Source organism: Citrus clementina, unplaced genomic scaffold (assembly GCF_000493195.1).
Source record: "Citrus clementina cultivar Clemenules unplaced genomic scaffold, Citrus_clementina_v1.0 scaffold_5, whole genome shotgun sequence".
NCBI classification, from domain to species: Eukaryota; Viridiplantae; Streptophyta; class Magnoliopsida; order Sapindales; family Rutaceae; genus Citrus; species Citrus x clementina.
This window is the reverse complement of record NW_006262201.1, coordinates 26,964,858-27,036,946: the sequence shown is the minus strand read 5'-3', so window position 1 is coordinate 27,036,946 and position 72,089 is coordinate 26,964,858. Positions and strand designations below refer to the sequence as shown.

Sequence of the window (72,089 nt, the reverse complement as noted above, 5' to 3'; positions counted from 1 at the left end):
CATTTTACATGTTGTGAGAAAATTAACAATGTTAGCATACCAAGTCATATTATGCATGGAAAATAAAAACTCATAAAGGAAAGAATCATTGATGGGGGTTGAATTAATTGAAGACACATTTGTAAGTCTTGACAAGTGATCTGCAACAACATTTTCGGCCACCCTTTTGTCTTTGATTGTGAGATTGAATTCTTGGAGTAGTAAAATCCATTGCATTAATCTTATATTGACATCTTATTTAGACATTAAACAATAGTAGATGAACTAATCAAGTAAGATCCAAATTTATCCAATGTAAAAATTACAGTAAGTAATTCTTTTTCAGTAGTGGCGTAATTCATTTGAGCACTATTTAAAGTTCTACTTGCATAATAGATAACAAAAGGCTTACCTTCCTTTCTTTGTCCCAACATAACTCCAACAACATAATCACTAGCATCACACATTAGTTCAAATGGTAAAGGTGCAATCAAGGGATTACATTATAGGGGCTGATGTTAAAAGACTAATTATCTTCTCAAAGGCTTTTTGACTTTCTTCGGTCCACTTGAATGACATGTCTTTTATCAAACACGACATGGCCAAAGATAATTCTAGAAATAGTCATGAAATGACATTTTTCCCAATTTAAAACAAGTGCTTTTTCTTTACACCTTTCCAAGACTTTCAAATTATCAAGACATTTATCAAAAGAATTTCCAAATACAGTTAAATCATCCATAAGAACTTCCAAACAATTTTCAACCATTTTACTAAAAATGCTTAGCATGCATCTAAAAAATGTTGCAGGAGCATTATAAAGTCCAAAAAGCATTATCCTTAAATGCAAATGTTCTAAATGGGCATGTGAAAGTGGTTATTTCTTGGTCCTCCAAGGCTATAGGAATTTGATAATAGCTTGAGTGGCTATTGTTGAGTGTTAGAAAATGTATATTTATAAAGGAGAAAATCATCATTTTACATTTCAAGTTTTACTAACAACTCTTACTTTTATGTATTTAAGCTTCTTGCAATTTAATTATGTGTGTTTGATTTTAATTAAGTATTTTATGTATTTTAGGGGCATCATGGTCATTTCACAATAAACGAGAAGTCAGACGGTAAAACGGACATCACTTTTGAACTCAGGACGGTCGAAAACCTTAGGAGTATTCATATGTACGGTACTATTCACATGTACGGTACTGTCTACGTTACTGTTCACGACACTGTTTACATAGATGGATCGATGACGTGGCATTGACCAATGATGTGGCATTGACTGATGAGGTGTCACGATCCTGTTGGGCTAAAATTCTTATGTACTGTTGATGGTGACGTGGCAGCATATCAGTGGACGAAAAATCTCGCGTCGGTACATGCATCACACAAGATTATTTTCAACCAAACCGCGTCACTGTTCACCCGGGTCAAACCGTGTTACTGTTCATCCACGTGGTCAAACCGCGTACTGTTGACTGATGACGTGGCGCAATCCTGAGCGTCCAAACAGTTTTTAATCCGATGGCCATGATTTACTCCATGTATCTATAAAAAGGGGGCTCCCCCCCCTAATTTGATACCTCTGAATCTATTTTTGGATTCCATTTTCTGTAATTCCTTCTCTATCTTGTATTTTCTACGTATTTTAATAAATTCTCATTTTGCCCCTAATTCAATTATGAGTGGCTAATTTTCTTTCAAGCTTGGGTTGAAGGTGAAGTCTCAACATGTGTCATGGGCTTTATTTGGTAAATTTACTTTCTCTTCCCCTCTAATTTTTGTGGATGTTTTGACTTCTCGTCGACAAATAATACTAATCATGTCTAGTACTGCCTTGGTTTCACCGGCCCCCTAGTACAAGCTAATTATTATTTGGCACGATAAGCCCTTAGCACCATATTGATTAGAGTGTGGTTCATGAGGTGTGGATTCCCCCCTCATGATTTAATTGGCATTAATAAGGATTATTTAGCCCATGATGCATGTTGATACGGATCCAGATACCCAAGTACGTCATTTCAATAGAATTTTCTTCAATTTATTCTCGCTATTTCAATTCCAATTTTAGAATTTATTCTCGTTATTTTAATTTAAGTTTTAGCATATTCCAAATCATTTTCACCACAAATCCAATCACCCATTTACAAAATTAATTCTACACACAATTGAAATCCACCTACTCGTGGGATCGACACTCGTCACCATTGATCTATACTACAATAGATTCGTGCGCTTGCGAGTACATTAAAATTTGCACAACAAGTTTTTGGCGCCGTTGCCGGGGAGGTAAGTAATTTTAATTCATAGAATTAATTTTTGTGAATAATTTCTTTTATTTGTTTTCTTGTATTTTTTTTATTAAAAAAAAAGAAAAAGAAAAAAAAAGGGTGAATCTACATTTAAAGGTTAGTATTTTTTTTCTTTTTTTTTTCTCTTCTTTAAAATTCTGTAATTTAATTTTCAATTTATTTTTCTTTGTAATTTTTTTTTGGTTTATCTTATTAATTTATTTTCAGTTAATTTATTTCACGTATTTGTTTTTGTGTGTTTTTATAGTAAGGTTGTAATAGCGCAATAAGGTTAGTATCGTAATTTCTCTCTCTTCTTTATTTTTACTTGTTTTGTTCCCATCTTTATTTTTATTTTATTTGTTTTGCATGCATGGTCGTAGGTCATTATTACCTAATCTTGAACCTATAGACCTTGAATTAGAAAAAATACTTCGTACACACAGGCACATTAAATTTGGAATGGATTTGCAACCACATGAGAGGCCATTTAAGGACTACTTCAGTCCTTTAGCTAATTTGAGCACATCATGCATAAGATACCCAAATGTAGCTGCTAGGAGCTTTGAACTAAAACCTAGTGTGCTAAATTGTCTCCCAACATTCTATGGCCTAGAAAATGAGGACCCATATAATCATCTAAATGATTTTCATGCTATTTGTCAAACATTTAAATATGAGAATTTTTCAGATGATGATATTAAACTCAGATTATTCACATTTTCTTTAAAGGATAGAGCTCGTTCATGGTTAAATACTTTACCTGCTAATAGCATTTCATCATGGGAACAAATGGTAACGAAATTTTTGAATAAATATTTCCCAGTGCATAAAACCAATGCTATTCGCACGGAAATCTTAGAGTTTACCCAGAGAGAAGACGAGCAGTTTTTTGAAACATGGGAGCGATTCAATGGGCTACTCTTGAAGTGTCCACATCATGGGTACGAGAAATGGCACCAATGCCAATACTTTTTGGAAGGGTTATTGTCAAATGTGCAAGAATGGCTAATGGCAACAAGTGGAGGAGAGCTAATGTCAAAAAGCGCAACAGAGATTTGGGAATTCTTCCAGCGACAAGCGGATAATTCCCAACAACGGAGTCGATCACTCAGGAATACTAAAAGAATTAAGGGAGTAAATGAGGTTCAAATTGGCGAGTCAACTTCGGGAATCAAAGAAGTCAAGGAGATGGTTGAAGGTTTTGCTCGACAAATAGCATCGTTATCGACTGCTAAATCAACAGAACCACATGACCATGACTCATACCCAGATCAAGCCAATGCCATAGGTGTAATGAGAAAGCCATCAAATTACAACCCATACTCCAACACATATAATCCTGGATGGAGAGACCACCCTAATTTTTCATGGTCTCAAGGATTCCAACAGAATGGACCAGCAGCTCCAGCTCCACCAATGCAACAGATTCCTCAAAATCCCCAAGCCTCTCAGCCTTCATTTAGACCATACAATCAGAATCAGAATTACTCTCAACCTAGACCATGGGAGGATTCATTCCAGAATCTCAAGAATCTTACTCACTCCATGATTGAGCAGCAGAACCGCACCATTGATGGACTACGAAATGAGTTGAGAGCAGGCTTCAACTCACAAACTCAATCAGTTTCAAGCCTCGAGAAGATGGTGGGACAACTTGCTTCTTTAGTTCAGACTTTGGCAATGACTGTTAAGAAATGTAAGTTTCCAAGTCAACCAGTGCCTAATCCTAAAGAAGTACATGAAGCAAGTACCAGTTCACCACAACAGCATTGAGAGGTCAAATCAGTCATGACCTTACGAAAAGGAAAAGAAGTCGACAACAAAGTGGAGATGCCAGTAACAAAAGAAAATCAAATTGTACCTGTAAATGCTGAGGACTCGCCACCGGAGGAGAGAGAATAAACCAACCCACGAGAATATGTTCCAAAAGCTCTATTTTCTCAGAGGTTAGCTAAAGGAAAAAAGGGAAAATCCATAGGTGAGATTCTTGAAATCTTCAAACAGGTAAGTGTTAACATCCCTTTACTTGATGCTATTAAACAAGTTCCATCTTATGCCAAGTTTCTTAAAGACCTTTGTACTAAAAAGAGAAATATGCATGTTCAAAAGAAGGCATTTTTAACAGAAAACGTTAATTCTATACTCCAACATAAAATTCCTTTAAAATGCAAAGACTCAGGCTCCCCCACTATTTCATGTAGTATAGAGAACCACACAATTGAGAATGTTTTGTTGGATTTAGGAGCTAGTGTAAATTTGTTGCCTTATTCAGTATTCGTGAAACTTGGACTGGGAGAATTACACCCAACTCCAGTGGTGTTACAGCTTGTAGATCGGTCCACGAAAATACCTCGTGGTATTATGGAGGACGTGCTTATCCAGGTAAATAAGTTTTATTTTCATGTTGATTTCATTGTAATTGACACTCAACCAATACAGGATTCAAGGAAGCACATCCCCATTATTCTAGGCCGACCTTTCTTGGCAACTGCGGATGCTCACATTCAATGCAGGACTGGAAATATGCAGTTGTCCTTTGGCAACATGACTATGGAGCTGAACATTTTCAACATTGCCAAACAACCTCACAATGCAGACGATGGAATTGTTGATGTGGATTTAATTGAAGCATTAGTTGATGACACTTTTCTTTCAAACCTTAGTGATGATCCTTTACAAACATGCTTAACTCACTTTGGTTTGGATTTTGATATTGATAGATCGGTCGATGAGGTCAACGCCCTACTTGACTCAGCACCATCCATGGACACTAATAAATAGAAGTCAAGAGTTGAACAACTAGCACCATCAGAGAAGAAACTCATCCCATCATCAGAATCACCACCGAAACTCGAGCTCAAACCATTGCCCAACACTTTGGAATATGCATTTTTGGGGGAAGAAAGTTTTATGCCGGTAATCATCTCATCATCCCTCAATGACGAACAAAAAGGTAAGTTGTTGGATGTTTTAAAAGAGCACAAAGGAGCATTAGGATGGACCATAGCGGACATAAAAGGTATAAACCCAGTAGACTGCATGCATTACATTCACCTCGATGAAAATGCTAAATCTACTAGGGAAATGCAACGTCGGTTAAATCATAATATGAAAGAAGTTGTTAGAACTGAAGTCCTTAAGCTATTAGATGCAGGTATCATTTACCTCATTTCTGATAGTTCATGGGTCAGTCCTGTACAAGTTGTCCCCAAAAAGTCAGGAGTCACAGTAGTTACGAATGCCGAGAATGAATTGATACCAACTAGAGTAACTACAGGATGGCGTGTATGCATTGATTATAGAAAATTGAATTCTGTCACACGTAAAGACCATTTTCCTTTACCATTTATCGATCAAATGCTTGATAGATTAGCAGGCCATGAATTTTATTTCTTTCTAGATGGCTACTCAGGATATAATCAGATTCCCATAGCACTAAAAGATCAAGAGAAAACTACTTTCACTTGCCCTTTTGGCACATTTGCATATAGGAGGATGCCATTTGGATTATGTAATGCACCTGCTACATTTCAACGATGCATGTTAAGCATTTTTCTGATATGGTTGAACGATTCCTTGAAGTCTTTATGGATGATTTTTCTATTTTTGGTGACTCGTTTGATCAATGTTTACATCATTTAACGCTAGTTCTGCAGAGATGTATCGAAAAGAACTTGGTCTTAAATTGGGAGAAGTGCCATTTTATGGTAAAATAAGGTATTGTCCTCGGTCACATCATTTCAAGCAAAGGTATTGAGGTTGACAAAGTCAAGGTGGATCTCATTTCTAATCTTCCTCCACCCAAAACAGTCAGAGAAGTAAGATCTTTCCTTGGGCATGCTGGTTTCTATCGACGTTTTATTAAAGATTTTAGCAAAGTTTCTAGACCCTTATGCAATTTACTTGCTAAGGATGTACCTTTTATCTTTAATGATTCATGTCTTATGGCTTTTGAAAAATTAAAGCAATTGTTGACATCATCACCCATCATTCAGGCCCCAAACTGGAGCTTACCATTTGAGCTCATGTGTGATGCATCTGATTATGCAGTAGGAGCAGTATTAGGACAAAGAGTTGATCGAATTCCCCACGTTATTTACTATGCTAGTATGACATTGAATGATGCACAGTTGAATTATTCAACTACTGAAAAAGAAATGCTAGCAGTAGTGTTTGCATTAGAGAAATTTCGATCTTATCTCATTGGTTGTAAAATAATTATATTCACAGATCATGCTGCTCTTAAATATCTTCTCACAAAGAAAGATGCAAAAGCTAGACTAATTCGTTGGGTGTTACTTTTGCAGGAATTCGACTTGGAATTTAAAGATAAGAAAGACACATAGAATGTTGTGGCTGACCATCTCTTTCGTCTCCATTTTGACACAATTACAGAGCCATTAATATTGAATTAGTCATTTCCAGATGAACAATTAATAAGTGTGGAAGTATTACCTTGGTATGCTGATATAGTTAATTATCTTGTTACAGGTAAACTTCCAGAACATTGGACCAAGCAAGACAAGGCTAAATTCTTTGCAGAAATAAGAATTTCTTTTGGGATGACCCGTATTTGTTCAAGTATTGTGCAGATCAAATTGTTAGATGATGTGTTCCAGAAAATGAAATTCAGAATATCCTTTCATTCTGCCATGAACAAGCTTGCGAAGGCCATTTTAATGCTAAGAAAACAACGACTAAAGTTTTACAGTGTGGTTTCTATTGGCCAACTATATTTCGAGATGCTTACACTTTCTGTTCTTCATGTGATAGGTGTCAACGAATGGGGAGTATTACACGAAGGAACATGATGCCACTAAATCCAATTTTAGTGGTTGAGATTTTTGACGTATGGGGTATCGACTTTATGGGACCATTTCCCCTTTCTTTTGGCCATCAATACACATTGGTTATTGTTGACTACGTATCGAAATGGGTAGAAGCAATTCCATGTAGGACCAATGATCACAAAGTGGTGATAGGATTTTTGAAAAGCAACATTGTCTCACGCTTTGGATTCCCTCGAGCAATAATCAGTGATGGTGGTGCCCACTTTTGTAACAAAGCATTCAAAGCTCTTTTGACAAAGTATTTAATCACACACAAAGTGGTGACTCCGTATCATCCGCAAACCAGTGGACAAGTTGAGATATCCAATCGAGAAATAAAGCACATATTAGAAAAGACGGTGAGGCCAGACAGGAAAGATTGGTCATTAAGACTTGATGATGCATTATGGGCATATAGAACGGCTTTCAAGACCCCGATTGGGATGTCACCCTACATGCTAGTGTATGGAAAAGCTTGCCACCTGCTTGTGGAACTCGAGCATCGTGCATATTGGGCTATCAAGAAATTCAATTTTGACATGCAGCAAGCCAGCTCAGAAAGAAGATTACAGCTGGCAGAACTTGAAGAAATTCACAATGATGTATACGAAAATGCCAAGATTTACAAGCAACGGATGAAAGTCTTCTATGACAAGCAAATTATGAGAAAATCTTTCACTCCAGGTCAGAAAGTGCTTTTGTTCAATTCTCGCTTGCACCTATTCCCAGGTAAGTTACGCTCTCGTTGGTCTGGTCCATTTATTGTTCATACTATTTTTCCACATGGGGCGATTGAAATTAAGGACCCAAAGAACGGCGTCACATTTAAAGTTAATGGTCAAAGATTAAAGCCTTATCTAGAGCACCAACCACATGGAGAAGACACCGAAATAAATTTGAGTGACCCACCAGATTTGAATTGATTTTTTTTTCTTTTTGGTGATTTGATTTTTTTTCTTTTCTTATATTATTCTTTTGCTAATTGAAATTATTTTTGTATAAGTGTGTTTATTTAACTATTAAGTTTTCTCTTATCATTTTTAATCATGAGTACATTACTTAGACCGTTCCTCCTGAACATTCTTAAACCACTTCAACGTGTCAAAACTCATCTCAAAAGGAAGATTCAATTTTGTAAAACACATCGCATTTGGGCTCTACAACCACCAGAGTTAGTAGCCTATGTTCAGAGATATTGAGAGAAGTGTTTACGACATCCAGTTGGAGCTTGAGGTAAATTCAATAAGAGGACGATTTTAATTTTCTTTGTGTGTTTTAATTTGTTTTTCTGTTTGTGTGGTTTAGTTTGTTACCCCGGTGAAGTGGCGGATAACGGTACTCCGTGACAATCAAGTCAGTTACTTCAAATTCCCATAATAACTGATATTCTGAGGCGAAGGTATGGATAGAAACGAGATTCTAGCAAAGCTTCACAAGCGATTCCCTTCACTTCCTCAGAATGCCCTCCTTACAATCTATAAAGTCCGGTCTGAATGCATGCGATTGCTCATGAGGAATAACATACCCGCAGACATCCGTTGGTTAATCGAGGCTAAAGTACGATTGGCAGGTGAGTTACCTCCTAAATTTATTGCATACATGCCTGGTTGTGGTAAAGAAAATTATGCAAGAAAACGACGAGCTCGAAGAATTTCTGTTGCTTGTCATAAGTGTGCCAGAATGAGTTGCGATAGAAACCCATGTTCTTTAGGAATGGTGTCTGATAACAGAGAAGATAAGATTCAATTCATTAGGGATGGCTTGAATAAGGAGTCATTGGATGATATCCTTCTGTCTCTTGAAACGCATCCCAGTGGATATGTGCAAGGAGCGATTCTCCAGTTATGGCCATTATTCCAGAAAGAGCATGCACGATATAGTCTCGGGAATCTAACTATAAACGACCATGTTTGCCAGTTTATAAGAAAACTGGATGGGAAGCCTATCCTCGACCCATAGAGGGCGTTCAAGCCGTTTCTGGACGTAAAACCAAAGGAAGATGTGAGCCACAGTCGCAACTACTTGTACATATCATTTTTACTTTACTGTTATTTTATTTCATTTCACTGTTGTTTTATTGTTTGCATTATTGTCTTTAATAATTTTTTTACTATTTCCTTTTTGACTCGCGAGCCATGTGCTTTACTCGTTATTTAACACTGACATGTTACCTCATTTACAGCTGTGATCCACTGTCACCAAGATTCTTAAATGTGATTTTTTTTTTGTTAAGCACTCACAAATTGTTTTTTAGAAGTATTCCAATGGCAGCTACTCCTAATAGACAATTCAAGAACATTTGTGTGCTTTCTGGATTTACCTATGGCAAACATAAAGAGTTTGTTGAGGCAGCCATAGATCTTGGTCGAAGCATAGCAGCGAGAAAATTAAACTTGGTGTATGGAGGAGGTAACCGATGGTTATCAAAAATTGTCTCAGAAGCAGCTTTTATCAGAGGAAGTCAAGTGTTATGCATCATCCCAAGAGTCTTAAAACCATTGGGCAGTTCGTCTGACTCATCAACTGGAGAAGAGTTAGTCGTCTCAGGTATGCAAGAAAGAATAACTGAAATGCTTAATCATGCTGATGCTTTTATTTTCCTTCCAGGAGATCTTGCAACACTAGAGGCACTTATCACACTAGCATCTTGGGCCCATCTGAACATCCAACAGAAACCCATCGGTTTGTTAAATGTCAATAACTTTTATGATGGCTTTATCGCATTTCTTAACCATGCAATAAAAAACTATTTCATTCCTTCTAATGTGAAAAAACTCTTTATTTGTGCTCACACTGCTAATGAGCTACTTGATATGTTACAAGCTTATAAACCGGAGCCAGACCCCTGGACCTTTGTGTTGGAGCGACCAAATAATGATGGTAACAGTAGCCGCAGTAAGAAGTACAAATTGGATTTAACTCTCCGCCTGTAAATATTTTCTTCTGTGTTGCACCACCCAGGTGATGTCTTCTAAACTCTACTTCTTTCCTTTAAAACATTGAGGACAATGTTTTGTTCAGGTTGGGGGGAGGGAATAGTCGACAATTGTGGAATCTTGGTTAAGTTTTTACTGATTTTTTGTTGTAGAAACTAACTGTTGCTAATGTTTTGTGTTGAAGATGGCTGAATATGGAGTGTAGTTACTCTAGAAATGCCTCTTCATCGTTTAAAAAAAAAAAAACCGTTTTCTTCCTCTTTCTCCTTTATAAATATATATTTTCAAATTTTTGAGTCGAACATGGCTGAATATGGAGTGTAGTGCCTCTAGAAACGCATCTTCTTAGTTAAAAAAAAAAAAATTCTTTTTCTAATTAATTTTTCTACATCATTTTCACATTTCTGCATGCATATTTTCCTTTCATGTTTAGAATAGGTTGGGGAGTAGAATGTTGTTTAAAAAAAAAAATTGTGTGATTTGTTTTAACAATGGATGACATGATTAATTTCAAATTTTAGTATTTGTATTATCTTTGGTCTTAAGTGATGTTACGCTATGTTTGCTACTTTACATGTTGATGTCGGAGACAAATATGAGTTGCTTGAAGGAATGAACATGTCATAAATAAGTGCCAAGTGAGTTGTTGAGCCTATCATTTTCTTGGAGAGTAACTATTTTGCCAATTCTCTAAACAGTTTAGCAGTTTATTATTTTATGCACGATCTTTAGATTTCTTTTGAGTTAACCCTTAAAAAAAAAATAGTAAAATTAAAATAAAAAAAAAGAAAAAAATGTGTGTTGCTACATTGGGAGGCCCGTCTAACTAGTAGATACAGATGATTATTTAGAACCCTAAAAGATGGTGGAAATGTCATCTTTGATCCGTTTGAGCCTTTCTAACCATCCCTTTTATTAAATATCCATAGTTAACCCTTTTGAGCCTTTTAAAAAAAAAATCTTTTTCTTTGTCAACTTATCATCTTGACCCGCTCCGATTTAGAGTATTACCCGATGTCTTATAAGTTCCATCACCTATTTATGTTTGAGAAAATGTAAATAATTATGTTGTTCAGTGAGGTTATGCAAAATAAAAGCAAAAAAAACAAACAAACAAACAAAAGTTGTTGTTTTAAAAAAATAAAAATAACAATAATAGGTGAAATCCACCTTGCAACTTCCAAAAAAAAAAAAATTTCTCTGCATTTTTCTCAAACATACACTTTGTTTTCCTTATTTCCTTTCTTTGTTAGCCATGTCCCTAGCCTACGTTACGTCCTAATAAAAGTCCTTCTTGATTTTAGGAAACTATAGTTTGAAGTAGAAGCTAGTTATATGGGCTAAAAAGATGTAGTGATGCATAATAATAAAAGAAAAAGAGATAAATAAAATGGGTTGACTAGCATTTTTGTTTGACTTGAGATCGTATTATTTCTAAGCTGAGGGCATATTTCTTTCATCTTGGTGAGAGCATGTGATATCACTTCTTTATTATTTTCTCTCAATTACCATTCATTGGAGTGACTATTTTTATTGGGTTTAATTTCTTTGTGAGAGTGTCACTACTTCCAGTGAGATTTTGGGGTTTGACATGTCATTCTTGAAAGTAGCTATAACAAAGTCTACTAGGCTTATTCATGTGGATGGTTGATGTGGGTGTGATGTTTCTTTAGACTGGAGATAATGCTTATACTTTTATTTGATTGCTATCATTAATTTGATTGAATAAACACGAGTGTTTCTATTAAAAAAAAAAATCATTTTGGATTTGAATTTCGTTTTCGCTTTATTTGCTAGGGACTAACAATAAGCTGGTTGGGGGGTGTGTTGAGTGTTAGAAAATGTATATTTATAAAGGAAAAAATCATCATTTTACATTTCAAGTTTTACTAACAACCCTTACTTTTATGTATTTAAGCTTCTTACAATTTAATTATATGTGTTTGATTTTAGTAAGTATTTTATGTATTTTAGGGATATTATGGTCATTTCACAATAAACGAGAGATCAGACGGCAAAACGGACATCACTTTTGAACTCAGGACGGTCGAAAACCTTAAGAGGAGCATAAAAGGAAAAATGGCACTATTCACATGTACGGTACTATTCACGTGTACGGTACTGTCTACGTTACTGTTCATGACACTGTTCACATAGACGGATTGATGATGTGGCATTGACCGATGATGTGGCATTGACTGATGAGGTGTCACGATCCTGTTGGGCTAAAATTCTTATGTACTGTTGATGGTGACGTGGCAGCATATCAGTGGACGAAAAATCTTGCGTACGGTACATGCATCACACAGGATTATTTTCAACCAAACCGCGTCATTGTTTACCCGGGTCAAACCGTGTTATTGTTTATCCACGTGGTCAACCGCGTACTGTTGACTGATGACGTGGCAGCATATCAGTGGACGAAAAATCTCGCGTACGTTACATGCATCACACAGGATTATTTTCAACCAAACCGCGTCATTGTTCACCCGGGTCAAACCGTGTTATTGTTTATCCACGTGGTCAACCGCGTACTGTTGACTGATGATGTGGCGCAATCCTGAGCATCCAAACTGTTTTTAATCTGATGGCCATGATTTACTCCATGTATCTATAAAAAAAGGGGCTTGCCCCCCCTAATTTGATAGCTCTAAATCTATTTTTGGACTCCATTTTCTGTAATTCCTTCTCCATCTTGTATTTTCTACGTATTTTAATAAATTTCCATTTTGCCCTTAGTTCAATTATGAGTGGCTAATTTTCTTTCAAGCTTGGGTTGAAGGTGAAGTCTCAACATGTGTCATGGGCTTTATTTGGTAAATTTACTTTCTCTTCCCCTCTAATTTTTGTGGATGTTTTGACTTCTCGTCGACAAATAATATTAATCTTGTTTAGTACCGCCTTGGTTTCACCAGCCCCCTAGTACAAGGTTATTATTATTTGGCACGATAAGCCCTTAGCACTATATTGATTAGAGCGTGGTTCATGAGGTGTGGATTCCCCCCTCATGATTTAATTGGCATTAATAAGGATTATTTAGCCCATGATGCATGTTGATACGGATCCAGACACCCAAGTACGTCATTTCAATAGAATTCTCTTCAATTTATTCTCGCTATTTCAATTCCAATTTTAGAATTTATTCTCGCTATTTTAATTTAAGTTTTAGCATATTCCAAATCATTTTCACCACAAATCCAATCACCCATTTACAAAATTAATTCTACACACAATTAAAATCCACTTCCTCGTGGGATCGACACTCGTCACCATTGATCTATAATACAATAGATTCGTTCGCTTGCGAGTACATTAAAATTTACACAACAACATCCTTGGAGAGTCTTGGATCAAGTGTAGAGTCCATTACTTGCTGTATTGAGGTGGTGGTAATGTCCAAGGCTGAGATAGTCTTGACAATCTCGACAAATGCGTAGAAATTCTCTGTAGGTAAAGGGACGGTGCTAGAAAATGCGAGGAAGTCCACTATAAGTGGAGGAATAATGTCGACAATGCAATGAGGCTCTTTGTGGGTGAAGAAATAGTGTCGGGAAGTGCGAGAAAATTCTCTGTAGGTGAAGGGATGGTGTCGGAAAGTACAAGGAAGTTTTATATAAATAGACTTGCATGAGATAAGTTATCTTGCTTGGCTTTGTTCCAAATAAGTCTTCTCTTGGTCATGCTTAATTCTTTAAGGATCTATCGGCATTGGCAATAGTAGGCCTCCATTTGTGCTGCAAATGCAATGTGGAAGGTTCTTTTGGCTATATTTAAATAGCAGTCTCGGGTTATTTTTTGGTAACCTTCAAGGGTCACGATCCTCGTTAAAGTGGGGACCTTCATTCCCAAATAATACATAGAGATGGCACACTATGATGCAGCCATGTGTAGGTGGTTGATGATATAGTTGTAAGTACTTTCCCTATGGATAATCAATAAATCAACAAGATGAACAATATAATGACTATAAAAAGATGAAGATACAATTCTCCTCAACCATAACCATCTTGCCCACAAATCCCATCAACAGGTTCCCTCATGAGCGTATTTTTACTGACTTGATATCCATATGTCGCAAAGCATTAGTGAAGACATATCTACTAAGCTTGCTATACCGAAGATGGTTCTTGCCACATTGTACAAGGCAAGTGCATCATCATCGGGATAGAGTATTCTGACGACATCATCATTGAAGAAGATGATTGGCATTAGGCACTGGACTTAGTGATTGGGAACCTTGTAATGAAGGTAAACCTTGTGGCTATTGAGTTAAAATGTGATGATACCTCTTACATATTTTTTGTTCGCACAATTAGATGCGTCTACCATAGTAGGTCCCCCTGCAATTATATTTGCTTAGCACCGTCTTTGTAATTTATTTCGCTTTCTTTGAACATCAGCGAGAAAATCCAATAATTTTCCATTATCGATGAATGTTTGGATCTCGTCTTGGAGATTATAGCGTTCCGCGTGGTATGACTGAATTCTCTATAAAATTCATAATATTTATCAGTTTGTCTTGGTTGTGCATCTTTCCTCAATGGCAAGAGTCCATGAGCAAGCCTTTGTGTTTAATTTTAAAAAAGATTTGCTCTTATGTGGTTTTCAGCTCGTCTTCATAGGAGAAACGGATACCATGGGGTAAGACTCATTTTAGAGACAATCAATTAGATAAAGATGATCCCTTAGTTTAGGTTAACGCAGTCCTCTCGACGAAATGAGATTGTGATGTGGTCCATTTTGTCGAGGGAGTGGCAGGAACATCAAATAGGCTCTTGCTTATTGAGATGGTCAGTTGCATGTGGCTAGGTCATCTCGTGTTTTTTTATGGTGCAGTACTCCTCAATATTTATTAGGTCGAGTGACCGGAGGTGTACAACAGCATATGCTTGGGAACATTGTGCTTGATAAACTTTCTATTGACTTTCTCATCTTTCAAATTTCTATAGAAGATCTCAAGGGTTCTTCCTTCACTGTAGAGACTAGCATGCAAGACCTTCTCGTGAAAATGCTTCACATAATTGTCTAATAACTCACCCTCCCTCTGCATGATTCGTGATAAGTATGAGAATCCTCATTATTCTTTTCTTGCATATCGAAAATGGGTGAGAAAGTCATACTGTAATGGCTCCCATGATGAGAGTTGTCAGGGAAAAGCCTTGGCAACACCTTTGAGGATGCAGGGAAAAAGACAACAAATGGTGTTGTTAAAGATGCCTTTAATGGCCATCTGGCCCTCATAATTCTTTAGGTACTCGGTGGGGTCAGTTCGACCATAATGAAGTCTTTAGAGAGGTTGGCAGTGACTGTTTGCTTTGTGAATGGAGAGTGGAAAAATGCAACAAAAGATCTTTTGGACGGTCTTTTTAACCTTTGTCATCATATCCACTTTATCATGAAGATAGTGTAGCTCGGCTAGGGAAGATCTTTCGACTAAGTTGGTGTTTGGTATTCAACTTATCATAGAGATCAACAAAGACCAGTTATGGATGTTGTTTTGGCCTCCCTACGGTACTATAGCTCGTAGTGTCATGACCCAATGCAGACCTAGCAAGGTATTATCCGTTTTTTGTCTTAATAAGACTCGCACGATTTTGTTCCTAGGGCGCCCATACACCTCAAAACGCGTTTTGCCAATTAAGGTGTAGATCACCTCTTATAAACCCAGCATATCTCTCATTGCCGATATGGGGATTCGCCTAAGGTGTTACGTAAATTTATTTTATTTTGAAGGTTTTAGAACATTTATCATTAGATGTTATTTTTTTGGTTTTACAAATGAGATTAATGAAATGCAGTTTCACTTCAATTCCACCACAGTGTCTTGTTAGTGGAATTTGGGTGTTACACGTGGCGGGTGCACGAGTTGCCCCTTGAGCCATTTTAGGGAGCTCTGCTTGGTCTTGCTCTAGTGGATAGGGCTGTTAGGGTTGTGCCATTTAGTAGTAGATCGGTGATGGTTCTGTGTGGTAAGGTGAGGTGTAAAACTGCTTAGAAGGCATCTTCTATGAGCTACTGGATATCTCTCGAGTTAAAGGTTTCTTTTTTTCTTTTGGGGGCTACCCTGGTTGGGGCTTTGCCTCATGCATCACGAATTCAATTATCTATGGTTTGGGACCATTTCATTTTTTCCTCCAATGGTGTCTTCTTGGTGGTTGTCACCCTTCTTGTAGGTCATTGGCAAACATGTTTCATGGGTCAAGAGTGTGTTTTTGTGGGTAAAGAACTTATTTTTACAGGTAAAAGGGAGGCTATTATAGGAAAAGAGAAATCTTTGTAAGTAAAAATGGTATCTTTATGGGTAAATGATAAAACTTTTTGGATAGAGGTGATTTTATTGGAGAAGAGTGTTGTCTTGTGTGAGAAAATTAATGGATATAATTTTAAGTGAGTAGGTGTTTGAAGATGAGGAGATCTCTTTTCAATATAAGCTGGAACAATAGCTTCTTATTCAACCCTGCAGACAACGCCAAAATGTTTTGACTTGATATTGATTCAACCTAAAATAGTATGAGAGCTTCTCTGTGGAAGGTAATTTTCTAGTGAAGATGGGGATTATGTCGTCTGAAGACTGTTTTTAAAGACGGTGGCAATTGAGACGAACCTGAAATCACAAGGAACAATCGCTTGAGGCTGCACCGGTAGTGGCACTCCAACGGTTAAATCAATAAGATGTTGACGAACATGTTGTGTTTCCAAGAAATCCTAGATATGAAAATTTTTAACCTCTTTAGTGAGACCACTTGAGCTTTTAAGGGGCATCTTTATGTCCTTTTGAACACGTGGTGAGCCGTTATAGATCATTTCCCTCATCATGTAGGGTTATAAGAGTAATTTAGCTCCTTTTATAGAGGCTTTAAGCTTATTTGGATTGGATAATTGTCTGTTTGAGGACAGTTTGCACTGACATTGTGCCTTCAACTCTAATTGGTCCATTTTGAATGAACTAATTAGGTTGAGGAGACCTGATTTCATTGGGGATGGTGCAGATGGCTCTGTTCATTATCCTCCTTTCTCAGTCCTGACTTTGGCGGCTCACAAGACAATATTTTGAAGACAATTCAAGTGGCAACCGTATGGTAACAACATGGCATGTTGGCGTATAGGCACATGGCAAATGGATATTTTGCATGAGGTAATTTTCTACTACTCTTAGGCAATTTAAATAGTTGAGGCCGACTCTTTAAGATTTTCCTATTCCGTCCTCCCTTCTTCCCTCTATCCTTTATCATAGTCCCAAATCATATTTCCTTTGTATTTTACCACCTACAATGTCTATTCTATGAAACTATTGTTTATGTTACAGTTAATATTCTCACATGGTAGCAAGTTATCCAAACCTTATAAAATTTATGTTTCACAAGCCTATTTTAATTTTATTTTCGAATATCACTTTGGTAATTTCATAAAAGTTAAATCTAACATATATTCTTAATTATCTTTATTTTATGAATCATGAAAGATTATTTATTGATATTCTTTTATTTTAATTAAAAAAATTATGTTACTAAAAGTCATTAGTTTTATCATGAAAGTTAATGGTAGTAATAAATAAAATATTACCTCCAATAATATTTACATGGGAAAGAATGAGGAAAAAAATCTTTATATACTTTATATTTTCATTACAATGGGATATTTTAACTTAAAATTTTCACCTGAAATTTGAGTCATTAATCTGTCACAATCTAATGATAGGTATTGGAAAAAACAACATTTTATGATGTTGCATCATCCACCATTGAATTGCATTAAATTAATAGATTACATTTTGTGTTAATAATTTAAGTTAGAATAACTTAATTTTAAAAGTATATATCAAATAATTTATTACAATACATTCTATGATTATTATTGTTTAAGTAATAATGGTTTTGTAATTTAATTCATACAATACAAATTATTTTAAGACCTGATAGAATATCTTTATAGAAAATATTATTGAAATAACATTACCCGTTAATTACATTTATTTCAATGTTATTATATATATTTCTAAGTAGCGGCTAGGTTACAACATGTGTCACTTACATCAACTTTTAAGTAGTTTTTCATGACCCCGTAATTGTTTGACTGATAACAACTGAGTCATACGAAAAAACTACTTAGAGCTTGATGTAACTTAACAAGATATATATTTCTAACACTAAATGTAAAATTAAAAAAAGAAAAATTGTAAAGTTATAGATAGTAATTAATAATTTTAGATTCAATTTTTTTTTTTGTTGAATCAAAAAATATATATCAATTGATTAGATAAAGATTAGATAAAAATAATTTAAAGTATGAAGAAATACCATAATTTACAAATTATTTGTTGCATAATTACTTTTCTATTAAAATTAAATTTTACATAATTATTTTTATTAAAATTAAATTAAAGGTCAAAGGTTCTAATATCAAAATCCAATGATCTCATTATTGATTGTGGGATTTTATCCTAATATAATAGAATTTTCCTTTTATCAACTAATTAATAATTTTTTAAAAAATCTACATTTATTTGCAACGTAAAGATTACTTGTTATTCTTTAATTAATTAATTAATTAATTTTTTATCCACTATATTAAATTAATGTTTTAATCATATTAAATAAATGGTAGAGATTAAAACACTTAAATTAAAAATTCTACAGTAATCTCATTATCAATACTAAGAAAACTCATACAGTACCATACAGAAATCCATTAAAAAGAGTTTTGCTGAGAAAATAAATAATAGAGAATGCATGGTTTTGTTAAGTTAGAAGAGTGAGAAACAGTACATGAGTTTAATCGGAAATATATAATTGTCCGTAATCACAATTACATCGGAAAGGGATGTTATGAGGATATTGAAGGGTTGTTAATAGTATTATCTACTTAAAATCTATGGTCCAATAAGCAGTGCAATAACCCAAGCTTGGGTCTAGTGTTATGGCCATTTTGAAATGGGCTTATCAAGTCAACTAACAGGGCAAATTCTTGGTGTCGGATTAGGACGCAATTAATCCCATCACACCTCATTATATATATGTATGCATGTATGTATATACATACATACATACATACATACATACATACATACATACATATCTACACACTCATTTGCAAGTATTTAAATTTAAATACCAAAATTACCCTTCTCCCTCTAATGACTAACAAGTTAAAAGGTGACCTTGCAATGGGACCCTAAAAAAGTGTAGTTGCAAAAGTAGAATTTCTCTTATTTCTAAAAGTATACTCTTTTATTTTATTTTAGAGCAATTTTTCGAATTAAACTGGAGGTAAATTACATCAACACAAGTTTCGATAAATTTTATTTTTAAAAGATGAATAGGAAAAATTAATATTGTATAATATTTAAAGAATTTGATTATATTGGAGTTATTCTAAGGTAGAGCACTCCTTTATTACTACAAAATTAAAGTTATAATAATTTTTTTATTATTTATTATCTTATGTGTATAGTTGAAATTGATACTCCACCGTATATCTACTCTAACATAGCCATATCCATATTGAAAACCTTAAGACAGAAAAGTAGATTTCCAGTTTTACTTTTAACCCAAATGAAGCCATGCATGATGGTCGCGCCAAAAAAAAAAATCCATGACTGAAATATTGTAACAAGAAAAACAGACTCTTTTATGACCTTATCCTACCTTTGTCTTTGAGAAACAAAATGGCTGCTGCCGCTGCTACTTATCACCACCTCAGCCTCAGCTCCATCTCCCAAAACCCCATTTCTAAAAGTGAAACCCAACATTTCTCCTCCTCACGTCACTCCGTTTCAATTTTCAAGCCAATTTTCATTTCCATTTCACTTCACAAATCAACCAATGTGGTCCCCATCAAAACACACGACCGGCGTCGTTTCACTTGCAGCAACAGCCTCTCATCGATCCCAGCCAACACCAGCCAGTGCGAGGTACCATTGTGAATTGTTACAAAGTTTGTTATTTTAGACATGGGTTGTTGCAGAACTGCTTATTGTTTTGAAAATAATAATAATAATAATAATCATGCAGTTTTCAGATGGGTCCGCTGAGATTGAATTAAGATTACAATTGGGTTCACTGGAAATTCAAAGTTCAAAAGACATATTTGTTGATGCAGATGGAACTTGTTTAACTGTCAGAGTAAACCGCTCTGGTTCTTTCATCACACTCATAGAAACAAATCAGCTGTTTGATAAAATCAAGCCTACTGAGACGATATGGTTTGTGATGCTGAATCCTTTTGAATCAGTGTGTTGGTGTTTTTGCTTTTTTAGTTTTAGGTGCTTTATGATGAAAAAGAAAATGGGGTTCCTTCTTCTTCTTTTTTTTGGATGATTCAAATAGGTATATAGATGAGGATCAACTGGTTATTAACTTGAAGAAGCAGGACCCAGAATTGAAATGGCCTGATATTGTGGAGTCGTGGGAGTCCCTTACAGCAGGCTCTATGCAACTACTCAAAGGAACTTCCATCTACCTTGTTGGGGATTCAACTGAAGTTAATGAGAAAGTGGCTCGTGAACTTGCTGTTGGCCTTGGGTATTCATCGTTCTTCCTTTTGTGTTTTTAATGAAAGTTTGACCTATAAGTATGTAAATTCTTGCTTCCGTTTGCATTAGTTTATGAATTCATAATACATGTGAGGAAAGTGTGTAATTGTATTTTAGAGGTGCACAGAGTTAGTCGTCCTCCCTAAGCTACTGCCATTCCCATATTTAGTCAATATTCATTTTCTGTTTCATTCTCATTAGCTAATTAAGTAACCTCTCTGTTAGTCGTTTATACGAAATTTATTTCTGTGTGTGTCGTGATTATATGAATGGCCAAGTAATTGATCTCAAAATCTAATTTTGTGGCTTACTGCTGATAGGCGATGCTGCCTGTATCTATGATACATACTTTTCTGTTTGGTTTTCTTTATACTTTCTTTCACCTAATGTCTTCTTTTCCCCTTGATTGATACGGTCTTTCAGGTATACGCCTCTTAGTACAAAAGAGTTGCTGGAAACATTTGCCAAGCAAACCATTGATTCATGTAAGTTCAGACTCTTTCATATGATCACAATCAAGTTCTAACTTCTCTCTCCCTCTCTCTCGCATGAATGTTTTTGCATAAAATATATGAAACAGGAATTCATCGATATATGGCAAATGTGAGGTCGAAACTTTTCGTTCCAAAACACAGTAATTATATCGATAATAAGAAATATGCGAAAATGTTGTTATGCAATAAAACCGATCCCTAGGATGTCCTACAAAAGAGTGTGTAACTTTTATTTTGATAAAAAATGGCTGGCTTCTTTGAGGATATGAGAAGTTTTCATCTTTGCATTATAGTTCGAAGCATAAGATAAATACAAGCAAACTTTATCTATGATTGTTCATAATCTTATTACAACATGTCAACTCGTCTTAACTAAAAGCTTTCACTCTTCCACTGTTAATTCTACAGCTCTATTTTGCATGTATCCATTTATGACAAAATGAATCCAAAGAAAAACATCCCGCTGTATAGCTGAAGTGACATGTATTACACATCTTGCAGTGCATTAATGAGTTAGTCAATTCCAGGGATGCTTGCTGAAGGCTCAGACTCTGTAGCTAATGGAGAATGTGCTGTATTGGAGAGCCTAAGTAGGTATGATCTACGGCTTAAATAATCGTTCAGATCCTTTCATAGATAAGTGACTGATAGGCAAAAAGAATTAACCCTTTCCCTGGTCTTGAACTTCGGTCGGTCTTGCAGTCATGTTCGAGCCATTGTTGCAACTTTAGGAGGGCAGCAGGGTGCTGCCGCAAGGGCTGACAAATGGCAGCATCTTTATGCAGGATTCACTGTCTGGCTGTCACAGACCGAAGCCATGGGTAAATTACTTCGAGTTTTTGTTCTTCGCTTCACTTGAGATCAGTTACTTCCTATTTTGTCCGTCTAGAATTTGTTTCCAGCTTTTCCAGAACCAATGAACACATTATGGCAAGGAAGCCTGCTGTAATGAAAACACTTGTCACAAAAGGTTGCTAGGAAAGATTTATGACTGTAATCAAAGCAAACCAACAGAAGTAAGTTGTCTATGCACATGTAGGCAGTAATAGGGCTATGTCTGGGCTTCTCCTTTTGTCATAAATTAAGACCACCGCTAAATTTTTTGCTTAAATAATCTGGACAGGTTCAGATAATTTACTCATTTATTCATATTCTAAAGTAGAGAACATATTTCAAAAATGCCAGGTGCTCAGCATTCATGACACATTCAGAATTCTAAGCAAGAATTTATACTTAGGATTGTATCTCTGCGTCCAAATGCTACTAGCGGTGTAAGCTGCCATATGCATGAATAATCATATGGTCAACCATTTGGTGATCTTGGAACCCAGCTTTTTGAAGTTGTTTAACTAGTGAATTTCTTTTATCAAACACCTATTATTGTTTTAGATAGTGTTACTTTTCTAAAAGTAGCAAATCTTGGATAACAGGTGCATAGAGGAGACTAGCATGGTTTAGAAAACCCTAGGTGAATGATGTGATTTCACTGTCAAGATGGATGGCGGGAAAATTAAAAAGAATAATAAAATAAGATAAATTTAAAAAAATAAAAAGGGAGAGATGATCAGGAATCGTCAAATCGGATTTTGATATGTAGTTGTGGTAGTTTGCAAGCTCCGCTCACCACTTTTTGTTTCAGTAGCAGACATGGTTGCTTTACTAATGGTAGGACATGTCTGTTAATCATCTAGAACAAGCAATAAGATAAGTTAAAGATCTAAAAGGGTCCTTTTAGTGATTGATCTTTAAGGAAATGTGGATGTGCAGTCATAGTGCTTAGGATCTTATGCTCTATTATGTCAGGAGTTTTTCTACAAACTTAAGATTTTGATTGAAATCTAACTCCGTTTGATATCAAAGCCAGTTCAACAAAGAGTTTTATTGTTATCTTCCCACATATTTCTATTTGTATTTAAAGAAATATCTGTATCTGCATTCATTTCTGTATGGTTATGATCCATATGAGAAGCCGCTGATAAATTCCCGTCATGCACTTGAGGAAGCTTATTTGTATCTTAAAACTTTTGATTCAAATAACTAGTAACTCAACACTTAAAACTTGGGTTCCAAATGAAATCAAACAGCTTTGTTGATTGCTTATATATTTTAACATCTTGATAAGCAATTAATTAAAGCTATTCAATACAGATGAGAATTCAGCAAAGGAGGAGGCCAGAAGGCATGTTAAAGATGGTAAACTAGGCTATTCAAATGCAGATGTGGTTGTCAAGTTCCAGGGTTGGGATGCTGATCATGCTAAAAGTGTGGCTCAGGCATCCTTGAGTGCCCTGAAACAGCTAATTCAATCAGACAAGAAACTTCCAGGTACTTATTGATCAGATTACAAAACAGATACTTATTTGCTTATGTTAGAAATATAGCTTGAGTAAAAATGGCGCATCTGCATCTATCACTTAAGCTCATTAAATTTCTTGTTTGTAACAACACCCACTAAAAGTTCTTCTGCTTTGGAAATGACCTCCATGATAAACCAGCTTTATTGAACCCTTACCACCACGTGCACAGATTACCTGCATTCTGAAGCTAGCCTGGGCTATAAAATATCAATTTTGTGATACAGAGCAACACATCCATCAACTTCTCTAAAATATGTCGACTGCTAGAGTTATTTGTCTTCTCTTTTGATCTTATGAAGAAAACGTTCTAACATTGATGTATGTTGCATCTATTCAAACTCTAGTGAATTTAATCCATGAGCAGTATTGTAAGATATTTGATATTATAACTAATTACATCCGATAATGTTAACCATCCGACTACTTGTGACATGCACTGCCTCATTTTGTTGGGCTGGCGAATGAAAATTAAGTTGTGAAAACAGGAAGCAAATGAAAGAAGGCAGGATGGAGGGTGTAATTGCTTGAAATTAAGAACACAGGAACCAAAAATACATTACTTACCATCTCTCGGATGTTGCCAATGTCATAGTTCCATCTCCTGTCAATTTGATGCACCTAGTGATATTGATCTTTTTTCTTCCTTTGAAGGGGGGGGGGGGGGGGGGAGAAGAAAAAGAAAAAAGCCTATTATGAATGAAAAAGTTATACAAATATACAATTGTCAGACTAAAGATTGCTAAAAATTGTGAGGGAATAAGGTATTTTAGTTGGATTAACATGGATATGTTAGTGTCCAATGAAGAGATTTTGTATTTGGGAAGTGGTTTACCTTGGGTTCTGAAAGCATTTAGTAAGGAGAATCCGGATTATGTTTGTAAGAGTTCATGTTAGTTGGATGTGTTAGTGTTCCAATTTCCTAGGTTTGAGACAAATTCGGTCATGCCAGAACTCTATGTAACATTTAGCATAGTAAAGAAACTGGGAAGAATCGAATGGGTAGAATTACATGGAAAACAATTTCCCATTGTCTTTCAAGGTTTCTGTATGCATTTGCATTTAGATATTTGGTTGTGGTGCTACCCTATCTATTCTTGGCAAATTTTTACTTAAAGGATAAAAGCACTTTGCCACTGACACATTTTATGTGCTGCTGTGAAGGTAAGAAGAGCCTCTATATAAGGTTAGGATGCCGCGGTGATTGGCCGAACATCAAGCCTCCAGGTTGGGATCCTTCAGCTGGACCTAATACCTCTACTGATACAAATTAGCATTAGAGACATTGTAGATGAAATTAAGTGGTTTCTGGAAGAATTCATCTATGCTCAGATCACTTTGTGCAAGTCTTTGATTTAGTAATGGCAATTTCTTGTGCTTCTGTTTCAGTTGAGACTATCCATACAGCACATCAAATTATCAATTGCAAAAGAAATATAACGACTCAAAAATCAATGATGAATCCCAAAAGCAGAAAGAGCACCTCATTAGAAAAATGTTGAGGTCATGACACATTTAATCTTTAGTCTCTTCTCGCTCACGCAACAGCCGACCACCTTTTAAAAGTTTGATTGAGATACGATCAGGCAAGCTCTTTACTCGTTTCTCTGTTAAAATGATGAGAGACAACCAACATCTTAAACAAGCTTCCACAAATGTGAATCTTCGCATTGACAAAGTCAAATCAAAGATTAATCTTATTTTGAATTGAGTAAAAGTTCTTCTAGATGGTTTGGGTTTGAGTAGAAATGAAGTTGCCAATATCGCCCTCACCAGGATGAGGGTCAAAATAGTAATAAAAAAAATCTTGATGAGAGCGGGGTCGTCTTAATTGTCAACATACAATTATTAAGCAACGTTTTTCCACAAAACACCTCGTTTCAGTTCAACAAGTCAGACAGAATTACGATTACCAAAATAAAAATAAAAAAAATATCAACGGCAAGACATCCAAATATAGCTAGAAATCCTACTTATCGTTTAAAACAGAACAAGGCCATTACAAATATTCACAACTTCATGTCGACACATTTCCAAACCAGTAACGAGACCTTGCAAACAGCACGTCATATACCAACAGACGGTCCTAAGGTCAACTGAAGTTCCGGTGATCCTTCCATATCCACATCCGGCTTCACCTCTCCCACTTCCCGCTTTGAAGGTATCTGCAAACAAAACAGTAAAATTTGTATTAGGAAATGCTATTTACCAAAATCCCCGAGCAGTGCATTCATTCAATCCAATGGACCCCAAGACTATGCCGTTGAATGTGTTTTAACACCCGTCAATATTTCGCAGGAAGTAGTGGCCTGGCCTCTTATAGATATTAAAGGACCTACATCCACCAAATTATCTTCTGGAATGAACAGCCTACTCAATGCCCATCATATTCACATTACAGCATCAATGTCAATTGCATAAATGGCTGCTCCAGAAGAGATTAACCTAACATCCTGAAGCCAAATTTACAAAGCTGGACACAAGAATCAAGGTCCTTTGTATAAGTCAATACAGTCAGGAATGAACATCCAAGTTTTACACTAGTCTGATAGTTGCCTTCATTAGAGCCTTGTTGTTGTTCCACCTCTTCAACTTAAGATCGGTGAGCAAAGATCTCGTCACATCTTCATCTATGCAAATGCTGTACTGTTGTTTGCAGCGAAGTCCGTGCTACTGAGCAGCGAAGTCCGTGCTACTGAGCAGCGAAGTCCGTGCTACTGAGCAGCGAAGTCACAAGGGTCAAAGAAACTTAAAGGTTTGCTTATTAAGAAATTCTTTTGATGTTTGTCATTCCTTCAGATTAAGACCAGTACCTTTACTTAAATGTAATTAATTTCACGAGTCTATGAAGAGCCTCTAGAAGATTGACCAGCCATTAACAGAGAATTTTAAATATAGAAGCCAGCACCAGTCAAAAGAATTTGCATGCCAAAAAAGTGGCAGCATAATTAATCATACCTTGCACTGAAGAGCTGTTATCGTAGACCTCAACAAATCATCTCCCACTATCAATCTCAACTTTTTCACAAAGTCATCCCTATTCACCTTCTTTGCCTGAAAAAATACCAAAAAAGAGAGCGACAAACGAGATAGAAGCATTAGAAATACTTCAATGAAAGCCAAGATATGGTAACAAACCATTTTACAGGTCATACCCTGAATAACTCATACTGGTTTGAAATTTGTTCCATGACTTTAGGAGAAACTTTATTTGAGATCGAAGCAAACAACATAGGAAAAGGCATCCAAGGGGATTTGGGAGCTCTTGGAGTGCTTGAGCTTGTACTGGGAGCCTTTCCCTGAGAACCCCCAGAATCTGAAACTGGATGACTAACATCACCCTAAAAATAAATTGAAGGTTAAAAGATAATGCAGCCATACAATGTCATCAAACAAAAAAAATTTGTTTAAGTGATATTTTAAAGAAAAAAGCTTAATAAAACTATTTGAGAAACTCACAAAATCGGCAGAGGAGTCTAATCGCAAATGACCCTGAAGCCCTTGCGACGATGTAGTGAGTACTGAAATAGCACGCTGGCTCTCACTTCTGATTAGATGCCCTGTAGAAACACACCAAGTGCTAGTGCTCAAGTACTAAAATTGTTTTTACAAGCAATCCATGGTATTCATACAGCATCAGCAGCAGACAGCCAACTAAATTATTGAATCACTGAATAGTTGGAGTGCTGATTGATTTCCCGAAACAAAAAATCCAACCAACACGAAACATCTGAATAAAATAATGAATTAGGTCTGTTTCCTAAATGACAACTTTTAATCTTGCCGTCCAATTCTAGAACATAAAATGGACATCTGAAGTTGATTTTCTGGTTTGCAACAGTTGAAATTTATTAGTTGTCTAGCATCCAGGGAATGTCCAATTGTTCATGGGAATCACTCATAAATGTGGAGTACAGAATTCAGATCCAATGTTTAAGAAACAATAAGAAAAGACAAACAGAAAACCCTGTAGGAGTAATATATCACCTTCAACATTGGATGAGAACTTGAAACTAACAACAAATTCTGGAAAAATATGGGTATTCATATTCATATTCCAGACTATGTAATGCCTTGGATTTTGAAGATCATCCACCCCGCTATCAAAATCTTCACTGCTAGGATGAAATTGCTTCGTTCCAGGGAATAGAGGCTCCATATTTCCCATTATTACACGACATAATACCATGTGTCGTACACCATTTTCGTCAACATCAGTATAACTTGCACTGTAACCAAATTAAAAGTTAAATCTAACAGGACAGCATGATCATGAGATGAAACAATCCACACCACTGATATTACAAATGACAAGAAAAAGACTAAGGAAAGATATTACAAATGACAAGAAAAAGACCAAGGAACATATGAAACTTTCCTCAGCAATTCTGAACGAGAATAAACAGAGAAACATGAACTTCAAAACCTCCTCTGATAGACACAATTACTTGGCAATCAGCAACAAGAACATAAATAGCGGAAATCCAATATACTCCATGATAAATTTGGTTCTATCATGATAATCGTCAACCATATACAAGTAGATTAATACATACATGTATGATCTATGCAACAATATCCACAACATCTAACAACTATACCATCTTTCACTAGGACGTGAGTATATTCCTAATGTGTTAAATCTTTACCTCGTCAGAACTAACATCTCAACCAATTGATCAAGACAGACAACACCAGCCAATTCACGTGTAAGATTCACATTTAAACGAGTTAGTTAAAAAAAATTAAAATGAGTTGGTTCAACAAAAAGATTCAAACTTCTTGCCATCATGCCACATGCAAGGAAATGATTAAACACAAAGGGGAAGTTAAACCTGGTGTCAGGGCAGCTCGCGGCTGCGAGATGAACCCCAATGCCATAAGTGGACTTAGTTGTGGATGCTCCACAATGACCAAGTCCATACATTATCATTGTAGACAGTGCTCCTTTCGAAGTAGCTAGCCATGCATATCGAACATTTGCATCACCACGACACTTATTTGTAATTTCAAGCTGCTTCTGGAAAAGCTCAAATCTAGCCAGCAGTGAAGCACTAGAACAACGCTGTACATCAAGTATGTCTACACCAGAAGAAGGGCTCATGCCCATGAGAAACATACTGCGCACAGAATCAGAATCCAACTTGTCATCTACAACTACAGATTTGTTGACTAAGCTGGTCTTCGTATTTTGATTCTGCCCTGTAGTTTCATCCAGTTTTGCATCAGGTTTTCGATTGCAACTATCCTCAACTTCTACAACATATTTGTTGCTAGCAGGTTTTGGGGCAATTTGAATCTGCTTAATAAAAGCATTTGACTCCCCACTACATTCCTTCAACTTCGACTGATCCAATCCAGCAATATCAATTTCCAGCTGCAGCTTGATCTCATGTGGACCATAAGTCTCCCTTACAGTCGGTTTCAATATCTCTCCCACATTCAATTTGTGAACACTCGTATGATTCATCACCATCAGTGTAAATTTCAGGAAAGAAGCAAGAACCAGCTTCATCAATCCAAGCAAGTGGTTGCTGTGCACCTGTTTTCAAGTCCAATCTAATCATATGCAAAAAATCCAGCAGAAAACTATGACCATCTAACTCTACCTCAACTGCTGCCTTCTTTGCTTCAAGATCTTTCCTCACTGAGGCAATTAGGTGTTGAGGGAAATCAGCCCATTCACCATTTTCGTAGTGCATGAGACGTTGTGGAATTCCAGTTTTTGTAAAATTAGAGTAACAATTGAGCAAGGATCTTCTAAAATAACACCCACTCACAAATTTGCTTTGGCATCCACTTACTTTCCTTCGCTTTCCAAGCTTCTGGGCTGATAAATTGAGGTTGGGCCACTGGGGTAACCCTGTGCGGGAGGCTCCAGCAAAGTACCGTGCAGCTCGCTTTCTCTTTAAGCCGAGCATGACTTTATGTCTACTATCCAATGCCCTTGCGATCTTTGGATCCATTTCTCTGTCTACCTACTAGATCAATCCCTATCAAAAAGGTTAAATCCAACAATCCAAAAACAAAGATGTACAAAAACTCTACTGTACCCTTCCACCAGAATCAGAGAAACAGTGCCATCGAATTAAACTGGGAAATCCTGGACAATAAAAGCTTGTCAGTGATAACAAGTATAAATAAATAAAATCATGAAATTCATAAAATGCAGACAGAGGCCACAATCACAATCAGACAAATCACAGTCCACACATTTCAAAAATTAGACAAAATGATAAAAACTGGAACTGTTAAAGATTAACTAAAACAGACTTTTAAAGGTTCATAATGCTTTATTAAAGAACAAATACTGCTTATTTCAAAAAATAAAAACATATAACTCTCAGCATGCACATAAATGTGGCACTAGAAAGGTTAGATACATATAGATCACATGATCATCACAAGATGCAAAGATCATCTTAATTGACATAAAATAGTAACAATAAAAATTATTGAGTGCAAACTGATCTTTCACCTAAAGAAATTTGTAATGCGGTCATCATACACAACACTAGACATACCCAAATAGATGTAACCCAATATTATATCTATATTTTTCAGTATACTTGATGTCACAATGACAAGAAAATACATTGGAATGCAAAATCAAGCATTCCAGCAACAAATTTAACAATGTAACTAACGCAATCAGTAGATTGCCAAAGTGCTAAACTTATGTTTAACAGACTATTTTGTTAAACGATATCATATCTGATAGAAAATATCAAAGGATGGCCCATTCCTATCAGCTATGGCCGGTTAAATAACAACTAATTAAAAAAAAAAAAAAACTATAAGTGTCTATATAATGGACAAACTACAGCTTAATAGTGGACCAGGCATCCACCCAAAATCAATCAAAGCTATACAAAACAGTATCAATCCCCCAATGTCTGACTTAACCCAACAGACACTGCCTAACCGTATACAAAACTGAGCAGAATACACTCTAAAACACTAAAAACTCCCCTCCAATTAAGATGAACGTAGAAAAAGGAAATGCCCAGGAAATCCTTAGTAACCGATCCCAAAAGCAAAGCTAAAAGGTGAACTCTATGCCACAAGCTATCATGGCCACCCCCTCCTATCAATTTTTTTGGACTGTAAAACTTCACACTTTGTTGATAATGAGCATCTTTGTATTTGAAATATACAATACTAATAGTTCAATGACTTTCCTAGAAAAAGAATGCATACACCTACTCCAACAAGAAGAATCAACAGAAACTGCAGAGGGAAAATGGGAAGCAGAAAGAGAGGAAGAACATGGATAAAGGAAAAAAAAAATTGCAGCTCATGATTAGCATTAGCTGTTTTTCAAGAACAGGATAAAAACTTTGATTTTCACAAATATTATTTCAAAAGTTTAAAAACAAATGAGTTAAGACCAAACACATACACACATATTGAGCAGCATATAATCAATTATCATAAGCATTACAACCAGCTATGAAAAAAGGTCTCAAAACCACATCAGCTCCTTCAAGTGCCATTCTATTGGACACCGGTTTCATCAGAACACAATTTATCAAGCCTCATTGTGCATAAGGCTTCCTAAAGGGATTTTTACTACACATATGCATGCAAAAAAAAAATTGTGTTGGGAGATACAGGAAATACAACTCCAGATATACAATGAGAATCAGCTGAACAGCATGCACAAATCTTTAAATGAGACAAAGTAGCATATTCTCATACAAATAAGAACATCACTTTCATAACATATATATAATGCATAGACCATAAAATCATTAACCAATATATAAAATTCACCGAACACCTTCAACATCAGTCAAATGGGGGAAAAAGAATAGTTAAGAAAAAAGAAATCAAAAAGGCAACTCGAGGGGCAGAAAAATGTAGCAATCGAATGAATACATACCTAGCACCGCAGTTAGTAATCATCCTGTACATGTTCATGTTCCTCTTCTATTTTAGTGATGGCAGCTGAACTCACAGAGGAAAAACCTCTCCTTTATTCATATACACATGGAATAACTCTCCTCCTAAAACATCCAATAGCAAAATAAAGAACTTATATTTCTAACCAAAAAAGATGATATACAGATCAGTTAGAAGTACACACACGCAAAAAAATTTTCCCCCTCTTAAAAAGAAAGAAATCCACTCAACTACACACAACGAAGCCAGGTGATCAAAAAACTAAATAATCCTATCAAATATCCAAGAGCATCAAGAATCATTTGACTAATTAAATCAACATTTTATTCATATTTTTAAGTTGTTAAGAACTTTGTAAACAAGAGAAATTGAAGCAAAATGAAATATACATCCTCAGCATTACTTACGTCAATATGTACTAACACAATCTAATAAAGTCTTAAATCAGTGTCAAAGCAACAGAAATTAAAATCTTGAAATTTAATTATGTATATGTTTCACAAAATTAAAAAATGATAAAAAAATCAAATTATAAAGACGCAATAGAAGCTAATTCCAAATTAATTTCTTCATATTAAAAAATTTAACTTTAACTAACCCTCTTAACTTGATAAATTAGTTAAAACAAATAAAAATAAACACATCATGAAATTATGAACATCAACTCTAATAATCCCTAAGCCAAAGCCCTCATTAATCTTGGTCAAACAAATATTCACAAAAAAAAGAAAATTTCCAAAAATTCAACGCCTATCATTAAAATCAATTAACTAAAAATTGAACTAAAATCGCTAATTTTTCAACGAAACACAAAAGATCTTGACAAATTCCACCACGAAAACTCATATCAGCCTAAATCAACTCCGATCTGACAGATTATCAAATCAAAATCGAATTTTTTACATTAACAAAAAAAAGCATGCAAAAATACATGCATAGAGCCAAAACAAAAGCACCATACGATGCCTAAAGTCTCAGACCCGTATAAATTAAAAAAAAAAAAAAAAAAACTTGAACACTTTACACAACCAAAAAAAAATTAAAAAATAAAGATATTAGATAAAATTTGATGAAATTACCTGCAAAAGCATAAAAACTAGTTTCGATTTTGGTCGGGATTCGGTACGTGATAATTTTCACGAGAGGATTTTTTTTTTTTTTTTTTTTTGAGTTAGAGAGAGAAAGGGGAGAGGGATAGAGAGAGAGAGGATTGAAAAAACCCTAACTCGTGAAAGGGGCACACGGACGGTAAGTAAGACGACGCTTACGACGCCGTTTAATTCGATGACAATAATAATAATAATCGAAAATGCCACCTGGGCCCTTTACTGTGCGTAAGCTCTATCTTAAGTCGGCGGTCCCTCCCTCGTCCTCTCCTTCTCTTTCTCTTTCTCTTTCTCTTTCTCTGTCTCTCTCTCCCTTGGCTTGGCTTAAATGGCTTGACCCTTTTCCTTGCGCGAAAAGCAAGAAGAATTAGCCCAACATATGGAGCGAGGGTATGATAACGTCACGGTGCTTGCCAGTTTTGGATTTGTCACCCGCTTTGGCCTTCGGTTGATTTGGGGTTTGACTTTGGGGGGAATCGGAGATAGATTTTCGTGTTGGGGTACAAAAGTAAATGAATGAGTGTTTTGAGGGCATTTTCGAAATGTGGATCCAATGGGCGATGGCCCACAGTTTGTCATCTGCTCTAGAGAGTAGAGAAGAAGATAAAGCTTTATCAAAACCAATGGTAGGCTTTTGCTCCGTTGTATAAAATCTGTGGGTCCCATAAGCAACACAGTTTTATTCTTCTTTACTCTTTCGGTAGATTTAAAAATATTTTTTGTTAATTATATTGTTGAAATAATTAACAGTAAAAAATTAGTTAAATATTTAATAAATTTTATTTTTAAAATTATTGTGATTTTTCTGCATTTAGTAAATGTTAGTGTTAAATTATTTTAATAATGTAAATGAGTGAAATGTTAAGTAAAATTTATTTACATATCTATAAATATGTATATAAAAAAATTTTATTGTGTATATAAAATAATTAATAAATAAAATAAATATTTTTTATTATTAATTTATTTTTTATTTTTTTGTATCAATATAATTGGTTATAATAAAACTCTCTTTATGATTTTATTTCTTAATTGATATGGATAATTTTAGATTTTTATAATATATATAAGAATATATGTGGACTTATATTAAGTGTAAAATTAATTTTCAAAATCTAATTTTAAAAATCTATTCATTTCTTATTTTTCAAAATCTACTGTATGATAAGATAATTTTGTCAAATGTGATTTTTGAAAAAATTATTAAATACTAAAATTAATTTTTAATTTTTTAAAATTATTTTTGAGCCTTCTAAAAGGGATTCTTATTGAGCTCTAAGTCTTCCTTCCTTTATTTAACCAAATCAAAGTTATACGGCCTTACTTTAACAAACGTAAAGTCTCTCGTAGTCTTATAAATAAAAAACCAAAACACTAACAAGTTTTTTAATATGAGAAATTCAATCAATTGAATTGTTTCCTATTTACTTTCTTCGTCTAGGAAAATTATACAAAGAATATGAAATTTTCAATTGACAATGCAACAAGAGCCAAGAAAATTGAGAAGAAAAGAAATTTCTTCATGTTAAGAAGAAAGGTTAGTTGGTATTTCCTTTTCATTCTGACTGTAGTTGCAACTGACATGCACTTACCAAGATGGATCCAAGAAGATAACTCTATATTGACTAAAAATAATAAGTTATAAAAGAAGGAATGTATGCCATTATAATTTTAAAATTTTAGCTATGTCAATATGCTCTATCAACTTCTTTTAAAAAAAATGATATGAATGAAATATGAATCATAATTTGGCGAATAACATTTTATTACCCAAGAACATAAAATACTAAAACAATAATTTTTATCGATTTTATTTTTGGTTTGCAAATTTGTATAAATTTTAGAAACATAACAAATAACATCAATGTTTCTCAAAATGCTATAACCTAGATGTGCATAACTAGTCCATCATATGAATCCTTTTAAAATTGAAAACCTTCGTTTAAGAGTTATTACTTGACAGACCTTTGTTAAATACTGCAAAGTGTATGCATGTAGATCAGAGGTCAATACTTTAAGAGTTAGTCTAGCCTCTTTTATTATTATTATTATTTTTTTTGTCTGAACCACGAGGTAGTCTTGAGTGGGCTCCAAGTGTGGGAGACACCTTTAAACCCGTACCACAACCCAAATTAATCCCCGCTCGCACCGGTTCGGCCCGTAAGGGGTAAAGTGCTGGCCAAAGTGGTGACTCCGTACGAGAGCGGGACTTGAACCCTTGACTTTTCTCAAGGAGTGAGAGAGTGATGCTATAATTTAATTCTATAAATTAAATTAGTCTAGCCTCCTTTATTAATTCTATAAGTTAATTTTTTTATTAATTTTTTTTTTATCTAATAGAGTGATGCTAGACATTATAAATTGTATTTAAAAAATTATTTTTACAATAAAATTAATAAACCTTTCCATTCTTAAAGTGAATTAAGTCAATTTATCTAAATAGGTATAACTTAAAGTGACTTAACTTAATTAATTAAGTTAATTAGAGGTGTTTGTTTTTATAACTTAATGAGACTTTTTAGATAATTTTGACTTAATAAAATAAGTCAATTTTTTTGGCTTTTTACTTAATGGAGAAATCTGAATTAAGTCAATTACTTACTAATGTCAAAAATATATTTGTTTTATAATTTATTTTTCATGTCTATCCCAAAACTCACCCATAGACATTTACCCCACATAATAATCTCATCATTAGTTTTACTTATAAATGTTAAAATATTATGATATTTAATATATTATTTATGCAACATTCAAATTTAATGAGGATACAAATGTAAAAGTACATATTTTCAGTTTTTTAAGTTAAAAAAAATAAACAACTTAATATTTGTTTTTTGAGATTTAGACGAAAAAAAACAAACATATTATTCAGATTCAGTCATTCAGATCTATTCAGAATTCAGACTAATTCAGATCTATTTAAATTTCAGACAAAAAAAACAAACGTCACCTTAGTCTAACCTTCTTTATTAATTCTATAAGTTAATTTTTTTTTTTTATCTAATAGAGTGATGCTAGACGTTATAAATGTGTAGTATGCCATTCATTGAATGGATGATAAATTTCTTACATTTTAATAAATTTATTATACTATCTCATCATCTATTTAATTTATGATTTGTAATGTTGATCTTTTTTTCTTTTTTAATCAGGTAAATCATTCATGGCTTTCCCCCAACAAATTGGCGAAAGCAATTGTGGAGTCATTTTAACGGATCCCGAAGACCAGTCCCAAATCTGAAGTCTGGTCAAGAAGAGAAGGCACGAGTATGTTGGAGCCCTCTCCTCCAACAAATTGGTTGAGAGTCAATGTGGGTGCTGCCATTAACTCTGAGGAACATCGTGCAGGGCTGAGAGTTATGAGGGGTGCCAACAAAAATTTTACAGCAGCAGTACTCAAAGCTGCAAAGCTTTACAGTGATGAAGCTTTTTGCAGAAGCGGAAGCTGTGAATTGGGGTCTGAACATATCTAATTGTGCAGGATTGTCATCTATTATCATTGAATAAGATTCTCAAGATGTACTTGATTTTGTCAACAACAAAAAGAGCAGCAGAACTGAAATCCATTGAATAATTTTATACGTGCAAAAATAAAATGAAGGGTTTTAATGCCATTAAAATTCAACCCTCTAAGATCTTGTAATGTCATGGCTCATTTTTTAGCCAGCTTTAGCTTTGGAAAAATGTGAAATTGTTGTATTGGTAGGCTCATATTCCTTAGAAATTATGTATTTATTCAAACTCTTTAAATGAACGAAGGTTATCCTCTCCTTTAAAAAAAAAAAAAAATTATCATACATGCCCATGCCCATGCCCACAAACTTCACCTCTTCAATAGTCATGATTCATGTCTGGGCATGCTATTGAATTACTTATTGCTCTGGGTGCTACATTAAAAAAGTAAAAGAAAATGCAGCGCTCTTTGACGATTGGCATATTTTATATTTTTATGCGAAATTGCAGCACTCGTTGACAATTGGCAGTTTGGCACATTTTTGTATGTGTTACTGCTATTGAAGATATTTCTATTTTAAATATATTACAAATATATTTTAAGATTAATGTCTATTTAATCACTGTATTTTAAGATTAATGTCTATTTAGTCTCTGTATTTTTAAAATGTCTCGAAACATCCATACCGTTAAAATATTGATACCCCTACCGTTACTTTTTATTTTTTTATCTTATTTTTACAATATTACCTTTTTATAATAAATTTTTTGTTTGGACATTAATAAAAAAATAATAATTAAATTATCAATTTAACCCTAGAAAATAAAAAAAAATTATATTAATTTTTTACAAGCACCATTTGCACACTTGGTAGTTTGCATACAATTTTTTACAATTAAAAGTTTATATAATTTTTTTTTATTTTTTAGGATTAAATTGGTAATTTAATTATTTTCTTTTCTTAATGTCCAAACAAAAAAATTATCATAAAAAGGTAATATTGTAAAAATAAGCCAAAAGAAATAAAAAGTAATGGTAGGAATATCAATACTTTAACGGCAGTGATGTTTCGAGACATTTTTAAAAATATAGGAACTAAATGGATACTAATCTTAAAATATAAGAACTAAATGGGTTTTTACCCAAATTTTGTATATATATACAAAGTCTTAAAATTATAGCACTTATAATTTAAAAGCCACACAACATCTCAGTATCAAACATGTGTCAGTCAAGAGCATTACACTTATGCTACGTTTACTAAACGAGAATAGAAATAGGTTGGAATCACAATAGATGAGAATGAGAATCAGTCATGTTGTGCCATATCAACCCGCCCTATTAAAGAAAGGTCCATGCGCGCTCGTGCCCGTGCCGTGCCGTGCCTAATATTTTTTACTTAGGCCCGGCACGGCACGTGTCATGCCGTGCCTAAGGAAAAAAGCCCATAAACTTTTTTTTCTTTTTTTTTTAATTTTTTAAGAGCGCATGACAAGTTGTTAGCGTATTTTTTTTCAGGTCTATATATTATTTAGGTTTATGTGCCTTTATTTAAATTTAATAGAATAAAAAATTCAAAATTCAAATCTATATTCAATAATAATAAACTAATATTAAGTAAGAGAATGTAATATTAATTATTAAGTTTGACCTTAAAATATTATAATTTTTTTTAATACTTAACAATAATAATAATTTTTTTTTTCTTAAGGGTTAACTTAATTGTTAACTTGGACTTAAATAAAGTCATAGATCACAGTTCACAATAATATTAATGCATATTTATAAAATTATTATATTTATAATTTTATTCATTAAAATCATGATATCAACTATTTATTTAATAAATTATAAATATAAATCAATTATAGTTTTTTAACCAAGAATTAAATGAATTTAAAAGATTCAATTTCAAGTTATTTGTAAAATCATAAAATTTTAAGTTTACTTTCATTAAAAAATAAAACGTACTTATTGCATGTTTTTATTATTGTGCCGTGCTTTCAAGATCCATGTCCTGCCCACGTGCCGTGCCCCGTGCCCCACCCAAACGTGCTTATATTGTATCATACTTGTGTCGTAGTGCCGTCCGACCCATTAATAATCTCCATATATATAAAAGTAAATGAAATAAAATGGACCTTGTAATAAAATAACCACTCTTTTCATGTAATGATGTAAGTAGATTTCATCATTACATCTTCTTTTCTTCTTACAACTTAATATGTGACACTACACACTCATCACTTATTTATTAGTAACTACATAAAAAGAGAATATGTATGTGTCTGTGTATATATATATAATTAAGTCTTAAAAAAATTATAGCACTTATAATTTAAAAGCCGCATAGCATCCCAATTCCCAATATCAACAGGTGTCAGTTGAGGGCATTACACTTAGAGTTAGAGGGGAGGTCAGTGTCCATTATGTGAAACCTTTCTACATTATGTTATTTCTCTAAACCTTGGTGGAGGCTTTTGTAATTATACTTTATGCCGTTGCCGTGATGTACAAAAATTGAATACCGACAATTGTAGAAGTGTTTAGGGTTTAGGGTTTTGCGAAGAGGAGAGAAAGAGAGATGGGCAAGGAAGGTGAGTTGTGGGATGACTCGGCGCTTGTCAAAGCATTCGACGATGCCATGTCCAAATACAAGGTTCAAATAATAATAATAATAATCTCTATTTTGATTTTCTTGATTAAATTTATTAATTTGAGTTTAGTGTTAATTTTCTTATTATTTATTTATTTATGTGTTTTTTTTTTCGCATATATCAGAAAATGCATGGCAAGAATAAAACCAATGTTGAAGAAAAAGTCACCAGTAGTGGCGAAGCAATTGGCTCTGCTCACGAGAATCAAAATCATGAGCCTAGAAGGTCCGTGTATTATTGTTATTATTACTATTATTTTAATTTGTAGCCATATTTTTGTGATATTCTAAATTTATAAGCAATATTATGTCAGTTTTAATGAATCATAGAGAATTTATTCTGTTGCACTTCTTGTTGGAGATAATTTTTTATTGTAGAGAAATTTTTGTGGTTAATGAATAGTCTAGCTCTTGAAATTCAATTTTGAGTGAGTGAATTCTGTGTAGTTTTCGTCTTTAAGATCGCTTACTTGGGCTGTTAAACATAGCAAATGGCTGTTTATTATAATTTCAGTAATCCATACGGTCCTTCTACCAACCTTGGAATCTTTATGATCGACCTTGGGCTTGGAATCGACACTTAAAAGGAAAAAAAAATTGAGAAATTGAAATTATCGTTAAGGATTGTAAGTTGTTGCATAAATAATCACATGTGCTTTTTTTTTTTTGCCCCCACATCATGAATTCTTAGGGAGGCAGAAGATGCCAATGCTCTTGTGCTAGAAACCAAAACAGAAATGGGAGAGACTGAAAACATCATGTCAGTTAAAGAAGATCCTTGTGTAGAATCATATGCACCTGAACTGCATGTAGAGTCATCAAATGGTCTGGCCACAAATGATGCGGTTAAAGGCCATTCACATTCACAAGGTTCCGATGATTATAACCAGTTACTTAGCCAGTATTATGAGCTTGAGGAGAAGAAGCAACAGATTTTGCAGCAGCTTCATCAATTTAGTGCTTGGAATTACCAATTTTCAGGTGAAGGTGCTCAGTGGGGTACCTATACTACTTCTCAGGAACATCCTGTCCCTGCAAGCCAAGAATCTCAAACTGTTGTCTGTTCATGTTGTCCATATGGTTGTCAATTTTTGGTAGCTCCATGCACAGCATATCCTTCCTGTTCTTTGGGTGGTGCATGCACCAGTAAAACTTGTACTGATAAAAACGCAGCAGCAGCATCTCGAAAGTCAACCTCTCTTGTCAATGATGACATTGTCAACACAGCAATGGGAGCTGCAGGAAAAGCAATATCTTCCATGAAGTCAAAAAGTTTTGTTTATCCTGATATAAATGAAGGTAAGCTTGGTTTTCCAGATGAATGTAGTGGATAATTTGAGAATCTCTCTGCCAATAGATGAATTTGGAAAAAAAAAAAAAACACCTTCTAGACTATTATTTGCTGGGAGTAGGCAATTGTGCTGCTAGGAAATGACAGGCATTAGGAATAAAATCTTGTTGGACATTATGTCAGCTTTGTTTATCTGCCCATAAATTGGCTTGTTAATAACTTTAAATGTCCTGGATTGCCCAAATGCAGTTCATATATTTTAATTATGACCACCATTCCACAAAAAATGTCTTCATCCTTTTCTTATGACAGATTGGCTATTTTTCTTCTTGTTCTCAGGGGTCGTTTGGGGACAGCGCAGCTGCTCTACCCCTTTTACTTTAAGAGAATCCTCCGAAAATAAAGAGGGTGAAGCAGGTGCGCTACTGCCTCAAATGGATCCTCAGTATCTCTATCCATATCTCTAGCATCCAATGCAGATGGATATATTAGTTTCTATATTCTTTGCCCACAAAATTTGACCTGTAAGGGCCAATTTAGTTATTGAATTTGCTGAATCCAGTTTAAATGTTGAAATTTAAAATATATTATTAATGCTGCTTTAACAGTCTTGTGTACATGCATATTCTTATGCCATGTCAAATTACAATTATTGTGAATATTGCCATCTTTCTATACAAATTTTCTGCATCTCTTTCTTATGATTTTTTTCTCTTTTGGCTAATTTTTTTTTTCTGTTGTTCTGAACACCTGTCTGTATCTCTTTCATCCATTAGCAATGGACATACCAGTGTCTAATTTTAATACTTATTTTGCCCCCATGAATTACAGAGATTGAGGAAAAGAAAGAGAATGAAAGTATTAGCTCTGAAACAGATCTCACAGTTGTTTTAAATGCTTGGTATTCTGCAGGCTTCTACACTGGCAAGTAAGTAATTGTTCATGTTGCTTTGATATTTTGAAACAAAATTTATTGCTTTCTTCAAATGATTATTGATGATGCACGTGTACCTTATGCCACCTATTTATGGAATTGGGCACATTCTTCTACCTTACATTACCTATTTAGATTAATTTACGAACACAAATATCTATGTTAATAACGAGTCTGGTTCACAAAATTTATCCTGACCACGGACTTTTTCAGGTACTGTGTTCATGTAAATTGCCATTACAAGTCAATTTATACCATAAAATCTACACTATTTGTTCAATTTGGTGGGTTGATCCTAATGTAATGCACGTGCATTCCATCCAGCCTGATATGTTCCATAAATACTATCTGCTTGTCCTTCCATCACATAGAGGGTAAAAAAAATCATCCACACTCACATGTCTATATGATTTGTAAAAACAAAAAATAGTTGATGCATATCAATAGAAAAAACATGTGATAGGCAGATTTTGTGGAATTAGATCATCAGTTTAGATGCATGTTTGATTTTTATTCGTATTGTATTTGAAAATGTGATGTTGTTAAACCCTCTGAACTATACTGATCTCCTTATTGTTCTTCCATTTTTATGATCTGATTAGTCTATTGACATCTCTCTTTAGGGTTCTTCTTAGGAATGTACCTTTGATCTAAGTATTAACAATTGTTAATAGTCATATAAAGTGATATTTCAAATTGTCATATGATATGGAACTTTCTTAGGTCATGAAAACTTGTCAATGTTATAGGTATCTTACTGAGCAGTCAATGGCGAAGAATCGTCGCAGCTAGGCCCTTCAACACGATGCATGTGGAAAATGATTTTATCACAGATTTCAATCCACAATACCACTCTTTTTCTTCATGGAACTTGTGTCCAATGCCGGACACTTAGTTGAAGAAACTTGTTTTGAAAGCCAGATTCTTAGTTAAAGAAACTTGTTCTCATTGGAAAGCCGGAAGGAGTGCAAGTATTATTAATATTTGTTGTAATTGAGTTTTACCTCCTTACAAATGTGAACAGGCATTGATAATAGGGGTACATATTGGAGAGCATTTTCAAAAGCGAAATATACTTACACTCAGTAACACTCATCTTATCATATGTTGTGTGTTATATATATATAAAAGTTTTCCGGTTCAGGATTTTAAAATGCGGAAAAATTTGGGAAATCTAATAAACAGTACGGTTTATTAACATATTTGTGTAATGCTATTATTAACATATTTGCGTAATGCTATTAAGCCCAAAGGAGGTAAAGATTTGCCATCAGATGCTAATTTACACCTTCACTTTTGCTGCGGCTTCTTTGATTTGTTCGATTGTGAAAATGCCAAAGAAATCATCATCCACGACTGCATTTAGTACTGCTAGTGCAAGATCATCAACACTAACAGGTGGAGCCAAGAGCAGATCTGATGCTGGAATAGAACTTAATGGTTTCGTGAAGTTTTCTATAGCACGAAGAATTCTCTCTGCTGGTTCCCCAATCAAATCCAGAGGAATTTCAAAGTCACCCACCTTTCGCTTCCCATATATGAAAGCGGGTCTTAAAACGACACCTGAGGAAGACTCAAGCCAATGAATATAGTGAAAACAAAGAGTAAGGAGATAAATCATGCAAGTTGTAAATGATAGGGATGTATGGCAGCCAATCGTCTGATTGTATAGTCATTAAGACATGATGCACATTGGCCATGAATTGACAGGAAGAATACATATCATTCCAAGCTCTATACTATTAATATCCCAACAAGCAATTATGATTAGCGATGCTCCTTCTGGGGTCTTTCCTCTACTTTACCACAATATAAATACATTGAATTAATGTAGTTTCATGAAGAAGGCATTGATGAATAACAGTAGTAACACAAGCTTTTAAAGATACATTTTTCTTGTTTAACCTCAATTTACAGTTGTGAAATATCCTATAGTGGTGACTTTTCATGCACATCAATAATCATAAGCAAAGCACTTGCAAACAAGTATCTAGTCTGACACTAAGTTGGCCGCATTTTAACCAAGGATAGAAGCTGGGATTGCCCTATTATACATAACATCAATAAATAATTTCCAAAATATAACCAAAAAGCAAAGACATATTCCAAATTACCAGAGTTTGGATATTTTGAAAGAACTTCTGATTCTGCTTTCCTCTTTCCTGTGAAATATGCGGATGAAAGTAGAAATGATGGCAAATTGTAATCATGCACACTGATCAAGATAAACTTGGGAACTCCTGCAAGAAAAAAGGAGATCATGTGAGTTGATAGGTTTTGGCACAACATTTCCAATATACAAATAGCGCACATAAACAAGAACGCTTAAAGAAATACAAAATGGACAAGTTTTTGGAACTAAGAAGCTAAATTTCCAAGAACTTCTGTTCTTTCAGAAAATCTCTATGACCCATTTGAGAGTGAAGAAATCACATTATATATATATATATTTCAAAAAAGTTCAAATACAACTGATGCTTCAACTCGGAGACATCCAATAAAATTGGAACGGATGCGTCAACTCAATGTTCTCTAAAATACATTACAAATTAAACCATTGATTTCATATCGCAGAATTGATACATCTTCCATGTCAGGTAATTGACATCGTGTATATCAATCATCGTTAGATGCGCATAATGAGTGAAAGAAAGGTCAAAATCAACCATATTCTTCCGTGATTAATTAACATTATTGGCTATCTTCAATTTGTTGATGATTGATTGCGTATTGTTTTATCATCCACTTCCATAGTTTCTTTTTATTTCCTCAGGGATCCTCATTATGTTGAAAAAATCAATAAATTCATTCATCATTGAGTTCTGCCTTGTCATGCTCTGAAGAAAGACAGACATCATCGCCCTAGATGTGTCTAATCTTTTCCTTTACAAATTCTTTTCTCTGACATGGAAAACAAGATATAGCCTCTGTGGGGTAATAAACACTTTTCATCGTCTCAATACCACAACCTTTTTTCTTTTTTCTTTTTTCTTTTTCTTTTTTTTTCTGTAATTAAAAACACATAAGTTTCGGCTGCATTGTCAACAGAGGAACTGGAAAATCAAATTGGTACCATAAGAGGCAAAGGTTGAACTCTCTTGAATAGTTCTAAGATAGAAATTCTTAATTCTGGAGGCAAACCATGTTCAGTTGCCATGCAGGTAAGGAAGTAATTGGAAACTTTCTCCCTAACTGAAGCATTTAAACTTTAGAGGCTTAAGTCAAAATGTCTGACTCATTAAGTCACTGGGCTGTGCTAAGCACATGAAATTTGAGTTGTATGGGGTAAGATGCAAATCAGTCATAGACTTTTCTAATGCAAACAAGACAAGAAGGCCAAATATACTCAGTGAAGTAGAACTCTACAGCTCTCATAATCTCTCAATCTCAGAACAGGGGATTTTCCTTTACATCCCATGTCAACATAACAAGGCTGAGGAAGCATACTAGATGATTTAAATCAAGAATTAGCAAACTAGTCATCCATTTCAGCCGTGCAGCATGCTCACCTTATGGTTGAAATATATTTCTTCAAACCTCAGAATGAATGTTGAGTCATGGAGGGCATACCTAAGGTTTGCTGAGCCAAGCTAATTATTTAGGTCCCCGATCAGGGTTTTTCCAAAAATCCAGTAAATGAAAATATTATACCCAACTACGATAAAATGAGGAAAAATATAGAACTTGAACATTAAAATTACTGTAATATGTTCATTGACAGTCTCTTACCATATTCCTTTGCAGCATTCACTGCCACAACATTAGCCTCACCATTGATCCGTAGCATCTGTTCCTCACTACCAACGCCTCCAATGGTAGAAACTACTGCAGTGGCCCCAGTAAGTACTTCATCCCAGTTTACATAGAAAACATCTCCTACACAATATGAATATAATTTAACAGTCTGCATCCATCAAATAACTGTGCATTCCACTAACTGTGAGAAAAGACAAGATTGATAAGTTATCAATCTCTAAGTAACAGATGTACAGCATATAGAAAAAAGACATGTCAATCAAATTTAGAAGCTTATAAGGTTTGTCAATGCTTTTCAATATTCCATGTCATTCATGATTCCATTTATTAAAATAATAGAGTTCCTCTTTTATATACCTATATTTTTCATTCGACCACTAATAATATAAAAACTTGGGTGAATTTCCCAATTACATACCTGCATTACAATCTAAAGACTGAAACTTGTTACTGCCATGCTAATTATTCCAAAGAACAGATACCTTAATCAAGGGATAAATAATAGAACATGCCTGATTTCCAAGTAACTTGATCTACCCATGACCCAGAGTAAGTAGGACGTCCTGACCTGAGACGTGATGAAAGTTTTAGATTTCAAACCAAATATGATAAAAGAAAAAAGTAAAAATACAATAGAACTGAAAATAGTGTTCTCGATTACGACTATTCTATAATTACAGATGAGATAACAACCAAACTGAAAATGAAAACAACAAAAGTTCGAAAAAGTTATTAAAATGCATGTCAATTTGGTTGAAAATTTATGGCACCTGCTTAGGCTTATGACCTCTATGCCCTTGGACACTGCAGCCTTGCATATTGCAGAACCAACAAAACCACTGCCTCCTAAGACCACAACCTGCTAAGAACACTTGATGAGAAATTCATGATCAAGATGCAGCCTTTATTGATGATCTCAAAAGAGACAATTCATCCCAGTTCATACCCGCTCAGACTTAACATCTGCAACAACATCTATTGGAGCAGACCTAGAGTCATCCACTACACCTGCTTCCGCACGGCTGCACTTGACTCTAAACTTGTAGAACCTAAAATCAGATAAGAAAACCACATAAAATGATTAGATCAGGTCTTAAAACCACGATAGAAGAAAAACACAAACAGCATACAGCGTAAAGGGCCAAAAAATAAAACCATTTTTTTTACTCTCTCCCATCAGCTTAAGATTTTGAGACCAATGGGGTTACTACTCAACTATGTATAAAGCTTATTTTATCATCAGTTTAAGTAAAACACCTGAGAAACTTATAACTTTTCTTTAAAGAATTCTCAGTATTCCAAATTCTATTACTTCTTCAATTGTTCTTCCAATGTACTATTAACCGAGCTCAAACGGGAATGCCTCTTCCCCCAGTAACGCCCCAACAACTTTGTTAATTAACAAACAATTTGTAGATAATCCCCTCGTAATTTTGAGTAATCAAGACAATTCTACTGCCCTATATATTACTGAATTCCACCAAAACTTGAGTTTTTGATTCTTTTTCTTGTGCAATTTATCTTCTGGCAAAGAAAAGTCTTACAAAACCCTGTAATTAATAAACTTGTAGACGGAAATTTAACATACATAATTTTAACACACATTTTAATAGCTACAACAGAATTATCGATAGAAGAAAAAAATACTTTTTTTCTTTTCTGAACCGGAAACACTCATTTCCTTTCCAATTGAAAAATGAAAATTCCAAAAAGGAAATCTAATTTAAGTTCAATGAGAATTGAGAAGCAGTTTAATTAACTTAAAATATATAGTCTAAAAGATAAATAATTTTAAAAAATTAATATTTCCATTTATTCATCAGAAGAGGCGTATCCTTTGAAGCCAAAAAAATAAATACTGAATTAAAGTGAGAGGTGGGGAGAGAGATAGAGAGCCACCGGTTCGGAATAGTGGAGACGGACGGAGAACGAAAGGTGGAAAGTCTAGAGAGTGGAATGGGAGTGCGAAGCGTGGAAACGGCGCCGTAGCACGAAAACGACGTCGCCATTGTTCTTTTTTGTTTTTGTGGAGTCTAAATTAACAGCAGTGAGTGGAGCTTTTCCGGCCAGCGAGAAGAAATGAACGAAGGAAAAAGAATGAAACAATAATGAATAACCACATTTCCTACTGACGAGGATTTTTTAAAAGTATTTTATCATTTTACCTTGTGGTTTGGCATAATAACGTTTAAATTCATAAATCCACCAAGTATCGCTTGATAAACGTGAGTGGCTTATTATTAGAGTTTAATGTAATAATAAGTTAGATTCATATTTGGGATATATTTAGTAATAAGAGACTGTAATTTTTCAAATGCAGTTGTCATATGATAAAAGTTATAGTCATGGAGTAGAAGTTGATAGTGTTTGGTAAATTTTAAAGTATTGTTTATATTTTGAATTGAATTGAGAATCCTAAGGAGCGAGAATCTTAGGATTGAGAGTGGAGAGTGGCAGTGAGAGTATGTTATTTATTTGCACTAAAATAGAAGTATGAAATAAAGATCAGAATCCAATTTATGTGTTTATTTTGTCTTGAATTGATAGTAAATAGTTTCAAATTATAATTTTACCCTTATTTAAATAATTGTAGTTTTTAATTACAAAGTTAATAAAATATATATTTGATGAATAAATATTTATTTTATTATATTTTTAAATTAATTATTAATATTAAATAAATATAATACTATTATTTTTAAATAAATATAATAATATTATATTTTTAAATGAAGATAGCATAAAGTAATATTATTAATTCTCTATTAATATATTATTATTATTATTCTTAAGTAATTTTAACTTAGAATCAATGTAAATTATTATTTAGTTAAATATAATAATATTATTTAAATACATATAATATTATTATTTAGATAAATATAATATTATTTTTTTATTAAATATAATTATATTTAATTTAATAAAGGAAGGTAGAAAAGGAAGAGGTGGAGTATGTTTCTACTCCCACTCCCCACTCCAAAAATCAATGGAGCCCACAGAGTGGGATTCCCAATCCTCTCTTAAAATGTGTAAGTAAACACTGAAATTGGAAGAATCCACACTCTTCACTCACACTTTAGAAAATAAACGCAACATAATAGTTGTGGAGTGAAAGTTGATAAATATTTATAATAATCAATACACAACTGAAAGGAAAAAAGTTGTTGAGCTGGCAAAACCCAACTGAAAGGTGTAACCAAATATTTTGACAATCTAGCTGCAGCACATCAGTCCTGAACACACTCTTAGTTATAAAATAATACTAATTTATGAATTTGGATCTAGTTTTAATTCTTCATAAGCTTCTCTTACAAGTGCATGCATAGCAATATACATTTAAGATTTAATTAATTTTAAATTCTTATCTAATAACTATTAATTATATCTTTCTAAAAGGTTAGTACAATGATCAACTCATTATTGAATCTAAATCTACTAGTTTATAAGTCTTGGATCGTATCTTTGTAACTTAATAACAAAAATCGTAACATATTATGTGTTTATTTGATTGTTGGACTCAGTCTATGATCGACAAAAATAAATAAAATAAATAATAATAATAAACCAATTATAAAAGACTTAAGATAAAAGACACGTTCTTACTGATTTGGCGGAAGTATATATATATATTTTTTGTTTTTTTCATTAATTCTTTCTTCGCTTTCAAAGACATTGCTCCTGCTTTAAAGGACTAAATTTGAAATTTTCATGAATTTTGTTTATAAGAAAATACTACTGACCTTATTAAATCGATTTTTTTTTAGGAGATTCCATCACCTATGATGAAATCTCTTGGAGTTGTTCCTTAGACGTAGAAAGAAAGAAATTATGCATTTGATAATATGAACGATAAAAACTACAGGGGTTTATTTGTAATGTAAAGATAAAAGTAGAAATAGTGAATCGGCCTTTTTTGACTTTTTAATCGTGTGCGAGTAAAAAAAATTCGAATCTTAAAAAAATCAGACAGCAGTTTTCGTACACAATTAGATTCTATAGAAAAAAAAAATTAGATGAACAAAAAAAAAAATGTATACAAATGTATGGGAAAATAAACATTATACAAAAACAATCTTAGGGGAAAATAAACATTATACAAAATGTATGTAAGGACAAATATACATTTTACAAAATAAGCTTGTGAATGAAATATTCTACAGAATGAACCTATGATCTAACAAACACTCTATAGAATGAGCCTAAGGATTAACAAGTATTCTATTGAATGTGCCTACGGGCAGGTAAACATACTACATAATGAGTCTATAAGCTAACAAATATTTTATGAAATACGCTTATGGGCAAAAATTTTATAAAATTTGCTTGTGGGTGAAATATTACAAAATCAATCTTCATTATAAATACCAACATAACCTTCGAATTCAAGCGCAAGTGCATTGAAGGTTAGAGGCACAAAATCAAGACAAGTGTCCAAATAAGACTTGTTATGAACAAGTCTTGACACATATAAATACGTATCTCATGCATAGACTTTGTGGATACATGTCACAATAACAATGTCATATGTCATGATGACTCCTCCACCTTATGCTTCAAGTTGCATATATAAAGGTTAAGCCTCCCACATTTGAAGAGAAGAGAAAAAGGCATAAAATAAATGAAAATTTTTTGTCCATCTCACTTTATATTTTCTCTCCCTAAAAAATTGAGTAAAAGTAACTAATTTGAGTGTTAGAGGTTATTGTCGGCATGTCGGTCCCTTTTGACCTTTTTTTCTTTTTGCATAACAATTAAGTATAAGGAGATCCGTGATTTGTGATGCCCGCCTTTTGGAGAAAATAGGCCATAAAACTTGATTTAAAAAAAAGTATGGAATGCAAGTCAATTACTGTACTTTAGGCAAAAATTTGTATCAACAATTCATTAGGCCAATATCACACAAACACATTATCATTTGAAGGTACAAGCCACCAATTTCTTGTAAGTTGATCCTACAACATGCAATTTGAACAAACATATTATTAACTCAAAACACGCACCCATTGAACCTAAGGACTATTTCTGGTGATAAGAAGAACGATCTTCTAAGGATTTAAGTCTTGGGTGCAACCTTAAAAATGGGTGGGGAAGCTGCGAATTTTTTTATAAAAAGAACATAATGTTTATAAAAAAAATCAATGCGCGCATGCATCCATATTTAAAACTCGAACCCTATGATCCTAATTAATTTACACAGCATTTAGTGAACATTAATTAATTATGGATTTAAAAATTAATTATATTTTAATTATAAATGAGGATTCTTGCATCATATTGCTCTTCATGACTAGAAGTCGGTAGTCGTAAATGGTTATTGAACAATTTATTGATGTAAAACCTAGACAAAGCTGATTACAATCACTGATTCTTGCTTCATCAACCTGTTGGAATAATCAAAATCATTTGTCAAGGGAATAAAACAAAAGAAAGAAATAAATAAATACTTGTTTTCCAAAATGTGAATAGTTGAATAAGCTAATCTCCATTAATGGCCGGTGAAACCTTATACAAACCAGTAATAAAGAATCAAATGACATCTTACTATAATTAGATAATTATGTGCGTAAAATTGTAATTAATTATAATTAATAAAGGCAACAAAAAAATATTAATCAAGTGCGCACAATCATACAACATGAAAAATTATGATTGGGGGCTACTGTGTTGTGAACCCCACAAACCCATTCATAAATTCTCTTTCCATATTGTGGTGGGTACTGGTTTGCGAGCCTATTTGAGTGACTGAGTCATTAATTCTTTTGGCATCGATCTTGTTCTTACAAAACCTTCTTTTGAAGTTCTTCTAGTTCGAACAATTCAATTAGGGCTTCATTCTTTTTCGAGCCAATTGATGTATGAAATTTTTAATTTTAAAAACATTTTAGATGATTTGGTAAGAAGATTAATCAGCTTAATTAGTTTACATACATTTTATGAAAAAAAAACCATATATATTCATTTTTTCTGTGTATTTTATAGGGAGATTGCCAATTTCCCCCTTATTAAAATCATTATATACCAATTCTCCCCTTATTATTTTCATAAGGACCAATTTCCTCCCTGCCGTTATAACAGTAACAGAAGTTGCTCAATTTTTAAGTATTTTTACCTATTTGCCCCTATTGTCCAAATGACAAGAGATTGGCGTCAATTTTCTTAGCTCTAGTGGATAAAATTACACAATTACCCCCATATGTTTTAATTGATATATAACAAAGTGAAATTTTAAAAGTGCCCTTACTTTTAGAGTCAAAAAGACTTAATTGCCATTAATATATGGATTGAAAAAAATGAATATTAATAGGAAGACTAACGTTTATTTTCTAATTTCATGAATCTAGCTATATATACCCGTAAAACACAATTGCAATAAGCCTAATCTGCGTCACTTCTGTCAGACCACATTCCTTGCACAAACATTCCCGAATATTCTATCATTTCAACCATTTATGTCTCCACAATTATAATCTTGCAAAAAAAAAAAAAAATACGCAATCACTTATTACAAAAACAATCCAACAAAATCTTACCGCATTGCCAAAAAAAAAATTATATATCTTCGTTATAATCAAAATCAGGGAGTAATCGTTTGACGCATCAATGACATATAAGCTAAATGTAATCATAATATAAGAAGATTCTATCATAGCTAACCAAAAGTAAACACAATATTCAAATGGTATGAATTTTATTGCCACATACCCAACAAATGAAGCCACCTTTATCCCATGCTACAATAGTTAACAAAACTAATTAGATATCATATTTTACTAGATATTACATGCAACCACCAAAGCCATCGAGCATAGAAGCTGATGGTTGAGTTGCATTCAACCTATCTTTGCTCTCTTTTCTGACTTTTTTTAGAACAGGCTCGGTATTAATAATCCCATTATTGTTGTTGTTACCAGTTCCTTGATCATGCCCTTGTCTAGCCCTCCTTTGCCTCGCTATAATATATGCAGGTTGTTGTTGTTGTCCAATTGTACTTTGAGGTCCATATATTCCTAAAAAGTATTAATTTAGTTATTATTCATGGACATAAAAATAAGGAATTAACATAGATGTTAAATATTACCTGGTGCTTGTTCAGGTTGTGCTTGTGCAACTACTTGATTAATTTGTGCTTGTGAAGCCTGCATAGATCTTACTTTACTTTGCTTCACTTTAATGGATGTAGATAATTGTTGTTGTCCAATTAATTGGTGAGCTTTATTTGTTCCTGAAAAAATATTATTATTTCTCACAAACATTAAATATAGGCACTTTTTAAGGTTAGTCCACTACCTGCTTCTACTGGTAGAGCTTCTCGTTCTGCTAGCACTTGGTAATTCGCAGAGCTTGAGCAAACATCCTTCTCCTTTTACAATGTCAAAAGCTATGTCAATTCAATAAAATTTTATTTCAGAATTTATTAATATTTATACCTTGTAAGCTGGGCATTTTTTGTTGTTGTGCCCCATTTCATGACATATGCTGCATTTCACAGTGAATCTTCTCTTATGGAATGGTTTCTTTTTAGCCTCATTCACTTCTTTTCTTCTATTCAACTTAGGTCTCCCCGGTTGAACTTTTTTAACAGGAGGCTTTAAAATTGGCCTATCAATTTTAGGCCAATTAGTCCTGTCTGGAAGGGGATTAATTGTTGCTGAATAAGTAAGCAGATATGCCTCCCTTGTTAAGCTCTTGTCAACATAATCAGATGGCTCGCCATGACTATGTAAAATTCCAGCCATGGCATGCTTGCATGGAAGCCCACTCATCTGCCACCCACCACACTCACAATACCATTTGTTCAGGTCCACAATATAGTGCCTTTCCATGTCAGGCATAATCTCTACAACTTCAAATTGATATTTGCTTGCTTTTATAACTGACACACGTCTTGCAGCCTTGGCAATCTTAGCAATTTTTTTTTGTACTCGTGGAGGTATATTTGACTCCCAATCCTCACACTTCTCCCTCCTCTTTATCATCCTTTTCATAAGCTTCATTCTAATAAATTCAAGAAGCTCTAAAATCGGTTTCCTTCTATACTCATTTAGATAACTATTCCATGACTCTGACATCTTGTGTGTCACATGATCAGTCTTGTAGAATGGGTCAAAATGATGGCATGACCATGTGCTTGGATCATTGTCAACTAGCTACTTGTAAGCATTTTCATCAATTTTGTTTATTGTTGTCATTGCATCATCAAAGTCAGTCTTGTTGGTGGCTCTTGCCGCTTTCCAAAAGTGTTCCCTCAAAATCTCAGCTGAATTTTGTTTTCTAAAGTTGACATACACATGTCTTGCACAATATCTAGTTTCAGAACTTGGAAAAACATCTTGAAGAGCATGAATTAAACCTTTTTGTCTATCAGACATAAATGAGATAGCCATATCATTGTGGATATCCATATGCTGTTTAAATAGTTCTAGAAACCATGTCCAACTCTCCCTCGATTCAACCTCACATATACACACAGCCAAAGGAAAAACACCATTGTTTGCATCTAAAGCAACAGCAGAAATCAAAATGCCTCCAAAAGATGTCTTCAAGTGGCAACCATCTAAACCAATGAATCCTCTGCACCCCTTCATGAACCCTTGCTGTTGAGCTTTGAAACTAATGAAAATTCTCTTAAATTTATTCTCGTTTCCAACCAATTCTTGACTAATTTTTACTGTTGCATCGTTGTTAGTCATAAGCAAAATATTGGCATAATCATTGAGTAGAGCATACGAGTTAATATAATCACCCTCGCACATTTTTAATACCCTTTTCTTGGCCGTGTATAGCCTTCTCCTATTTGTAGCAGTACCAAATCTACTTAATAATACAGAAGCTATAGAAGATGAAGAAATCTCAGGATTTGACTTAATTACACCAAATAATTTCTCAGCCACCCATTTACTGGTTGTCTCAGGGTTCTTAATAAGTGGTACGCACGTGTGCGCTCCACCTTTGATTGTTTTGATCATGAAACTAATTTTATCTACCATCAATGAAGCATGAATTCTCCACTTGCATCTTTTGTTTGAACATAAAGCAGTGACTCTGGCCCTCTCATTCTTCTCCCTGTGTAGAACACAACCTTGTTGGATTGCAAAGTCCTTAAGGACACTCCTGAATTCATCTACAGTAGAAAACACCTGACCAACCTCCAATATGATTTCTTCATCAGCCATTTGTCTGAACATTTGTGCTCTTAATTCTCTGGCCATCATCTGAATACTATCTTCATCTAAGTTCAAATGAAAATCATCAAGTGAAGTATCCTTATCACCACTTTCATAATCAGATAGAAGTGCCTTATTGTCAAAATCAGAATTATCACTGGAATCTATTATGTTTTCTACATCCTCATTGTCAATCTTCACAATTTCCCCAATTTCATCATCAGTCCAATTTATAGAATCCACACTGTTGGCATTGTCATTGTCCAATGGTTCATTATCATCATCGTCTAATGGTTCGTCAGTCCATTTAGTTACTTGTTCATGATGAATTGCATCTGCCATTGTAGGTTTATTGCCTTCCTCATAAGCCTCAAACATCCTTTTAAGAGTATTTTTAGAAGAATTTTCAGGAATAAAAGATGTTTGATGATTTTCAAGAATGTCTGATTGCATTGCCTCCGATGGCAATGACTTCATTTCTAGAAGTAATAAAGTAATTTTTCTAGATAGCATTAGGTTCACAAAACTCAACAACTCCATGTCAATCTCTAGTAACTGCTTAGCACCTGAAGAAGGAATTTCAACCATTATCATGAACTTTTCATCATCCAGCCGATGTCTATTAACTACTTTCTCCATAACATCATTAATTAGAGCCACCAAGCTTAAACATTCTATCTCATATTCACCTAGGTCAATTAGTTTACCATCAAAGTGAACCTTGACATGTATTTGATCCATCTGTCAATATAAATATTCAAATCATGATACTTAGAAAAGAAAAATTAACATTTTTTTTAATTCAGGCACATGATTTAAAATAACTAACAATTAAAAAAATAATTTTCTTTAACACTTATAAAGAAGAATACCTTAAAACATAAACAAAGCCAAATTTTTTTTCCCCAATTCAACATCAATTCGTACACTAAAAAAAATAAAAAAATGAGTTATTCCTTAAAATAAAAAACCAGAATACCGATTACTTAGCATCCATATTATTTATAGGCCTAAATATGTTTATCAGAAACTTTTTCTGAAAATACCCATAACATTATCACTTTAGCATCAACAGACAACAATCAGTAAATAAAGATAAAAATTTCGGTTGTATTAAATGTGTGCTTTTAACCATTCACTAACCTGGAATGGTAATAGAATCATCTCCACATGTACACAAATGCTTTAGCAAAAAGACAATTGAAAAAATTTTGATTTTGAAACTCTCTCTGACACCCGAAATGATAAGAAGTAAAGAAAATGAAAAATCACTTTCTCTTTTGGGTAAATTTACTTTAAAAACCTTTTATTTTCATCTAAGTTTATATTTTATTGTGTTAAAACCTAATTTTTTACATCACATGTCAGAATAGAATTTAAAATTCAAAAAATAATAGTTAAATGACATTCTTATCCTCATTTTCAATTACTGTTATAACGGCAGGGTGGTAATTAGTCATTATAAAAATAATGGGGTGGCAAGTGGTATATGATGATTTTAATAAGGGGGAAATTGGCAATCCCCCTATTTTATAATCATTGAATCAACAAGGAAACAAAGATCAAAACAACACTTTGTATATGTCACGGCTTCAATTGGTATGATAATCTTCAAATCCGTTATAGAATAAAGATCAATAAACACTCTGGCGTTTATAGCAATTCCTATATGAAAGCATTTATTTCATATGAAGTGTTGCAGAATGCTGGATTTAGATTCTGTTTACTGAATCGCATGAAATTTTACTTAACTCCATATAGATGGAATGTGTGAAATACGTATGAACAAGGAAAAATGATAATTTTATACTTAACAAAATTGGAATTTCGGAGACAAATCCAAATAGAAAGGAAGCGATAAATTCCAATTAGGTTTATGGAGTTTTGTATAGAATAATTTTTTTTTTTTCAATTTATACCATTAGTATGATATTCCATACTCCAATCTGCTAGGAACGCAAAATAATAAACGTTGTGATTTCATCTATTTGCTAAGATACATAAGAATCAGACACAATATAATAATGACAAGTAATGACAAATCTCAAATGAGGATTCGAGATAGAAGTTCAAGTTTTAGTAATAAATACACGGTAGTATGTGGGTTGGCACTTCGCACTATAAAGAAGGCTTGTAATTTGCTATTGAGGTGCCATTATATATATATATAAGTTTTAGTTACTACAAAATAGAAAGTTTTTTTGCTCCGGTAACATTGTTTCTATATTTATTGCGCCCAATTTTTTTTTTAATTTCTGACTTTTATGATTGATATACAAATGTTACATCTTAATAATTCTTGGCTCGTGAACTGATTTTTTTTTTCACAATTTCTAAATCAGTCAAACGGTAATAACCTTGAATTAAAATGAAAATTTAAATTTCAAACAATAATTAATGGATTTTCATTTTGAATGCTCTTAATAATACACGTTTGACTTTATTTCATTAGACAATTCTTTTATGGTTTTTCTAGTTTACGGTTCAGTTTGTAATCCGTTCGAGTTTAAGAATTCAATCTAAACAAGTTGAAAAATTATTTGGTTCGGTTCGGATTCGTAATTCGGTTTGGTTTGGGGTTATAATTTCGGGTTGCAACACGGTTCGGGTTACAAAACGGTTTCTGATTAGTAATTTGGGTCAGGTTGCTAATTCAGTTCAGTTTCTTTTATCTTTTATAATCGAGATAAGATATTAATGCTTGGCTTATGGGTGTGTGTGTGTATTTGAAATAAAAAAAAGTTATTCTAAAATAAGTTAAAAATTAATTTTACTATATTAATAACTATCTACATATTTTACTTAATAATTACCAATAGCTTGTTTCTTAAAGGTTAGGAAAAAATTTAGCTCAGAACTAAAGTTAAATATGATAAAATAAACCATCACAAGTCATTTTATTTATCCTAAACAAACATGAAATATAATTTTCTTGGTAAATTATAAATCTTGTTTTCAATGTGGAAGAACATCCAATTCATGTGAAAGTGACTACTGAAATGCCAATTTTTCAACTACTTATGGCATCTTTAAAACAATTTGTGCCACACACATGCATAATGAATTAAATCACATGCTGGAAATAAAATAAAATGAAAGCATATACAACGCATTCACACACTAATTTATGTCAGACACATGCTTAAAGAGAGAGGGAGGAAGGCCACGAGCCAAATGAGAAAACATCAAAAACAAGAGCTGATGGCGAGCTGAAGTCTGAAGTTATCGTGATTCGTGATAAGGTTTGATCCAATAAGTTCATTTTTTTTAATTTTACTTTTATTTTATATTATAAGATTCAATAAAACTTGTATATGATTATGTAAATTTTCTTTAAATTAGGAATAATTTCTCATGAAAGTTAACTAAGAATTTTAAAGTCAATTTCATAACAATTACTTTTAACATTCAATTTATTTATATTTTTTCTATAGTTATGGTGTTTTCTAAAACAAATTTAATGTGAACATAATGCATATTACTTTTTTAATTTGATTTGGATTATATTAGTACGAATTTTTATAATATATTATGTAGCAAATTATGAAGTTTAGTAGATTTTATTTAATTATATTTTTTTTTCACTTCGTGTTTTAAAAAGAAAAGAACATGTCTAAACATTAGTAAACATACTTCAAAAAATAAAAAATCATTTAAACTTATATGTATTTTGGTCGTTATATAATAAAACAACATTTTCATAATAAAATCTGGCAAATGCATGTACATTACTCTTCAAACTTACAGAAATCGCAATAGCACAATTTACCAAACACTTACTATTTTTAAATCAACAATTTATTTTTTTGGCACAACAGAAGCAATTTATTTAATTAGCCACTATAATCACAAATTGGTTGTAAAATTCAAATGACATTGAAGTACGGTGGCAGGTGGTGATGTAAATAATGTCTATTTTTTATAATATTAACCAATATTAAAAAAATTGTAAGTAATTTTTTTTTTGAAAAGGTAAGTAATTTAACATAATATAAATAACAAAATAATTTTTTTTATGCAGTCCATACTATACCAAATATAATATTACATCACAACTTAAAGCGTTTTAATACAGTACAACCTAATACAATATAGCTAAGGCAATATAGTGCATCCTTTTGAAAATGAACTGGCTACTTCAATTTACCCAAAACTATTTTAGTAACAAGCAAACCTAATGGCGTATGTGGCAAATAATACAATCAGCAACAATTAGTGATTATTTTGCCAAAAAATAATAAAACTACGTAAGCCATCTCCAAGCTTAATAGTAAAATAAGGCTAAGGCTCCGTTTGATACAACTTTTCAAGTAGAGTTTATTTAAATAAAGCTTTTGGTAGTAGAACTTTTACAAATAGAGTTTTTACCTAAAAAATTTTAGTTGTTTGGTTGTCAATAAGAGTTTTTATTAAAAATCTATGAAATTACTTTAATAGACTAGTTTTTTTAATTTATGTTATGAAAAGAATAAAAATAAGATTGTCAAATAAGTAGAAGATATTTTGGATATTTTAACATTTAAAAAATATTTTTTAACCTCTACTCCCAAAAGCCCAAAATTTAAACTTTTTCTAGTACAGACAAAATAGCTTATTTAAACTTTAAAAGTTCTACTAAAAAAACAACCAAACAACAATAAAAATTATTATAAGAGCTTATGGGATTAAATAAGCACTTATGGCCATTAGATAAGTCATACCAAACAAGTTGGGGCACAATCCAAGTTTTGTGTGGCGCTCTATTCTAGCTGCAAAAGATGTTGTTGTCTGCGGGAGCCGCATCCAAATTGGAAGTGGGCAACACGTGTTAATAGGCCAAGATCCTTGGCTGCCAGATATCAATACTGGTTTTATCTCGTCTCAACTAAATGCATAGCTGACTATTGTGAAGGTGAGCAGTCTAATGGTGCCAAATCAAAGAAGTTGGGATTTAGATCTTATTGTTGATATTTTTAATTCAAGGGATAAAGAATTGATCTTGCAAATTCCTCTTAGTTACCGTAGAGAGTCTGATGTATGGTATTGGTTACATGATCCTTGTGGCGTTTACTCAGTACGCAGCTGCTATAAGTATTTAACTCATCGTGATACCAACTCTTCTACTCGTATTTAGAGATCATTGTGGAAATTAGAGGTGCTAGGTAAGGTGAGGAATTTTCTTTGGCGGGTTGCGACAAATGTGTTACCTATTGCAGATAATCTTGTTCGTCGTAGAGTGGATATTATGCCTACTTGTTCTTTGTGCAATGCCTGTAATGAGACAGTTACACATGCTCTTTTGGAGTGTGGTTTCGCGAAATCTTGTTGGATTTCCTCTGCTGTTGGTGTTCTTGGCCACTATAGTTCTTTCTTGGATTGGCTGGAACTCATCTTCTCTACATATAGCTGGGAGAATTGTCAGCTGGCTGCCATGGTTTGCTGGAGGATCTGGATTCATAGGAATGATCGGTTATGGAATCAAAGAAACATTAGTGCCTTGCAAGTCCTGAACTCTACTGGAAGATTTTTGTTCCAGTGGCAAAATGCAAGGAAACAACCTTTCTTGGCTGATGTTGATGCAGTAAAAGGTAATCATGGGGCTGTTTGTTGGGAGAAGCCTTGCTTTGGGTGGTTAAAGTGCAATATTGATGCTGCCATATTTAAGGCTCAAGGTAAGTTCAGTAATGGCTGTGTAATCCGTAACTCTGGGGGTGATTTTGTGACAGCTCGGTGTGAGTGTTTTCCGGGTATTTTTGGTTCACGAGAGGTTGAAGCGCTTGGCATTAGAGAGGCTCTTAGCTGGATCAAAAGGCTGCAGTTGCCAAGTGTCATTATCGAAATGGACAACCTTCAAGTCTTCCACGCTTTAACTGAGAATTTTTCCAACCCCAATGGTTTTGGTCTTATCATTGAGGAGTGTCGATCCCTAGCCATGTCTTTAGGAGAAGTTCAATTCTCATTTGTGCGCCGATCTGTGAACTCTGCTGCTCATTCTATTGCTAGAGCAGGAGGTTCTATGTCAGGTCCTGGAGAGTGGAGTCATGTTCCACCTCCGTGCTTACTAAACTATTTGTAATGTTTTTCTATTTTAATCAAATTCCATTTCAAAAAAAAAAAAAATCATACCAAACAGGCACTAATTATACTAGTTAAAGAGACTAACCACGTATGTTGAAAGAATATTTTGAAGTAATTTTATAATTAATTTAAATGATTTAAAAAATTAATGTTTGTTTATTTATTTTCAAAATTATATGTTTTCAATTTATTGTCATTCATAGTTTATATTTTGATTGTACATTAATGCATTTGAAATATAAGATATTTTTATTCAAATATATGAATTAAAATAATCAAGACATATTAATAAAATATCCATTAGATAATTATCCTTTTGAAGATTTACTTTATATCTCAAAGAGAATTGCAAGTTTATAAAAAAGGCTTAAACGTAAAGAAGCAAAACATATAAAATTGGCCTTTTAATTTGGTATACTTGATCCTCTCTCTTTGGACTAATCATGTCTCTTTCATATCCATTAAAGACATATATTTAAAAAAATAATATATGTTTATTTATTTTAAAATATTAATGTAAAATAAATTTTGTTTAAATATATAATTCAATTGGATAATAATAAGAATGTTATCTATATACTGAAAATATAAACAACATACTATACATGTCAAATTTTTTTTTCACACCTCATATAATTAATAAAATTATGAACAACATGTCACATATGATGAAGTTATCATGAACAGGTTATTCATTTTTTACTCATGAGTCAAATATCTACGACTTGTCATCTTTTTTCTGATTTTGAAACGAAATGTCATGCAGGACGGGGCCTGAGTTTGATAGAATTTATAAACGACATTTCATACGTTAGAGGCCAAAGATTGACGCAGAGGTAAAATTCGAAACGACGTTGCTTTTGCTCTCTTTTGTCAGCGCCCTAACCTGACAAGAGTCTTCGTCTGGACACTGGACATTTGCGATCACCCAACCCAATCCCTGCCATTTTAAAAATATATATAGATATAAATAAATAAATCACCAACAACAGCGTCTCACTTCCTCGTTGATTTACTGCAAATTACCTCACCCCTTTTTATTCATCGCCACGAGAAGTGTATTGTAGAATTTGTTTTATTAACGGGAATTTTGATTAAAAAAAAAAAATGCAGTGAGACTCTTGCTCAATAATTTGAAATTTCATTTTAATCTGAAATAAAAACTTTATTTCAGATTAAAATGAAGGCCATGGCTGTGAGACCCTTGCTCTTGTTCTTCTTCTTTGCTCAAGTTCGACTCTCTTTCTCTGGTCAGTATTTTTTAATTTCGCATATTTGCTGTATTTTATATTTAATTAGGTTCAATAATTTTTCCCAGTCAATTGGTTGTATTTGCTTGAATTGGTTATTATCAGAATCCAGAAATTGATTGATGTCTTATAAATTATTAGAAAGCTAATTAGGATTTGAATTACTAGTTGTATTTGTTTTCGAGATGGTATTATTATAGCTTTTTTAATGAGTTTTCGAGTTTACGAGTTTACTTTCTCTTGTTTTGAAATTTTAGGAGAGTTGAGCTCAATGGAGTCGATTCCTGATCTTCAGGAGTCAATGTACATGGTTGTTGATGGATATCCTTGTGTACGATTGCTCAATCTTTCTGGGAAGATTGGTTGTTCAAGTAAGATCCTGGAAGGCTTGATTCTTTTGTGACAGTAATTGACATTTCATAATAACATTTTTGTTCTTTTTCTGAAATGTTGTTGTGATTTGGTATGTGGCACAATACCATTTGTTGATTTAGAACTTTCTATTCATAGTGAAAAGAGAAACAATGTTTTATGTGTGATCTAGACTAGGTTTTCATTTAAAAAAAAAAAAATAGATAGACCGCATGGAGAGAGAGCTAAATTATACAAAAAAAGGCCAAAAGAAATGCTCACAAAAACAACCATCCACCCTTGTAAACAGCTGAAAACAACATGTACAACTTCACCCTAAAAACCCTTCCTTATTGAGATGAATATGGAAGCATGATAAATTTGGAAATCCTTTGAAAGCGAAGCTCAAAGACATAGCAAGAAGCCGACCTCTATTCCAATCTGCCCAATTTTCTTTTTCTTCAATTTCTTGGTTTCTCAAATTTTGGGGTCCCATTAAATTTTTTATTTCCCTTGCTGGGTCTAAGTAAAGCTCCAAAATAACGCCTAGATATCTTTGTGTCACTAGGACAAATTAAACAAGTATGACAAACCAAAAATCAAATGAAAGCAAGAAAAAATAAATCAAAATTTTCCCCACTGGTTCAATTCTGCAGCTCTGCCACCGTTTGAGACTGTTAAACCTACAAATCAATTCTGAATCATTTCTGGGATTAGATTGCTTGCTCTCATTACTGCTTTTTTTTCCAGTTATTCAGTGCTTATCCCTCTTTTTGGCTGATAACGACCTAATTTGATTGCATTCTCATTAAACCATGCTTATAGAGATTATAGGATCCGCATTGCATCCGTCATCTTGAGATGAGAAACCAATGGCAACAACTGTTTTGTGTCCTCGTTCCACCACTTGTCATTACATTATAGCCTTCTTTGTAGGAGATATATTAATGTTAAATTTCTATATAATAACAATTTTTGGAAAGTATCTCATAACTTGGGCCGAGTTTTGAACCTCTTTTAATCTCCTGATGCTGTGATTATGTAATTCTGGTTGTAATCATGGTTGGTCAATAGGTTAGGGCCTTTTTTAGTGTTCAGATATGTAAAGGCTTAAAACAGATTTATAATAGTGCAACGGATGCCAGAGGAAGTAAAAAAATTATCTTAAAGTTGTTTACTCTGCTTAACCTCTACTATCTATTTTCTGATCTCTCAATCAAAGGCTGGATCTGTCGTTCCTTCTCTAATGAAATTTTTTTTTTTTCGTAATTCTCTTGGAGTTCTTTCTCTCCGAAACTCCTTATAATTTATTTTTTTAATGTACCTTAATATAACAAGTTACAAAAATTATTCAGAGCATTATCCTTCTCTCTTAATGAAATTCAGATCCTGGACGAGAGAAGGTCGTGGCTTCAATTAGGCGATTTAGGAATGCTAATGATCTCACTCAATTGACTGCTGTATTGGTATCATTAGATGAACTTCAAGATTTATTGCATCGGTATGTAATCCATTCATCTCCAAACTTTAACGTTCTAATCATCCTTGGCCTCATTTATTTTAGTGATCCTCACTGCCTGCCAAAGGAGTACGGTACACTATTTGCATTCATTATTCATTCCTTTGTCAAGGACTTTGTTAGCAATGTATGAATAACTTCATTTAACAAAATAATATAAATACTTTCTAAACCTGGAGTTAAGTTTCTTTGGTTAGAAGATAAACTTATATGCGGATGGCATGTGTATAAATTGCAATAAAATAAGAGCACGAAGTCTCAACAACCACAAGACTTTATATTCTAAATAATTTGGTTGGATTGTAGTACATTTGGTACATATGACTTGATTAGACTAGTGTTTTGTATATGTTTGTATGTGCTGAACTGGATTATATGTAATACTGCCTTTTGTTAGATGTAGTATCAGGTTGGAAAATAGTTGTTAGTGATCTTCTCTGTCTACCGAGTATGATGCACTGTTTGCATTTATTATTGATTCCTTTGCCAAGGACTTTTTTAGGCAGTGTATTATGTATGAATAACATCATTTAATGAAATAGTACAAGCACTTTCTGAACCTTGAGTTAAATTTTCTTGGCTAGGAGATAAACATTGAGTTCACCTTTTGGGTTTGGTCTATAAGGAGTTCGAAGACACCCCTTCTTTCTTCGTTCATCTTAATTTGGAGGGAGTTTTGGGATTTACGTTTGTATCTAACTCATTTTTAAGTAGAGTGGATGGTTATTTTCGGTTCAAAGCAGACATGCACTTTGATTGCTCTTATTTGGGCACCTCATCAATTGCTTCCATTATAGATTGATATATAAATACTTTAGAGTTTCTTCTTCATTATTTCCTGTTTCTTATGGGGGTGGGGGGGGATTGGTTAGACGTCAAACTTGGCTTTTCAGTCTGTATGCTATCAAAATAGTTCATATACGTACCTATTTTTTGTGCATTATACACCCTAAAATGTATTCCATGCATATGTCTTGCAGTAATGATGATTCTAGTGGTTATCAACTTGTGCTTGGTTCTTATGTCATTTATTAAAGATATAGGTCTATCCATATCTGTTTCAGAATATCAAATGACGTAAGCTTCCATAAGAATATTGTTGGTGTTCTAGTTGAATCAGGGGCTGAAATCCGCGATAAGTTAAAAGGTAAATCCTCATATCTACTTATTGTTTGTCTGTTTGTATAAAGTAATGGTGGTCCGTAATAGGCATTTTGGTCTTATAGGATTCTCTCCAACACAAAAGTTTCCCCAAGCTGAATTTGCTCCTTATCCAAGTATCAACTATGAGTGGAACTCAATGGTATGCTATCAATCTATAGTATGATAAATTGCTGTATGGACTTTTATTGTTGACAGCTTTTTATCCTACTTTCTACTACCTTGACTTGTATGGCTAATTTAGGAGCCTCTTTAGTTCAACAGTATCTAAGTTTATGAGCAAGATGATGTGATGATATAAAGTGGCTGCAAGAGTTCTCTTGCTAAAATCAATTGGTGATTCGATCGTTAGTTGTTTATTATTTATTTATTTATTTATTGTTTGAATACTTGCAATGATTTCCATGAACTGGTCAGAATATTCTGATCATAGTCATCAAAGAGATAATCACTGATTATTGCTGATAGGTTATAGTTTTTCCTTATTTACTTATTTATTTTTAAATACGAAACTCAAAAATGTATTAATGATGAAGATTTAAATAGAGAGCAGACCAGCTGTCCACTAAGAAAACAAAAAACTAGGAGTATTTATGTAATACAAAAGTCTACCCAATCACCCCATACAAGGCTAGATTAGCCATAACTCCCTATCTCAAAACCCCGTCCCAGTTTCAGTTTAGATGAATGAATAAAAAACATAGTTGTCCCTTAGTTTATTTATTAAAATTATTTAGTTAGCTAAATTCTTTGAATAACCTCTTTCCTTTTTAGAAAACCTTAATTGGTCAAAGAGTGTTTTTCATATTCTGATTAGTAAGTTCATTATGTATTAATATAAATACTCATAGTTTTCTTTTTGAAAAAAAAATCCTGTTTAATAAGCTAAAGCATTTTCGGTTTCACATATGCAGGGATCTGGTATTATGTTGAAAGCTTATGATTTTCCTGTATTCTTACTCTCTGAAAGTAGCACGTCGATGTTGCAGGAGGTAATTCATTTAGTTAAAATGTCTGTGCATTTGACATCGCTACGCATCTCCTTTAAGATTTAGTTTGCAGTCTATTGTGATTGTATGTCCTAAGTATTGATTACTCATTTTATATCAGATATGAATGTACAGGTTCTAAGGGCAGTGCTTTAATGTGCATTTGGTTACTTTTGAGAATTATTTAGTGTAGCTTGGACTTTTGAGCATGATTTAGTGTAATATGGTGTTCCAATGTAATTACAAAAAGTATTTTTGATTTACTCACTGAAATGTATTGGTAGGTTGACAAAATTTGCGTTCATTTTCCAATTTTTTCGGAACAGAGGCTGTTTTTTAAGTTTCTATTCTTGTATTAAAATTACCAATCACGTGATAGATCGTTGGAAAAATGAGTATGTGTCTTATTTGACAAGGCATTGTCTGTGTTCTTAATTAATTGCTAGAGATGTCTTGGCAATTTCGAAAAATACAGGGGTGTTCATGGCAACTTTATTTTATTTTTGATGCCTTGCACACTTTTAATCGGTATAGTTACTGTTATTTTTTTACTTTTTATTATTATTATTATTTTTACCCGAAATGCTTTCTGGTCTCAATCCAGGTTGCTGATAAGAATGAGAAAGTGATGAATGGTTATACAACTAGTGTGGCCGAGTTTGATCTGGTGATGCAGGTATCTGAGCTGCTGTCTGTATAACTTTGAGCTGTCATATGTTAGTGTTGAGCTGATTTTTTCGGTTTATATGATTTGCTTACTAGTTGTTTGTGTTAATTAATATTGGTTTTGGATAGACAACAAAAGCTGGAACTCATGATTCTGAATCTTGTTTGAAGGAACAGACCTGCCTTCCTTTAGGTGGATACAGGTGAGATTTCCATGGAATTACTATTTCCATTATGCCCTCTGCCATCTCAAGTGATGATCAACTGGGTTTCTAATTGCTAGACATTAAATGCATATATTTATAGATGTATATCTATAAGTATGTGCGCGTCTGTATATACATGTAATTTTTATGCCTACGAAGAAGTTAATTGTTTATTGGATGTAACTATTGACGTGCTTCATTACTCTTGTGAGGATTCCAGAATTTGATTGATATTATAACTTTTTTTTTGCTCTTTTTTAAATTTTTTCCACATTACAGAATGTAGGCATTGCTATTTGACTGTATAAAGCAAATTTGTTTTCCTACATCTTATATTTGAGCATGGACACACTTGACAGTATTAACAATCTTTTTATCTCCAACCTAGGCCTCCTAAGACCAAAAAAATTGGTAGGACTAAAATGATGGAGGAGAGACTAAGGTTCTCTTACCAAACACTGCAACTCAGTGGTAGCGAAACCCTAGTGTAATGAGTTGAGGCGTTCATAGAAAAGATTAGAGCTGCTATTAGAGAGAGAGCGAGAGAGAGAAACAAAGCAAGATGGAAACTGGAAATAGAGGCTGATATGAAAAAACTTGAGCTTATTGAAAAATGAAATCATACCTGACACTTCTTTTTGGAAAACTATAGGATTAAATTTTATCTAGTTTAGGGATTATTCTCATTTTCTAACTAATACATTATAGTGCATGTCTTATCACTAGCTAACTTCAGGTAGTGCTTAGGCTTATGCTTAAAATTAAATTTATAATTGAATCCAGAAGGTTTATAGTTTGTCTTCTGAATTTCTAGTTTAATGTATTGCCTTATGATGGACAGTGTTTGGTCTTCTCTTCCACCAATCAATATGTCATTGTCATACCAGTCCAAGCCCATTATATTGTTGGTGGCATCTATGGATTCTGCATCTTTCTTCCGTGACAAAAGCCTTGGTGCAGATTCTCCAATATCTGTAAGTTCAGATATTATGACTTGGTATCGTAATTGTTTCATTGTGATGTTTTTATTGTGGTGACTAGTTGATTGAATTGGTAAGACCTCTTTCGGTGGTGCGGAGGTTTGGGTTTGAGTTCCTTTCACATTAGGGATGTGGAGAGATTTGGTTTACATTTACGTAACATTAAAGCATAAATAGGGAATTAATGCTTGATCATTGTTTTTGACCTGTTCAAGGGACTACTTTCATTGCTGGCAGCAGTTGATGCTCTTTCTCGTGTTGATGGCTGGAATGACCTTAATAAGCAGGTGTGTACAATTAGCATTCCTAATCTTATATGTAGTCTTGGAAAATATGCAAATCTTATTGAATCTTTTTTTTTAAAGACCTTTTGTTGATTGAATCTTGGAACGACCTTTTGTAGATTGTATATTTTTATAATTTTATAATTATTCTTGTTGTTGTTGTTATTGTTTCTTCCACTCCAGGAAACAAGACCTTTCATTCCCTATGATATCTCCTATTGAGTGCCATAATGAAAGGCTTGGGCTCTTTGTACCTTAAACATTTTAGGGGGTATACCTCTTTTTGAAATGTTATTGCTTAGAATTGGAAAATGGGAAGAATATTTGTTTTTTGGAAGATGGATTGATGGTTTTTGTTATGTGAGAAATCACCCTTCTGTTATGCCTTACTAGGAATATCTATATTTACTCTAGATTAACCTCCTCTTTGAATTGGTATTGGAACTTTAATTTTAAAAAAACTTTGAATGATAGAGAGGTGCAGTATATGCAAAACTTATGTTAAGGATTGAAGAATTCCAAGTCACTCTAGCCAGCTAAAAGCTCTTGCTACATTGAACATCAATCAGCAAAGTTAAATAGGATTTGTAAGAGAGGCTACTTTAAGAATTCAGCAGGGAGAGTCTCCTATCTTGTCTTAACTTATTGATTGAAACACTGTCCACCACCATAAATTTTATCCCAACTATCAGCAATGATGTCAAAATTTGTCTAGAAATTGTATACATGCATGCATACATACATATGTGTGTGTGTGTGTGTGTGTGTGTGGTTTTCCAATCAATGATTCCCGACTTTAATAAAGTTAGGGATTAGTTAAAAGACGAAATAAACACAGACTCCAATGCACTCTGTATTTTGTTATGTAGTGTATTGAAATCTAAAATTTTTGTCTTTTAGCTAATCCCTGACTTTAATTGGAAAATCACTCTATATATATATATATATATATAAAGGAGGGCTTAATAGTGGGCAAACCCTAAGACTTGAAATTAAAATCGAAAGAAATCTACTTCAAATATATCTAAGGAAGATTAAATATTACTTAAAAGCCTAATATATTCATGACTTAAATAAAATAATCTTGGCATTGAAATCTTCTAAACAAGGCCCTACATAGGGTAGTTGAACACCAGATAAAAAATGACATTAACAGTCAACTTAGGGAAACCAATATGATCCTAATAAGTAATATAACACCATACCCATATGATATAAGTATAATAGGAAGGCTTATTAATACTTAAACATTATAACAAGTTCTTGTCTTAAATATGGAACAATCTTAAAATCCTAAATAGAGTTTTCTTCTTCTGCATCAACCTTACTGTTGCGTCGATATTGATGTAATAGTGTCTTCAAGCTCGAAACTTATATCCCAAAAGATTCTTTCCAAATGAGATGGTACCCATTAATTCACATAATTAAATAATACTGGTAAGTTATTTTAAAAATTGTCAAAAGTCATTCACCCTTTGTTGATAGTCACATCACATAACTTACGTTTGTGATATTTAGCATTTTGCATAACTGTTGCTGTCAAATTCTGCATTGCTTCTGATCATGCTTTTACATGAACCTTCCATCTTGATTTGTCAAAAGCGTTTCTTGGTATCTCATTGTAAATGGCATTGTAGTTCACTATGATTGATTTTATCGATTGCACATGATTTACTTTTTGTGGTATATCATAGTGTTGGTGCAAATAATTCATGTTCTAGTGCAGATATTTACCACTAAATTCTTTTTTAGCTAATGACTTTTTTCTATACTAGCATATCTCAGGTAAAGTTATCTGATTGTTTTGTAAACTATACAGCTTGTTTTTCTAGTTCTCACGGGAGAGGCATGGGGTTACCTTGGTAGCAGGCGATTTTTACATGAATTGGATATGCAGTCAGATGGAGTTAGTGGCCTCAATAGCTCATTAATTGAGATGGTATTCTTCTGCCCTTCATATTTTAAACTCCCTGTGGTAACATGGAGGATTTTTGTATCTATCATGCTGCAATGTAACAAAAGTTCTAATTTGTTATATGTGTGTTAGTTATTTTCCTGCACGTACAAACACACATGCTTTTGACATTCCTTATTAAAGTATAACTTTGAGGAAAGGATTAGATGTGATAGTATGCTTCTCAAAATCGATTCTAAATTAATCTACCAAAAGGTTATTAGAATAAGTAGATTATACCCAGTCATTGAATAAAATGACAAATATATCCTTACAAAATAAATTTGTAACATTAATTAATTATGTCTTAAATTATTAATGATTATTTACTAAAACAACAAAAAAAGGGTGAAGAAGAATAATTTCTTATTGATAGTCATAAATTGTACAAACTATATATGGCAGCAACCATACAAATAAGGAAACTAATTGTACAATTAGTAACCCTATACATTAGTGGGTCATGTACAAAAAATAAGGAAACTATAATCAGCCTATGGTCAACCTTGTATTTGTCCTCTAATGGAGTCTTATAACTAGTGCATGAGAAATATTAACAATAACAGAAAAAGATATTTTGGAAGCCTCTCCTTCAACTTGGTTTACCTCATGTAGTTCTCTATTGGTGAAGTAGTTATGGTATTGCTTCTTATCGATGTTGAGGCTCTAGGGTAAAGCATTTGTGTATAATTTAGAACTACCTAAGGCTATTGTTAAATTACAAAATTTGAACAAGGTTGAACAACCTCAAGAGAAAGCAAGAGAGGAAACTATTGAGAGAAATAAAAAAAGAGGGTTGAACCAAACTTGTTCCCTAGTATGAAAATGCGGGAATAACTCTTAATTAGCTAGGGGTACTTGTATACTTGGGTGGGTGTAGGGACCCCTCATGTGTTTAGTTACAAAATTCACTCGTTACATTAGGAGTTTAAAATAACAAAAACCAAGGTTACACGTGTCCCAAATGCTACTATATTTAAGATGTATCGAAATTAATCTCATTATCTTTCACATAGCTAATGAGTTTATCAAATTGCTTGTAAGTATTTGACATTAGTCACGTATTACTCTGTAAAATTATCAGTAAAATAACACTTGTTCCAAATCCGACTATTTATAGGTGTATCAAAATTAATCTCATTGACATTATGTTGATCACATAACAAATGAGTATATCAAATTGCTCCTAAGTATTTGACATTAGTCACTTGTTACTCTGGTAAATTTATAAGATAACTTTCTGTAATATGGTGGATGAATTTTTAACTTAATGCATGAGGAGTCCTTACACTCACCCGAATATATAAATAACTCTAGCTCATTGAGAGTTATTATTTCAATTATTTTGATACTTGAGAATGGGTGTAGTTCAACCCTCTTGTTCTCTTTCTCTTAGTAGTTTCTCGCTTGCCTCTCTTCATCAAATGTTGGGAACGAAGCTTGGTTTTTGTGGCATATCTGACATAGGAGTACCTTGAAATTTATCATGTTTGAAAATAGAAAATGAGGTTGAACGGGAACACTTGGATGAGCTAGTTAATGATGGAAGCCAAGTCCAAGATCACTGCTCAACTCGTTCAAGATAACTGTATTGATCTAGAAATAATTTGACTATTTAATGTATATGTTTAGATTGATAACGTGTCCATTTTCGAAAGAATTATATAGAATTAAATATCAGATTTCTCTTTTTAAAGATATTCAACATTTAGTCAACAAAGATCATAGTTGTCAAGAATGCAAGATTTAGTCAATAAAGTTCATAGCTGTTAGGAATTTGTACAAGGCAGAAAGTTTTGAGTTTATTGGCCTTAATTCAACAAGAGTTAATGAGCAAATTGCATATCCCTAAAAACCTTCATGACTCAAGAGTTTAAAAAATTTTACAGAGTTCAATTTAAAGTTCTTTACATCAAGATATGACTGAATGCTTATAGTTCAGATTTGTTTATAAAAAGATATAAAGATATGACTGAATGCTTATAGAAGCACAATAATGATTTGTTTGATTTTTTCTAAGTTACATATACAAGATTACACGTTGCACCAAAAATATAACTTTATATATAAAAAGCTGGGATTATCCTCCAAGATTAGGATATGATTTAATCATTTAACAAACTCAAATCAAACTCAAATTTATTCCAGAAGAAAGCAAACAAATCATGATTTTGCTTCTAAGTCAGCTGCAATAGTAGATCTGAGTTGTTAGCATTGGTTCAGTTGTATCTTGAAATAGAAAACTCTAGATTGAACTCCATAAAATTCTATAAACTCTTAACTCATTGAGGTTTCTAGAGATATGCAACTTGTTCATTAACTGCGTGTCCATTAACTGTGGTTGAATTGATGCTAGTAAATTCAAAATTTTCTGCCTTGCGCAGATGTTGGCAACTATGACCTTTGTTGATTAAGGTTTCGTTTGGTATAGCTTTTCAAATAGAGTTTATTCAAGTAGAGCTTTTACCCAAAAAAAAGTTAGTAATTTGGTTGTCAGTGAGAAATTTTATTAAAAGTTATAAATTACTTTAATAGAAAGTATTTTAAATTTATGTTATAAAAGGAATGAAATAAGATATTGAAGTAAATAAATGGTGTTTTAAATAGTTTTAACTTTTTTTGTTTGGGGGGGGCTCTATAATCTCTACTCCTAAAAGCCTAAAATTTGAGTTTTTGGGAGTAGAGGGAAAATAGCTTATTTAATCCCTAAAATCTCTACTCAAAATATAACCAAACAACACCAAAAACTTGAAAAGAGCTTTTGTAATTAAATAAGCACTTTTAGTAATTAGATAAGCCATACCAAATATTCACTAAATCTTGAATATCTATAAGAAGAGTAGTGCGAATTTTATTCTGTAAACAGTATTTCGAAATTGGAACCACCTATCTTTCTAACCATATAGATTATAGAGTCTAGTTATTTCTAGATCGATATAGTTATCCCAAAAACGTTGAGTGATAATCTTGGACTTTGCTTTCC

General features: G+C 33.4%; 5 protein-coding genes across 10 annotated transcripts in view; 3 read left to right on the top strand and 2 right to left on the bottom strand.

Annotated features, from left to right (window-relative positions):
- The first annotated feature begins 19,626 nt into the window (after nt 1-19,626).
- Nucleotides 19,627-25,144, top strand: LOC18042333 (probable inactive shikimate kinase like 2, chloroplastic). Its single transcript, XM_006432677.2, has 8 exons — nt 19,627-19,948; nt 20,049-20,239; nt 20,364-20,558; nt 20,993-21,054; nt 21,591-21,657; nt 21,766-21,884; nt 23,212-23,388; nt 24,582-25,144. The coding sequence occupies exons 1-8, from the start codon at nt 19,703-19,705 to the stop codon at nt 24,689-24,691; spliced, it is 1,167 nt and encodes a 388-aa protein (XP_006432740.1). The 5' UTR covers nt 19,627-19,702; the 3' UTR covers nt 24,692-25,144.
- Nucleotides 25,145-25,242: 98 nt separating this feature from the next.
- Nucleotides 25,243-32,726, bottom strand: LOC18041381 (inactive poly [ADP-ribose] polymerase RCD1). The gene is given in 9 exon segments (XM_006432675.2): nt 25,243-25,582; nt 26,376-26,471; nt 26,573-26,758; nt 26,877-26,977; nt 27,405-27,646; nt 28,253-28,839; nt 28,841-29,520; nt 31,303-31,426; nt 32,402-32,726. Coding segments are annotated over 7 exon segments (1,854 nt in total). The 5' UTR covers nt 29,384-29,520; nt 31,303-31,426; nt 32,402-32,726; the 3' UTR covers nt 25,243-25,483.
- A 5,563-nt stretch (nt 32,727-38,289) lies between these two features.
- On the top strand, nt 38,290-41,861 carry LOC18042010. Of its 2 annotated transcripts, XM_006432672.2 has the most exons (6): nt 38,290-38,544; nt 38,667-38,767; nt 39,233-39,840; nt 40,172-40,249; nt 40,664-40,760; nt 41,516-41,861. In XM_006432672.2, exons 1-6 carry the CDS (start codon nt 38,470-38,472, stop codon nt 41,556-41,558), a joined length of 1,002 nt encoding a protein of 333 aa, XP_006432735.1. In that variant the 5' UTR covers nt 38,290-38,469; the 3' UTR covers nt 41,559-41,861. The 2 variants fall into 2 exon arrangements, with proteins under 2 accessions (XP_006432735.1, XP_006432734.1); XM_006432671.2 differs by lacking the exon at nt 40,172-40,249.
- An 87-nt stretch (nt 41,862-41,948) lies between these two features.
- Nucleotides 41,949-46,673, bottom strand: LOC18041380 (uncharacterized protein At1g32220, chloroplastic). The gene is made up of 7 exons (XM_006432673.2): nt 46,422-46,673; nt 45,469-45,571; nt 45,293-45,381; nt 45,035-45,090; nt 44,496-44,642; nt 42,881-43,006; nt 41,949-42,329 (listed from the first exon to the last, which is right to left on the bottom strand). The coding sequence occupies exons 1-7, from the start codon at nt 46,529-46,531 to the stop codon at nt 42,049-42,051; spliced, it is 912 nt and encodes a 303-aa protein (XP_006432736.1). The 5' UTR covers nt 46,532-46,673; the 3' UTR covers nt 41,949-42,048.
- A 13,964-nt stretch (nt 46,674-60,637) lies between these two features.
- The window catches only part of LOC18041332 (nicastrin), a 16,141-nt gene continuing 4,689 nt past the window's right edge, over nt 60,638-72,089 (top strand). The window contains exons 1-12 of one of the 5 annotated variants that reach the window (XM_024183270.1): nt 60,639-60,804; nt 60,921-60,996; nt 61,254-61,367; nt 62,734-62,848; nt 63,931-64,013; nt 64,093-64,169; nt 64,942-65,019; nt 65,621-65,692; nt 65,812-65,885; nt 66,730-66,862; nt 67,084-67,155; nt 68,972-69,091. In XM_024183270.1, coding sequence (XP_024039038.1) covers nt 60,927-60,996; nt 61,254-61,367; nt 62,734-62,848; nt 63,931-64,013; nt 64,093-64,169; nt 64,942-65,019; nt 65,621-65,692; nt 65,812-65,885; nt 66,730-66,862; nt 67,084-67,155; nt 68,972-69,091 — 1,008 coding nt within the window. In that variant the 5' untranslated portion in view covers nt 60,639-60,804; nt 60,921-60,926. Of the gene's footprint in view, nt 60,997-61,253; nt 61,368-62,733; nt 62,849-63,909; nt 64,014-64,092; nt 64,170-64,941; nt 65,020-65,620; nt 65,693-65,811; nt 65,886-66,729; nt 66,863-67,083; nt 67,156-68,971; nt 69,092-72,089 lie in introns of all 5 variants that reach the window. The other 4 variants (XM_024183272.1, XM_024183271.1, XM_006432669.2 and 1 more) reach the window with 4 other exon arrangements.

Bases quoted from the DNA above. Each gene is read 5' to 3' on its own strand.
- LOC18042333 (XM_006432677.2), top strand. From the start codon at position 19,703: ATGGCTGCTGCCGCTGCTACTTATCACCACCTCAGCCTCAGCTCCATC. The intron at 20,559-20,992 runs GTATTCATCGTT...ACGGTCTTTCAG, and splicing joins GAACTTGCTGTTGGCCTTGG to GTATACGCCTCTTAGTACAA. The intron at 21,055-21,590 runs GTAAGTTCAGAC...AGTCAATTCCAG, and splicing joins CAAGCAAACCATTGATTCAT to GGATGCTTGCTGAAGGCTCA.
- LOC18042010 (XM_006432672.2), top strand. From the start codon at position 38,470: ATGGGCAAGGAAGGTGAGTTGTGGGATGACTCGGCGCTTGTCAAAGCA. The intron at 38,545-38,666 runs GTTCAAATAATA...CGCATATATCAG, and splicing joins ATGCCATGTCCAAATACAAG to AAAATGCATGGCAAGAATAA. The intron at 39,841-40,171 runs GTAAGCTTGGTT...TCTTGTTCTCAG, and splicing joins TTATCCTGATATAAATGAAG to GGGTCGTTTGGGGACAGCGC.
- LOC18041380 (XM_006432673.2), bottom strand. From the start codon at position 46,531: ATGGCGACGTCGTTTTCGTGCTACGGCGCCGTTTCCACGCTTCGCACT. The intron at 45,572-46,421 runs GTGGCTCTCTAT...ATCTGATTTTAG, and splicing joins GTCTCCACTATTCCGAACCG to GTTCTACAAGTTTAGAGTCA. The intron at 44,643-45,034 runs GCATGTTCTATT...CATATTGTGTAG, and splicing joins TCAAGTTACTTGGAAATCAG to GAGATGTTTTCTATGTAAAC.